At 37.5% G+C, this 72,089-nt stretch overlaps 2 pseudogenes; both read left to right on the forward strand.

Annotated features, from left to right (window-relative positions):
- The first annotated feature begins 2,710 nt into the window (after positions 1–2,710).
- LOC147475362 (pentatricopeptide repeat-containing protein At3g49240, mitochondrial-like) lies at positions 2,711–41,590 on the forward strand (annotated as a pseudogene).
- Positions 41,591–41,839: 249 nt separating this feature from the next.
- Positions 41,840–43,446, forward strand: LOC147475363 (putative 1-deoxy-D-xylulose-5-phosphate synthase, chloroplastic; annotated as a pseudogene).
- The last annotated feature ends 28,643 nt before the right edge of the window (positions 43,447–72,089 follow it).

Consider the following 72,089-nt stretch of genomic DNA (forward strand, 5'->3'; position numbering starts at 1 on the left):
ACATTTTAGTGCAAATAAAATTGCTGCTAAAGTGTTACAATGTGGATTCTGTTGGTCAACACTCTTTCGTGATGCCTTTCTTCACTACAAGGCATGCGTTCGTTGCCAACATCTTGGTTGTATTTCTACCCGAAACATGATGCCTTTAAATCCCATTCTCATAGTAGAGATTTTTTACGTCTATGGCATTGATTTCATGGGACCTTTCCCAACTTCTAATGGTTTCATTTACATCCTAGTAGCAGTAGACTATGTATACAAATGGATTGAGGCCATACCATGTCATAACAATGATAACAAAATTGTTGTCTGTTTTATAAAACAAAACATTTTTTCAAGATTCGGTGTTCCGAAAGCCATCATTAGTGATGTTAGATTACACTTTTGCAATCGAGTTTTTGAACATATAATGAAAAAATATGGAGTAACCCACAAGGTTGCAACTCCGTATTATCCTAAAAAAAGTGGCCAAGTAGAAGTCTCCAATCGAGAGATGAAGCGTATCTTGGAGAAAACAATTAATCTAAATAGGAAAGATTAGTCGCTCCATCTAAACAATGCGTTATGGGCATACAGAACCACTTTTAAAACACCTATAGGGATGTCACCCTATAGGTTTGTCTTTGGAAAACCTTGTCATATGCCAGTTGAACTAGAGCATCGTGCCCTATGGGCAATAAAACCCCTTAATTATAACCTCGATGCAGCAGGTGAAAAGTGTAAACTACAAATAAACGAGCTTGAAGAGATTCGTAATGATGCTTACGACCTTTCAAAAGATTATAAAACCAACATGAAAAGGACTCATGACAAGCATATTTTGCAAAACATTTCGAAATTGGTCAAAATGTTTTGCTTTATAACTTAAGATTGCATCTTTTCCCAGGAAAACTTAATACTCAATGGACTAGTCCTTTAAAAATAACTACAGACACACCTTATGGGGTTATTACTTTAAAGAACCACAAAGATAACATCACTTTTCAAGTAAATGGTCATCGCCTCAAGCATTTTCATGAGTTATGGTCTACGGATGTCGAAGAAACACTTCTCCAAGATCCTATATACGAGGATTAAATCCTCTTTTCCACTATGTATTCGTTCCCCATTCCATTCCACCTTTTGCTTTAAAGGGAATACATCACTAAGGTAACTGGACCCTCCACTTAGAGTGTGTGGTTGTAAATGCCGGAGTCTTAGTCCACGTATATCTCGCATATTCTTTGTAAAACACTTTTTACTCGTCGTTTGAGTAAGTGTGAACCTGTGGAGCGAGTATACAATTTTTCTTTTCTTTATTTTACATTTCTTTTTCAAAACAATTGTTTTCTCCATTCTATTAATATTATATTCTCGATACATCAATAGTCATGTAATTTTTCAAAAACAAAATGGGCAATGGATTCTACACAGACCAACCCCTACAACAATGCAATCTAGGGGCGGTTTGAGATCAGCACGCCCTACCGAGCAAGTGAACTACTTCGCTGAAGGTGCCACTCAACAATTCACTCAGCCCATGGATGAAATTCACTTCCTCCATGGAGGCCAAAGGATTTTGCACCAGCACATCCACCAGCTCAGACAAACATAGGGAGTCACACTACAACAAATATGACATATGACATCACTAATTTTAGATCACTTTCAGTGAAGTGATGTCATATGAAAACTATGACATCACTTTTCTCAGCATGTGATGTAATAATTATCACAATCTTTTTTTAACATCACTTATTTGAAAGGCTGATGTAGTAGAGTTGTACAACATCATTTTAATAAGTGATGTCGTGATAGTGATATAGTAACACCTTTTTACGTCACTCATCGTGTCACTTATAAAGTGATGTAATATCTATGTATTCAACATCATTTTAAAAGTGTTGTCACTCACCGTGTCACTTATAAAGTGATGTAATATCTATGTATTCAACACCACTTTAAGAGTGACTTTGCCAAGTTTTCGAAATCACTTGTGATGTGACTTCCAGAAGTGTTATTATTGATATACTTATTAATTATTAAGTTAATTAGTTAGAAAAAATCATCTAAAAAAATTAGGTTAAATAGAAATGAAACAGGCACGTGATTGGTTTGCTAGACTAGTCCCCCTTAAATGAGAAATAAAAAATAAAAGACCGCAATTTTTTCTACTGAATATATTTTGGTTTCCCTAGTTAGAATCGAAAGACCATCGAAAAATTAGTTTAAATAGAAATTAACCAGCCATTTGCTCGACTAGCCTTAAACGAAAATTAGAAATAAAAACCGCGAATTTGATGTTTTAATGGTGAGGCTCATGATCTAGCTAAATGGGCTTATAACTTGTCTGACATGAGTACTTTACCAAAATGTTGCACAGACTTTCAGTGTATCCATTTAATTCTATAATAATATATATATATATATATATATATATATATATATATATATATATATATGTGTGTGTGTGTGTGTGTGTGTGTGTGTGTGTGTGTGTGTGTGTGTGTGTTGTTGCGGAAAAAAAAAAACATTTAGGAATTTTTCTTGGAATTTTTGAAATTTCAAGAAATGTTAACGAAAAAAATCCTAAATTCCAAAGATTTATTTGTTAAATTGTTGTTATACTAGTTCAAGTTCAACAAAGGAGGAAAAACCCTTCTAAAGCCCTAAACCACTACTCTTCGCTCTCGCTTCCAAACCGAACCCTGTTTTTTTTTTGCAAATCACCATGACTGTTTACCGTCTCCAATCCCTACTTCGAAGATCATCACCTCTCTCCAAACCCACACAAAATACCACCCTAGCCTCCATCACTGCCACTTTTACCTGTTCATTTGCATACTCTTCCGCCGAAGAAGCCCCAATAGAGCGTCGTAGATGCAAGCATCGTAACCGTATCGAACCCCCACTCCATGCTCTTCGTCGTGACCCATCTGCCCCACGCCCATGCCCAGATCCAAATGCCCCTCGTTTACCCGACTCCACTTCTGCACTCACTGGTCCTCGTCTTAGTATTCACAATAGAGTCCAGTCTTTAATATGTGCTGGTGACATGCTGTGAATTCTCTTTTGCCTACTATTTGTTACCACTAGAGAACTTGAGAAGGTGAGAGAAGATCAAATGAAGAGAAGATATTACTACAAGGCAAGTATGAAACTATTTCGATGTATTCTTTATTCTTAGTAGTATGGTATTTTGGGTAAAATGTTTTTCTAGTAGTATATGTGATTGGTACTTTTACAAGGTGATACATAAGAGGCAGATACATAGAGAGTAAGAAACAACACCAACTCTATAAGATACAAAACTATAATGGTGCTTCTCATTTCACAAGAACTTGCTATTTATGCGGATCTATACAATTTGTCAGAGGTCGGATATACAAGCTATGGTTATCCGGGTGTCGTAGGGAACAAAGATAACACCGCTGCTCTCTTTTAATTCTTCGTTCTTTGGATGATTCCGTTTGCATTATCCCTTGTCCGGATGTTACAATGAAAATGGAGGGTCCTGAAATTGCAGGAAATACTTGTTGTTGTTGACGTTGAGGTAGAACACAATGATCTACCTCAAACTTCGTCAAAAGGTGGTGAGTATCTTTTTGTGTATGGATCCAATGGAATTCCTTGCAGAATCTCTGGAAACCCCTGCAAAATACGTGCTAGACATGCTATTTTTTCCAACACTCGCCCTACTGTATTCACTTGTAATGCTATCATGGCTTCAATGTATTGCGCTGCTCGGTATGAAGAGGCAATTAGTCTATTACAATTTTTCTTTAATCAGTCCAATATAGTTCCTAATATTGTTTCTTATAATGTTCTAATTAATACCCATTGTGATGCTGGTCGAGTCGATGTTGCTCTTGATGTCTGATAAACACCCAAAAGTGTATTATGAAACCCCATTGAGACATATAAATTTGGTTAATTATGTGTTTAATAATCATGAAATAAATATGTTTTCATACTTTTGCAGGTATTTGTTGTAAACATGGAAATATTGGTTAAACCTGAAATAAAGCACGAGGAACGGCGTATATATGAATTCTCCGAAATCCACACAGAAGCATTAAACTTCCAAAGCTCCTACCTCTCGAACCAGGACTCCGAATGTGACACGAGAGATGCTCAGACAATCAGGGCGATGAATTCTACGCATAGGCGGGAAGTTGTAAAACTGCCCAAAATACCGGACCGCCACTGGACTGCATATGGACCCACTATGCGGGGCCCCAAGATTGGATGAGTCATCAATCATTGAGCATGTCAAGACAAGAATAACAAATTATTGGTGCAAAGTTGACACCTTGCATGTAATAAATTAGATTAGGTGTTAATAGTGAAAAAAAAAGGCAAGGTGTCACATTGTTTTAATGTGGTGGATAAAAATTCATTAATGTGGTTTGATAATTCACGTGGGAGGAAATGAGATTTCTCTCAAATGGAGAAGAAATTAGACAAGGGTGGGGGACACTCCATTTACTCCCTTGACTTATTTTCCTCACATGGCATTATTTTAGTTCCTTAGTGAAAGAAATGTTAGGTTAGTTTTTAGTTTTTATTAGAAAGCTTGTAATAGTTTTAATGGAGGAACACTTGTTTCTTCTAGAAAATTAAATAGAAGTGAGTTTGATTGTTTAGCTTTCTCTTCTCTCTCTCTCTCTCTCTCTTTCTTTTGTGTTTTTTTTAGTTTATAAATCCTTGTCCCAAAGATCATGAGCTAACTTCCCCTTTGGGGAGTTAATCCAACTCATGTGAGGGTAAATCAATTTTTGTTGGTTTGATAGGTTGTTAGGAAGAACAACTAGCTCTACACCCTATCCTAAAATGATAGTTGGTGTAGTGTCGTTAGGAATCAAAACAATGAGCTTAGAGATAAGTCATTGTTTAGTTCCACTTGCTAGCATGTGTGAGCTCTTAAGTGAGCCATACATGCTAGGGATCAAATCTTTTCTTCCATTAGGGGCTTGTCTATGGGTCTAGGAAGGATCAAATAACCTTTTTCAAATCAACAACTAATGATAGTTCACATGAGGAGGATTAACTCTCCACCTTTTCTTTCAAATCTCTATTTTGGTATAAAGTGCATGTTTTCAACTTTAATGTCTTTCTTAATGTTTGTGTAGGAAGGAAATCCTAGCTTAAATATTATAACCTTACTCCTTAGTTCCCTTAATTGTAACATCCAATTTGTAGTTGTTCTAAACTTTAGGTTAGTTCGAATCCTTATTCAAACTCTATGAAATGAAGATCGTGAGTAAGGAACCTTGAGTGCTTTTGCATCAATTTAGAGAGTTCAAAACTCTAAGTAGTAGTAACAAGCATATATCAAATGGCGCCGCTGCTATTCTAAAGCCATAGAACTTGTGCTAAAGATCGGAAGTTGCATCAAGGGGGAACCCCCATTCTCTTCCTTCCTTTCCTTTTCGTTCGTTTACGTTTTTTTGTTGTTTTTTCGTATTTTTGCCTCGCGATAGACCTGTAATCTAAAAAAAAAATCGTTCCACTTTCAGGTACCAAAAGTTAGGAATGGGAAAGATAAATACAGGCGATTATAAAACTTCTGAGAAAATTTGAAAATATTTTGAATTACTGGACACGCGTGCGCGGTTGTGGAGTCGCGTGAGCGAGTGGGACCCGCGTCCGCGGGTGAATTTCTTCAGTTGTTGCTCCTGTTCAACCACCAGCATCTACCTTGATCCATTTCCAGGCCTAAATATCTGGCCCTGTACCTAAAAAATTCGATAATCCTTTGGGATTAATCGCGTTGACGAATTGAAACGTTTGTTTCAGTTCAAGGGTGAAAACGCGGGAAGCTACAAGTTCCAATTTTCAGTATTATTGTAATTTTTTTTTATTATGTTTTTCTGCATGTATGCCATGTATATAGTATTAGGAAATATTTATGGATTATTATTTAAGTTTTAGCCTTGAATTATGTATGAATCAAGTTCGTATACCGGTAAATATTTATTACGATTACTTGGACATGATATGCATATTAATGTATATTTACATATTAATGGTACTGTTTTGCATGGGTATATGTCTTTCTACGTATAAATGTTTATTGTTACATGTTTGATATTTCTCTACGTATACGTACACGGTATTGTCTAATAAGTCGATTTTGTCAAGAAAGATGAGAACATTCCAACGAGGGTTAAAATATGAGTTGGGTAAGTTGTTTCTAAACCCTACGGGGTAAAGCTGCTCTCTATAGGACATTCGCAATCTCAATGAGTATTGTCGAAATCGATTTATTATGCAATACAAGAGTCGTATTTTAGTTTAGGTATAATACTTTGCATGTTTAGTTTTGTCGTCTATTCTGTGTATGTATACTGTATTCGTATGATAATGTATTTAGATACGTATGAGTGATTCAAATTACCACATATCATTGTTGATATACGCTTTCGTAATATCGATTTACAAATTAGCGCATATACATAATTATTACTGATGTATATTTGCATGTACGTATGGAAATATTTATCGATGACACAAGCTTGCCTATTCGTATAGCTATACGTATGAGTAGAGTATCTTCACATGCTACTGCACTTAGTATTGTATGAGTAGATCGTATTTGCATGTTTGTATTTTAACCCTTGCATAAATCTTAAAAAAAAAAAAAAAAAAAAAAAAAAAAAAAAAATAAATAAATTAAATTAAATTAAAATTAATACCACCTTTGCATAAATTTTAATTCCATAAATCTTAAATCATATTCCAATGGTGTCTAGGAAACTTGAAAGATTGAGGTTACTTAATTAGAACCGTGTTTGCACGGAAAGCCTCCCCATATCTCTCTTGTGACCGGCTTTGTTGGTTTATGCACACGATATTCTAGCTTCACCGCTAACGTTAGCAGCAGCTTAGGCATATGTTGTTAAACTATAATGCTTAAGATAATAATAAAATTCGAGTCCTACTAAATTCCTTCTGCTTGCATGAGATTAAGGTCTGGTTCCACTAAAGAAATTGAACATACTTATCGTCGAAAAAAATACGATAAGCAATTGCTTAAGTTCTCACCTAAAAATTGTTCTTCTTCTGCTAATTACCTTCATCACAATCCTTCGTCGCCATCAACTTCTGTCATTATGGCTGACGATCCTCCACCAGCAGAGAAGCCCCTCTCGGACTTCTATAATCGTGACATGGGAAGGACCTTCTTCCCGCGATCAAACTTGAGGACATTGTCGGTGATTTTTGTATCCCACCAAACGTTTTCAGTTTGTTACAAATATATCATGGTTTGGAGCACGAAAAACCGTATAATCATCTTCGTAGGCTTCAACAAGTGGCAACAACATTTCATCATCCAGCAGATCTCTAAGGAACAACTCTTTGCTTCGATTTGTTTCCATTAACTTTAGCGGAAAAAGCGTCAATCTGGCTAGCAGGACAACAATCACAATCCATAGACACATGGAATAAACAAGTTCAGGCTTTCATGCTTCAGTTTTACACTCAGAAAAAAACAACTCAAATGCTTCAGAAAATTCAATTCTTTTCGTCAAAATCCTCATGAATCCTTTTACGGAAGCATGGAGTCGCTTTTATCGATCTTTCGTTAGAATGTCCTCATCACCAACTGGACAAAGCTGTCCTTGTTCGTTCATTCTTTAATGGTCTTTCTGATCATCAAAGAGAAACTCTTGATATAATGAACGGTGGTTGCTTCATGGACAAAGGAGCTACCGAAGCTTATACTTTTCTTGAAAAACAAAAAAAAAAGGTACCTTTGGGGTAACACCGAGTCGCCTCTCGGTCATCAAAGGACAATGTTACAAAGGCCACATCTATTTTTGAGGTAAAACCCGATCCCGAAATAAAAAATTTGATAGCATCCCTAACTAAAAAAGTAGATGCCCTTGCAGTTCAAGTAAACGATCAACTACCAAAACCAGTCATGAACGTTGACACTGCCCCTTGTGTCCTTTGTCTTAGTCCTGACCATCCTGATGCATATTGTCCCTTGTTATATGCTTCCCCTACTCAACAATCAGAGGAGGCATGTGCATTCAACATTCCCAATGCACCGTGGAGACAACATCCGAATTTCGCTTGGCGCTAAAATAACCAACAAATGGGGGCTCCTCCAGGTTTCCCTAATCCACCTGTTCGCCCTACCAACAATTTTATTCCATACCGCCAAGGAAATAATCAACAATACCAACAAGGTCAATTTCCAAATAATTTCAATGCTAATTATCAAACCAACCGCAGCCTTGTTCCAGCTAATCCAGATCCCAACTATAATCAACAACTTCTAAGTAATAATCGAGAACTACTACCTGTTGCACAACCTGCTGATAAGAGCCCAAAACTGTAGTTTTAACCCCTTAATAATCATACTGTTAGACTAATTATGTGAATAATAAGTAAGAGTTAATACTGATTAAGTGTTTTTTATGCAATTCAGGCTTCAAAGTCCATTATGTGCAGAAATGTGCCATTTTAGCGAGATAAAGGAGCAAAAGTCGTGAGAACTTCGAATGCCATATCTTTGGACTCAGACCTCGGAATGAGGCCTACCTTATGTCAAAACGACCGGCTCGGAAAGAGCTTTGCAATGGTCCAAGCCTTGACCCAATCATAGGAGTAGAAGTGGACGAAAAGTCTGTGGAAGCCAACTGCAGCTGAAGAGGCCTTTTTGGACTGAAAGAATTGGGTTTTGGGCCTGATTCTCTGGCCCAAAACATGGCTCCAAGCCCATGCACGATTTTTGGATCTGGATGTATAAAAACAAAAGCTTGACTCAGTGTTAATGGCAGTCAGTAGCCAGTAGTTAGAAAATAGTAGATAGCTTAGAATAGAAAGTAGCCATTAAAATAGCTTCTAGATCTAGTTTTATTTAATTGTTTTTGATTAAGTATAGTTTCAAATCTAATTCCTTTAATTAGATTAAACCTTGAATCTTGTTCTTCATTTGATTAGATCAATAAAGTAGTATTCTTTACCCATTTCGATTTTGTCAATTCCAATTCTAGATCTAATTTCAATTCCTGTCCTTATTTCAATTTAGTCATTAAATTAGATTTCATTATTGTTAAATTAAGTAAATTTCAATGCTTTATATTATGTTTAGTCTTAATCTAAATGGAAATGATTGCGGAATGATTCAAGGCTAAACCTCCATTAGAGGGGTTGTGAAGCCTTGATGAAAGCTTGATTCGATTATCGTAGTCGTCGTATTTTCTATTCCACTCTAGAGACGATTAGTTCACCATGAGAATGGGTTTAATTGTTCACATGCTAGTTATGAATTGGTAGAAATGCCATGTATAATTAGGGATTAGGAATAACCAATTGTTCTGCGAAGCAGTTCAATTCGGATTACGACGATTCGTCGTTAGTGGATTAAGTTGAGTTAAGGTGGAATCAATCCCCCTCTAACTCCTTATCATAGAATCAACGTAGCATTCCCTTAGTATTCTGATAACCGACTAGTTGCATCTTGTGGGTAGTTGCATCGTAGTATAATTCCCTTCGTAAAACTCTCATAGACTTAAAAACGACTAGTTAGATTAGAAAACATCCATGCTAGAGCACTAGGAGTGGAACGAACTTATCTACTCCACTATATCTCATAGGATTGAGAGTAGAAATCTTTGATAAAGTAACCACGTAAAAAGTCAAGTTTAGTTTACTTACGTTGTGAATTCATCGTTCATTTCGTAGGTAGACTGTTCATTTTATCGTTTATCAAATGGCGCCGCTGCCATCTTAGTTGCACTTTAGCATTGTTTTCATAATAGAATTAGTAATTTTTAAGTCCCATTTCACCCACCCACCTTTGTTTGATTCATACTGTGGTTGCCGTTTTAGTTTTGGAAAAATTCGAGGAAATACCTTGGCAGCGCCAGCAAAAAAGAAAGCTGACCAGCTAAGTTCTTGGACTTCGAATTTACAAAGAGCGCGCCCGCGCCCTTAGCTGAAATTTCCGGATTTCCACAGTTTGATTCGAACTTCGAGTTGTCAAGTTTTTCAGTGTTCTAATCTCTTATATACACTGAACACGCGTACACAAGACGCTATTCATAAGCGAAGCAAGGACGCAATCAGGTATTCCTTTCTTCCACACCTCGCATCTCCTGTTAGAGGTTTATACTAGTATATCAGAATTGTTTGGAGTGTTGCATGTTTAGTTAAGCTCGACTTAGTCTTGCATGAGACTAAGGTCTAGTCGAACAAAAACACCTAACGTAAATACACAACAACAACAACAAACAAGTCTATCTAGTATACCACACACTACACCTCTAGCTACTATATCACACACACCACCTGATACAATGGGGGAAGAAAGAGAGACTCCTCTCTCGGACTTCTACAAAGCCTTGAGCGATAGCCCCAAATCTTGCATCGTTTCTAGCAGACCGGTGGGGATTTCAGAATCCCTCCAAATATATTTAATTTGTTACCCGTTTTTCATGGTTTAGACCATGAAAAACCTTATCAGCACATGCGTAGGATTGAACAAGTCCTAACAACATTCCACCATCCTACGGTCGGTACGGAACAAATTAAATTAAGGGTATTCCCTTTCACCTTAGCCGATAAGGCGTCTTGGTTAAGCCCGCCTGGCGCCCTAATTACGTGGACTCGTGGGCTAAACTTGTTCATTTGTTTATGGAACATTTTACCCCCCCTAAAGACGGATGAGATGCTTTCCAAGATTCATTTCTTTTCGACAAAATCCTCATGAATCATTTTGAGGCTTGGAATCGTTTCACCGATCTGCTTATAGAGTGTCCACACCATAACCTAGCAAAAGACACGTTAGTTCGTGCCTTTTTCAAAGGACTTCAACATCACCATAAAGAAGTCCTTGACATTATGAATGGGGGTAGTTTCTTAAGTAATGGAGCCTCTGAGGCTTATAAATTTTTAGAAGACCAAACTAAAGTTTAAATAATAATTGGGGGTAGTGATGATATCCCCCTCGCCTAGTTCTTTTTCAACAGTTAAGGCCGCCGGTATGTTTGAAATTAAACACGATTCGAGCTTAAAACTCTAATCGAATCACTCACTAAAAGGTAGAGGCCATTTACGTACAACAAAAGCATATCCCCGTCATGAATGTAAATTCAAACCCATGTAGTTTCTGTTGGAGTCCTGAGCATCCCGACTCCCACTGTCCTATAGCCTATGAACAGGCTTGTTCCATTAATAGTGAACCTAACGCCCCTTGGAGACAAAATCCCAACCGGTTGGAGGAATAACCAACAAGTCACACCTCAAGGGTACAATAATCAATATGTTAGGCCAACGCACAGCTTTAACCAAGCTCCACTACGACAAGGACAGAGTCAGGGTAATTTTAATAATTATAACAACCAAGTGCAACCTCGACAAGGTCAAGCACAAGGTCAAGGTAATTATAATAATTATAATGCTAATAGAGGTATCGTTCAGGTAAATAATAACTATCAAAATCCACCAATAAATAATTCACGGGAAATAGTTCCAGTAACACCACCCGTGAACACTACACCCACCCAACCGGATCGTCTTGACACCTTCATACAAGTGAGCCAAAAACTTTTCCAAACCATGGCTCAATCTAACCAGCAGCTTCTACAATCCGTTAATAATTTAACCCAACAGTTGGCTCAAGATAAAGCCCAACCCAAAGGTGTGTTTCGTGTAACGCAATACCTAATCCTAAAACAACAAACACAGCCTTTGAGGTAACCGATAATACTAGTAATGAATATGAAAATGTAGGTGAGATAAATGCCATCACCACCTCTCCGGATTTCGGCAGAGTGGTTGATAACAAGGTAACTATGCCTATAGTTACCCCCACGATAACCCTACACCTACTATTTTACTAGATCGCAATAGAAAACTGAAGAGCCTACCCTTAGTAGAGGTACCGGTTACAACACAACCTAAGAAACATAAAGCCACGGTTAAACATCCGGTGATACCATTGCTAAATATAGACGAAACCACCGTTTCCACAAAAATTAGCCATGTTAACTAGGGATACAAATTACGAGGAGATTAGGGGCGTTTTCAAGAATCTAACTATAAACCTTCCCTTCCTCGAAGCTATTAAAAGCTACCATATCATGCTAAGTTTCTTAAGGAATTGTGTACTACTAGGCGTAAGACAAATACCAAAAAAGCCTTTTTTAACGAATAATTCCCAACCCTCATCTGAACATAATGGAATTGTTAAGTACAAGGACCACGGTCGCCCTATCAGATAATGCACCTTAGGAGATTCCTATCTGACGACGACGGCGTTATTAGACACGGGGGCTAGTGTTAACTTACTCCCATTTTATTTGTATAGACAAATAGGTCTAGACAAGCTGCAACCCACTAAAATGACGTTGCAATTAGCTGATCGGTCTATTAAGTATCCTAAGGGTGTAGTCGAAAATGTGTTGGTAAAAGTGTAGGATTTCTACTATCCGGCTGATTTTGTAGTCCTCGATACAGAAGTCGCTAACGACTCTGTCTCGATTATTTTAGGGCGTCCTTTCCTGGCAACTGCCAATGCGCTCATTAATTGCCATGATGGTTCAATGTCCATGTCTTTTGGCCATCTTGTCATTTGAAGTCAATGTTTTAAAACAAGGACACCGCGATTACCCGATTAGATCTATGGATGGAGAGGTTAGCATGATCGAGAGCTTTGCTCGAGATTATTTCAACAACACGTTCCCGATAGTCATATGCCCAAAATTCTTTCCTTTGGAAAGTCGGACTCAACATTTGCATTCCTACACTAGTCAATACACATATTAGTGATGAGGGCCGGGATAGATGACTTTCTCAAAGATGTAGAGGACTACCATAGTAATGTGGATATGACCAATCTTGATGAGGAATTTGATGAGTTTCTTCGAGTAGGTGACAATTCACCCTATCAAGAACTAACTTGCACAACATCCACCTCGATTGCCCTCCTTCCACCCTTTCAAAGGAATCTCGAGTTTGCACTTTCGATCCTTTTTGTTTCTCTGTGTTTCATAATTTTTTTAAATCCTCCTAGCAAGCGGATACTTCGGAAGGACAAACTACTTGACACCTTCATTTTTCAAAATTGAGGCAGTCCCTACACACACAATGAATGAGTTCGAGTGCTAAAACCACATCCTCGGTGTATACGGGCTGTCTTTCTACAACTTATCCATATCCACCATATTCTCCACACCCATTCACTTTTCCACACTTATTTACTAGAACACCCACTCATTCAAAAATTAAAAAGAAGGTGCATGATAGGTTACCAATAGGGTAATCCGACTTCCCTTTCATATCACTAGGTTGAGTCATAGGGAAAATTGGTGTTTGATTGTGTTTGGATATATTTTTCTGGGATATTTATTTATGGAATGATCCACAACTATTTAGGTTGTTGATATATGATGATCTTGCATGTTCATACATATGTTTTAGATAAAGTCTTGAGTATCGACTATAAGCGACTCAAATTTCTGTGTTGGTGCATTTCCTTTCATTCCAATATATTGGTGAGTGCACCATTAAGGTAACCGGGCCCTCCCTATGGAGTGTGTGGCTGTAAGTACCGGATCCTAAGTCCACGGTTCACATAGTTCACGTTTTCCACTCTTGCATGTTTTTCTCAGATTTTTGAGTCATGTTTCTCTATGGTGTGAATTATGTCTTTATTGCTTATTGTTTTTCCTTCTAAAAATAAAATAAAAAATAAAAAAATAAAAATAAACATAGTAATCTAGGAAGTCTCGAGAATCGACTTTAAAAGACCCCATTTTGCTAAAACAAATTTTCTAAGCCGTTGTAAAAATTTGTTTGGGGGTGGGGTGTTAAATGTTCGCATACTAAAATGTTTTATGTCCCATTAGAGTTGCTTAGGCCGTTTTATTGTATTATTACGATTCGGATTGACATAATCTATTAATTTAGATTTCATTCGTTTCAAGATAACTACGTCATGCGCGCATTTCGAGGTGTTTTCCACTATCACGTATGTCATCTGAAGTCGGAATAGAGTGTTTTATGGATCATTGCATAGGAAATTCTCTCCTGATCATTTCCATATCTCATTCATAAAAAATCGGACCCGGTAGCGGCGGGAATTTTGATTTGAAATTAGCGAAAAAATCGAAAAAATAAAAATTTCGATTTTGGGCTGGGCCCAACCAGCGCCCACCAGCCCATGGAGAAGCGGCCGCTCTTACCTTCTCCGCGAACAGTTCATCGCGTTCTTCATCTTCCACCGCCATTAGCGCCAAGCTTAAAGCTTAAACCTAAAACAAAAATCAAATAAAAGAAAACTAAAAAACAACCCGCAAAAATCAAATCCCAACCCCAATCGACTTCAAACACCAATCAAAACCACCTCCACCAATTTAACCCAACAAAAACCACCAAAAATTCAAAAATTTCGTGCTGCGCCGCCACCACACCGCCACCACCACTGTTCCTTCAGTCGGTCAAGTTAAACCACCACTACCACACCCTCTACAAACCCCAAACCGTATTCAAATTTCAAATGGCTCAACAGCGAATCATCATGAGAACAAGTTTTTCTTTGCCGACCATTTCGGCGCCGTTTTTACGGTGTGAAATGGCTAGTAGAGACTGGAATAGTCTCTGGTACTCGACCGAAGACTTCTACCATGAAGACTTGGTCCGACGGTTCTACAACACCAGGGAGTTGGAAGGGAGTAGGATTTTTGTGTTGGTGAAGAAGAAGAGGAGGGAGTTGACTACGGGACTGTTGGCTGAGATTCTAGGCATTCCGCCTAGAATCAATCTGGATGCCACTTTACAGGATCCTCAGTTTGACGGGGTAGAGCCGTTGATGGGCGTTACTGTCATCAATGGGAGTTACAATCCAAACTCCCATTGTGTTCGCCAGGCATCCCTCAGGACCAACCAACCTGGCTACACTTCGGTGGATTGGTCGGAATGTCCTAGGCAAGGACAAGGTAAGTGACATCGGTCTAACCTCCTCCACGTCCTATGGGTACTCCCGGGAGCGAAGTATGATTTCTGCATCTTGGAGTTTTTGCTGAACATTATTAGGGGGTTCGGAAGGTCTTTGGCACCTCTCCCTGTGCTTATTACTAAGATCATCTTTGAAGATGAAAGCAACTCCGCATCACGAGAGGATTTACATTACCCCGCACCGTAACCAGCGTATCTATAGGAGTGTGTCCAACAAGTTTGGAGGAGGGCTGAGGATAGAGAGGAAGAAGAAGAGGATGGTGGAGGGGGACGGCAGGATGATTCGGAGGAGGATGAGGAGGATGGGACTTGCTTTGATACTGGATGCCTTCGAGGAGGTGTTGGGTTGCGATCTTTGGCGCATGGCTATGCTTCATAGGGGCATGCGTTCACTCAACACTCTTGTGCAGACCTCCGGACTCGACGGCGACCATTCATCACAACCGAGATCCGCACCGGAGGGAGGATGAGAGATGGGGCGGCGGGCTGAGATGGAAGCCCAGCGCCCGGTTTAGAGTGGATATGCTAGCACGCTTCCCACCTCATCTGACTCGCCTCGAGGACACAGCCTACGAGGCATGGCGTCGTCGGCGAAGGGCGACTGCTGCTTTGACTTATACGGAGCCCAGGAGCCACCACTAGAGATACGTGCCCTCGGCCACCAGCGGGCGAGGTGTTTAGAAGGATGAGGAGTGATAGTCGTAGTTATTTTTGTTTTATAAGTTGTTGTTTTATTTACTTTTGTTGTTTTATTGTAATGTAACTTTTATTTCCGTAATTTGAATTTTGTAAGTGAAAGGACCTCGAATCAAAATTTTAATATAAGGGGTTATTTTCAGTTAGTGTGCTTGTTTCATTTTGACCCCACCTTCCCAACTTGTTTGGGGGTGGTTTTATCATTCAAAATTTGTATTTTTATAAAACCCTAGTGTTAGAATTTTTTGCGGAGTAAGGTGAAAATATGGAGTTTAGGCCTATCTATGATTGAGAATCATTGTAGGATGACATCTAGATTAAATAGGTACATTCAATCATAAAATCCAAATAAGAATCTTTGGGTTTGAATTAGAAATCGAGGATATGAGTTGTTTCCGTTTTCAAGTTTGGAAATTTTAGGATTTAGGAAGCTGCCGTAATTAGTTTTGGCAACTTTCGATCCATTCTAACAACTTTAAACCTATATAAACTTGATACAATCTATCCTCACAACTCACACTACACCTAAACTCCATCACTCACCCTTCACACCCGCGATTCCCCGTTTCGTCTCCATTTTCACAAAACTGCAACTTCGGGGCGCCCGCTAGTTAGGCTAGCGCCGCTTCTAGTTGGGGCTAGCGCCCTACACTTCTGTCGAGAAAAATTTGCTTTCGAGCGCCGCCGTGCCAAGTCAAAGCGAGCGACCAGCTAAGTTCTTGGAATTCTAAAATACAAAAAGCGCCGCCGCGTTCTATTTGGAGCCAGCGCCGACTTCGGACGGACCAGAAAAATTTCAGTTTTTCGCTAGCGTTGTGCCGGTCGTTTTGCAACTATTCGAAGCGTAGTTTTGAGATGACATCTCCCATAATAATACGGAACAGTCCTCGAAGATTTGTTCCAAAGCACTACTTACGGTGCTTGGTTTGTGAGGTGATCACATACGTTGGTGGGAACCTCTTATGGTAAGACCGGCTGAACTTTATTCTCCAAAGACTTGCATCTTATTTTTATAATAACTGCATTTTCTTTGAGAGACCGAATGGAGAACAAGTGTTCTCCATCACCATTGACGATGAACCAATGGAAATTACCGAGGTTCTTGCTAGCATTTGTTCTTGGACTTGCTATGCCCGCTGAGATACAAGACCCATGGTGCTATTAGATTCGATAATATGCATGTCTATACTTATGAGTCTTTGCACGAGGCTTATGGGGCAGGCATTTTTCGTATTGAGGACCAAGGGGACTATAACGTTGCCCTTGGTAGCTTTGTCCATGAACATAGGAACTGTTATGTTTTGGATTATGCTAAACATTTTAGGGAATGGCGTTTTCTTACGTGAATGGCGCCACTTGCGGCGTTTTTCCTTGCTTTAGCCAATGGGCCGCCGGTTCTATGACCTTCCGGGACTTTGATGTCTAGTTTAGCACGAGCCCATACCATGAGGCATAAGTACCTTCTTATGCCTGTTCTAATTTCACGTATTATGCTATGTTTCTTTCCTATTTTTTTGTACACGTTTCGCGGATTGGATTAAGGTAGATGCGGTCGCGACCCACCAATAGTATTATTCGATCTTTCCGTTGCAATGACTTGGCATGGGTGGCGGATACAACCTCACCGAGGTTGCACCCTACACCCCATCGGACCAAGTGGCACTTAATAGGTTAGCAACCATAGATGATAAATGGCGTGAAGCCCGGCAAATTATCATAGCATGGCAGGGCTTGAAGGAACCTCACTTCTTTATAGAAGTAGAGGATGGCGAAGATGACGAATAACAACGGGAGTGGAGGTAAGTTTTAGTTACGTTAGTGTCCGCTTATGTCCCAAGCAATTTAATTATGTTAACCCCATAATGGGTAGAACTCTTATAGAGTTGTGTCAGTTTTATTTCCTATATTAGTGCGTTCTAACTTTGTTTTGCGGATGTTCACGAATTTCACGGCGTTTCAATGGTATTTTTCCTACCCTCTTTATTTAAATGCTTTGAGGACAAAGCATGCTTTTTGTTTGGGGGCATAGAAACACGTGTAATTAAGACATCCATTACGATATAGATAGACATAATATGCATTTGTTTTCTAGTTAAAATTTCAAAAAAATTTAAAAATATAAATAAATAAGTCATGCTATACACTTAGGAATATTGGTATTGTTTCTTTCTCCATGCTTTTAACAATCTAGAAGTCTCACATAGGCATTTGCATCGGAATAATTGTTAGAAACTTAGGTTAATCGTAGGTAATAATCTTTGCATCTATCTATAAATATATTACATGAGTATCTATGATTGTTAGCGATAAGTTTCTGAAATCTAGGCTAGAGTACTTATTCTACAAATCCTGTGAGAATATAGCCTAAAAAAGCCTTATATGAAGCGAAACATTTGAGAAATGACACAAGGGAGAAGTAAAATCGGATAGAGAAATCACACGTCCACTTGCTTGATCACTAAACCATATCCTAAGTGAGAATTTAGGCGCTCTTTGGATCGATATAGCGAAATTCAAACCTATGAATTATTTTCGCTAGTAAGCCACTCTCGAGCCTTTCATTAGCCCTTCCATAAACCACAATTCCTTTACCCTGTTACAAAAACAAAAAAAAAAAAAAAAAAAAAAAAAAAAAAGAAATAAATCAACCTACCCAATTTAGAATAAGTATGAGAATAGAATGAGTGAAGAAGAAGAAGAGAAAAAAATTGTAAAAAAAAATTGTTAGTTGCTTGGAAAATAAAAGAAAAGAAGTTTCCATCCAAAGAAAAGAAAAATAGAAATAAAATAAAAACTCCAAAAAAAAATAGAATAAAAGGGAGTCAAAAGCCAAAGAAAAGAAAAAAGAAAAAATATGGCTAAGGATGGAAACAAAGTATAGAAGCAAAAAGAAAATAACAAGGTTTTCTCTAAGTTACATAATCTGAAGACTCTATTATCTCAGACTTGTCCTTTTGAATATCCATTTCCTTCCTTCTTAAACCACCTCCTAATCCCCCGTAACACCTAATAAAGACCTCTAGCTCAATTAGGAATAGGTTAGTGTGATAGTAAGTGGCAGATGTGTTTGATCGACCCGGCTTCCTTGTTGTCATTGAGATTGTAAGGTAAAAAGTGTGCCCACTGTATTAATCGGAGTAGTGAAACTTGAGTGGAAAAATCAGAGTGTTGTTTCTTGACTATTATTGTGAGAACCTACTTGGGGACGCTTATTCAAGTTCTCGAGAAACAAACACGCTAAACATTTGATAGTACTACTCATTGTATATATGTTTATTGTAGATGATTGATTATTATGCATATATTAACTTAGGGTTTTGACTGGTTATTCTTATGTAATTGCTAGAGATGTATAGATAGTTGAGCATGAATAAGGAAACAATATTTTTATTTTCTTAGTCGTTGTAGTATAGATGAAGTTTGTGAGTACCTTCATCGAAAACTCTCACGAGGCTATAACTTCGTCCACTAGGGAATTCCTAGTGGTTTAAGGCCTTGTTGCATATGGTCAATGCAATCGCACTCAAATAAAGCGAGATTAGGTAGAACTCCATTTTTGGTCACTTATTCTAATTTCTCATCTTTGCTTGAGGACAAGCAAAATCTTTGTTTGGGGTGGTTTGATAAGAGCCCAAAACTGTAGTTTTAACCCCTTAATAATCATCTTGTTAGACCAATTATGTGAATAATAAGTAAGAGTTAATCTTGATTAAGTGTTTTTATGCATTTCAGGGCTTCAAAGTCCATTATGTCGAGAAATGTGCCATTTTAGCGAGATAAAGGAGCAAAAGTCGTGAGAACTTCGAATGCCATATCTTTGGACTCAGACCTCGGAATGAGGCCTACCTTATGTCAAAACGACCGGATCGGAAAGAGCTTTGCAATGGTCCAAGCCTTGACCCAATCAGAGGAGCAGAAGTGGACGAAAGGTCTGTGGAAGCCAACTGCAGCTGAAGAGGCCTTTTTGAATTTGAAAGAATTGGGTTTTGGGCACGATTCTCGGCCCAAAACATGGCTCCAAGCCCATGCACGATTTTTGGATCTGGATGTATAAAACAAAAGCTTGACTCAGTGTTAATGGCAGTCAAGAGCGATGGTTAGAAAATAGTAGATAGCTTAAAATAGAAAGTAGCCATTAAAATAGCTTCTAGATCTAGTTTTATTTAATTGTTTTTGATTAAGTATAGTTTCAAATCTAATTCATTTCATTAGATTAAACCTTGAATCTTGTTCTTCATTTGATTAGATCAATAAAGTAGTATTCTTTACCCATTTCGATTTTGTCAATTCCAATTCTAGATCTAATTTCAATTCTGTCCTTATTTCAATTTAGTCATTAAATTAGATTTCATTATTGTTAAATTAAGTAAATTTCAATGCTTTATATTATGTTTAGTCTTAATCTAAATGGAAATGATTTGGAATGATTCAAGGCTAAACCTCCATTAGAGGGGTTGTGAAGCCTTGATGAAAGCTTGATTCGATTATCGTAGAATTAAATTCGTATTTTCTATTCCACTCTAGAGGCGATTAGTTCACCATGAGAATGGGTTTAATTGTTCACATGCTAGTTATGAATTGGTAGAAATGCCATGTATAATTAGGGATTAGGAATAACCAATTGTTCTGCGAAGCAGTTCAATTCAATTCGGATTACTTGATTTAATTGGATTAAGTTGAGTTAAGGTGGAATCAATCCCCCTAACTCCTTATCATAGAATCAACGTAGCATTCCCTTTAGTATTACGATAACCGACTAGTTGCATCTTGTGGGTAGTTGCATCGTAGTATAATTCCCTTCGTTAAAACTCTCATAGACTTAAAAGCGACTAGTTAGATTAGAAAACATCCATGCTAGAGCACTAGGAGTGGAACGAACTTATCTACTCCACTATATCTCATAGGATTGAGAGTAGAAATCTTTGATAAAGTAACCACGTAAAAAGTCAAGTTTAGTTTACTTACGTTGTGAATTCATCGTTCATTTCGTAGGTGGACTATTCATTTTACTTTTATCACCTGCACCAACCATTACGGATAGGACAAATGAGACTTTCTTGGCTTACATGAACCAACAGTCTCAAATTTTAACGTCTATCCAACAATCACTTCAGCAATTGGCGCAAGAAAAGAGTAAAAAAGGCGTGTTTCCTGCACAAGCAGTTCCAAACCCTAAACCAGCAAACACAGCCTTTGAACTAACCAATGCCCCTGGTACAAGCACCCCCAACCAAGCTGAGGTGCATGCAATCACTACTCTACGATCTGGAAAAATTGTAGACAATCAGATACGTATGCCAGATGATCAACCAAAAGAAAAAGAGGGTTCCAAGGAATCTATTTCTAATAATGAACCTACGGAAGATTCCCTAGATTCAACAGAGTCAACACCTCCGAATGTAGGAAACAAGCAAGTAGACCCTTTCGCCAAATTCTGCCCTAAGGCACCATTTCCTGCACGCTTGGCAAAAAATAAACCTGATGAGAATTTTGCTGAAATTCGAGAGACTTTTCAAAATTTAACAATCAACTTACCTTTTCTCAATGCCTTAAAATTATTACCAAAACATGCAAAATTTTTGAAAGATATGTGCACCACAAAAAGGAGAACTAATGTTCCTCAACAAGCGTTCCTCATTTGAGCGGTTTCCTCCATCACCCAACACAATGGTATAGTAAAATACAAGGACCCTAGTAGACCAACGGTTCCATGCACCTTAGGTGACAAATACCGCCACTCTTGCACTACTAGACCTAGGAGCTAGTGTGAAATTACTTCCATATTATTTATTTAAACAACTAGGTCTTCATGAGCTCAAACCTACCACCATGACTCTACAGTTAGCCGATCGTTCCATAAAGTATCCAAAAGGAATTGTGGAAAACGTCCTTGTAAAAGTCCAAGATTTCTTCTATCCTATAGACTTTGTTATTTTGGATACAGAAGTTGCATGTGATTCCATTCCGATCATCTTAAGACGTCCGTTCCTCTCCACTCCTAATGCTCTTATTAACTGTCGAGATGGTTCCATGACCATGTCCTTTGGAAATCTTTCGGTCGAGGTGAATGTGTTCAAGTTGATGAAACAACTTCCAGAGCCTGACATTGATGGTGAGGTCAACAGGATTGACAGCATTCCGCAAGAGTATTTCACAAACTCTTTTCCTGAAGATGAAGTGTACCAATTTTTTTTCCTTTAGCGAATCTGAATTTGAGGACGATGATTACACACAAGAAGTAAATGAGTTATTAGAGTCAGTACCATTATTTGACCCTACAACAGTGATGTCAAGTAACTTGGATGATCATCAATCTGTTTACTACATGGATGATGACCTTCCTCAAGAATCTTTAATACCCACTCCGCCTACCCCTAAATTAAAACCACTTCCTTCGGAATTAAAATACGTCTGACTTGATCTTTGATGGTCGTCACCCAGTTATTATTTCTTCACAATTAACCGACGATCAGGAAGCTCGTTTAATTAATGTCATTCAACAACATCGTTCTGCTATTGGATGGTCCCTCGATGACATTAAAGGCATTGAACCTAATGTGTGCACCCATCGTATACACCTGGAAGAAAATGCTAAGACGTCGCGTGAACCAAGATCGCCTAAACCCTACCATGAAAGATGTGGTCGTAGGGGAGGAAGTGTTAAAATTACTAGATGCAGGTATTATTTACCCTATCTCGATAGTGTTTGGTGAGTCTGTACCGTGGTTTCAAAGAAATCGGCATTACGGTTATGTGCGAAATGATAAAGATGAATGAATTTCATTTCGTATCCCGATAAAATGGCGAATATGCATTGACTATCGCAAACTTAATGTCGTCACTCGTAAGGATCACTTTCCACTTCCATTCATCGATCGGATGCTTTCGAGCGTTTAGCCCGGTCATGCCTATTATTGCTTTCTTGATGGTTATTCGGGTTATTTTCAGATAGTCATCGACCCTGGCGATTAAGAAAAGACAACGTTCACTGTCCATTTGGTACATTTGCATATAGGCGAATGCCTTTTCGCGCTTTGCAATGCACCCGGTACTTTTCATATTTGCATGCTTCATATTTTCAGTGATATGGTTGAGCGGTTTATGGAAGTATTCATGGGCGACTTCTCAATTTATGGAGATTCTTTCGATAGTTGTCTATCAAATCTTGAAAAGGTCTTTACACGTTGTGAAGAGAAAAACCTTGTTCTTAATTGGGAAAAATGTCATTTCATGGTTACTAAAGGAATAGTTTTAGGACATATCGTTTCAAAGGGCCGGAATCGAAGTCGACAAAGCTAAGATAGAAAAAATTGCTTCACTTCCTATACCAAAACAGTTCGAGACATTAGGTGCATTCTTAGGACACGGGTTTCTATAGGAGATTTATTCAAGATTTCTCAAAGGTTGCTAGACCTTTAACCAATCTCCCTGCTTAAAGATGCCGCTTTTGATTTTAGTTTCAGTTGCAAACAAGCCTTTGAGGTATTAAAAACCGCATTAACTACCGCTCCCATAATTCAACCACCTGATTGGTCTAAACCTTTTGAATTAATGTGTGACGCGAGCAACTATGCTATTGGGCGTACTAGGCAACGCCGAGAAGATAAGCCGGTTGTCATTTACTATCGCGAGTAAAACCCTTAATGAAGCTCAACGTAACTGTACCACCACCGAGAAAGAGTTTCGCCGTTGTATATCGTTAGATAAGTTTCGTCCTTACCTAGTGGGTTTTCCAACTATTGTCTATCGATCATCATGCGACGCCGTTATCTATTAGCGAAAAAGATGCAAAACAAAGGTTGATCCGATGGATTCTCCTTTTGCAAGAGTTTACTCTCGAAATTAGAGATAAAAAGGTAGCGAAAATGTGGTTGCAGACCATTTGTCAAGACTTGTCGGTGATGTTGATATCGATCATGAACCTATCGTAATTCCTTTCGGATGAGCGTCACTTGTACTCTATTTTTTCGGCCCCTTGGTACGCAGACATAGTAAATTACTTAGTTACCGAGGAAGTTCCTTTATCTTGGGTCTCAGAATGACGGAAAAAGTTTTTATCCTTTGTGAAATTCTATTTACGGGATGATCCCTACCTCTTCAAGTATTGTTCGGACCAACTAATCTGCCGTTGCATTCCCGACGGGAACACAACGATGTGTTATCCTACGCCATGAACAATCTTGTGGTGGTCATTTTAGTGGTAAGAAAAAACTGCGGCCAAGGTTCTACAATGTGGTTTTATTGGCCAACACTTTGTTTAGAGATGCACATGAGCATTGCAAAGCATGCAATCGCTGCCAGCAGTTAGGTCGCATTACTCAACGCAATATGATGCCCTTAAATCCCATTCTAATTGTGGAAATCTTTGATGTATGGGGCATCGACTTCATGGGTCCATTTCCAAATTCTCATGGCTTCCTATACATACTTTTAGCAGTTGACTATGTGTCAAAAAGGATTGAGGCATTGGCATGTCGTGCTAACAATCATAAAACGGTCGTTTTGTTTGTAAAAGAAAATATTTTCTCTCGATTTGGTGTTCCAAAAGCTATAATTAGTGACGGGGGAAAACATTTCTGCAATAAAATTTTTGAATCATTAGTAAAGAAATATGGAGTCACGCACAAAGTGGCAAGTCCATATCATCCTCAAACCAGTGGTCAAGTAGAAGTCTCTAATCGAGAAATAAAATCCATTTTGGAAAAAATTGTCAATCCATCTAGGAAAGACTGGTCTCTACGATTATCTGATGCCTTGTGGGCATACAGAACAGCTTTTAAGACACCTATAGGGATGTCTCCGTATCGCCTCGTTTTTGAAAAACCTTGTCATCTGCCGGTTGAACTTGAGCACCGTGCTCTATGGGCCATCAAAAGCCTCAATTATAACACTAACGTGGCAGGCGAAAAGAGAAAATTACAGTTAAATGAGCTTGAGGAAATTTGAAGTGATGCCTATGATCTCTCGAAATCCTATAAAGCCAACATGAAAAGAGTGCATGACAAGCACATATTGCGAAAAGAGTTCAAAGTCGGTCAAAAAGTTTTGATGTACAACTCAAGATTACACATATTTCCAAGAAAATTAAAAACTCGATGGTCTGGTCCTTTCACTGTCTCTGCTGTCACCCCTTATGGGGCTATCTCTGTGAAAAACGTAAATGATGGTAGCGAATTTCAAGTAAATGGCCAGCGCCTTAAACATTATCATGAGTTGCGCTCTCCAGATGTCAAAGAGACTCTTCTAAATGATCCAGTCTACACAGACTAATAGATTCACTGGTGTACTTCTTTCCATGTATTTAAATAGGAAAAGTATGTCATTAAGGTAGCCGGGCCCTCTTCTATTTTCTTTTCTAAAAAAATCCCTAGAGTGTGTGGTTGCAAGCTAGGAACCTTAGTCCACAAAACTCTATTTCGAGGCGAAAGTATAAATGTCTTTCGATAATCGAAAGCAAAGCGTGCCTCGGAAAACAATGGGTACCAAAAATTTCAACTCCTTCTTTCTCCTCCCTTTTCTATTCTCTTCCTCGCGAACTCCAACTCATCATTTGGTCCAAATCTCACCCATCTCGAATTGGTAATGGTCGTAGTACTTTTGCTCGAAAGCGACGAGCGAAAAGGATGGGGTGGTGTATGAACTGTCAAACTCCTTTCTGTCCAGGTCTTGATCTTTTATCCGAGATGAGCCGGTATAAGGTATATTATTGTCTGACACCAGCTCAACAGGATAAACCGCCGTAAATCCGTTGCTCCCGTTGGTTGGGATTAAATCTTGAGGTTGCGGATTACGTCTTGAGGATCGGCGTTAAAAGACTCACATTCTTCTTGAGGATCTGATGTTAAAATTCACAGGATCGAGGATCTAAAAGACTCACATTCATCTTGAGGATCGGCGTTAAAAGACTCACACTTGAGGATCGGCGTAAAAAGACTCACATTGAGGATGAGGATCGGCGTAAAAGACTCAACATGTATATACTCATTTTGTTTTATTAGAACCCGGCATGGTGCCGAAAGAGAGTCGTGATATGCACCATCGGACATTTCCTAGTTAAATGCGGGCAATGGATTCCACCGGGCCAACCCGATCAGTTTTCTATGTGATTTGTTTTCGGGTGGTTTGAGGCTATACCATATGTACTAAGGGTAATATTATTATTAGACTATTGCACATTGGTCGGGGATGGTACCAGATCCCTGAACCCTAGGCCCCCAAACATAAAGGTTAAGCCACAGTCTGGCTGGATTGGGTTCGCCCAGAGCCGACATGAAAGTTGCCTAAGTTAAGCTGTTATGATGTGTTGTTTTATTTGGATTTCCGGTGTTGTTGACACGTTCTTCTCGACTTGTACATTTGTATATAAAAGTGTAAATAAATAAAAACCAAAGATTGTTAAAAAAAAAAATGTTTGAATGTGATTTTTTTCATATTCTAGTGGATGGCATTTTTAATGCTGATTGTTTTGATATCTCATCCGTTCAATTTGGAGTTGAAACGAATCGAATTTCCACGTTTGAAATTTCTGAACATTTCGGGACATAAGGGGAATTTCTGTAATTCAGTTGTACTTGGGCCAAAATTTTGACCCGACCCAAAAATCAATAATCCGGGTACAAAGCCCACGCGTCCACCCCCCTCATTTCTTCTTCCACAAAAATCGGATCTTGGTCCCTACACAATCCACTCGCGCGCGCGGCCTACCACCAGTGAATTCGACCCGCGCACGCGGGCTAAACTCCACCAACCTCAACCCCCTTCCTCCAGCACCACCTCCTCCACCTCCTCTTGCTATTTGCACCATCAAAAGTTAATCTACAACGCGCTATGGCAGCACGAAGGAGAATCACAGTTGAGAGAAATTTCACAAATCTCTACAATTCCAGGATGTTTCACCCATTTTTCGATGAGGAAATTGCTAGTAGAGAGTGGGAATATCTATTGCATCAAATTCCAGCTCAATATTCGAAGAATTGGTGTTGAAATTTTACAACAATGGAGTTTTCGGGGTGGCGAATTTTGGATTACGGCGGATGGGTTGGAGCGTGAACTCAATGGTTGGAGTTGATTTGAACCGCAGATTCGATTAACTCGATAGCCCGACTTCGTTATTGTCGAAGTATCCGACCACGAGGGATTTGATGTTTGACATGCTTCTCGAGGGGAGTACAACATCGCTCGAGCTGCGTGTACCCGGCATTCGCTCGGACATAACCAATTAGCCGTCCACTCAATGGGCGCGCAACATCATTGGAACTTCAAAGGCGTCGGCGTGAACAAGACTTTCTTGCACCTGCTGTGGATCCTACGGGGAGAGGAAGCACACTTTCTGTATGGTCCATTTCACGGGCCATATTCTTACGACCGCGTCAAAACAGGTCAGCTCTCCTCTTTGTTGTACTTGTTACTCGGCTTATGCTTAACTTAGGGTTCGAAGTGCGCTACTCCTTTCATTGAAACAAGGTCTTTCGAGAATTTTGGAATTTTTGAGACTTGTGTTTTAGACCATTGGGACCCGGTAGCTAGAGATGACATTGAGCATGATAGCATTACCTCCTCCTCCTCCTTCACCACCGACTGTTTTAATGAAGATACCATCGCGCGAATCAATACTCCTATGGATGCCTTGAGGAACATGAATTCTAGTATGCGAGGATGTTTCTTCGCCGGGGAAGAGATGATTACTTCGAATGACTTCCAAAGAAGAAATGAGAAATCGCCAAGGCCAATTCAGAGAATGATGATGGCAAATCAGAAGCAATTCAAGATCGGTTACTTTCTGATCTATAGGCCACATTCGGACCCGGTCATTTCGGCTGAAGTTCGTGGTGGCGAAGGCGTAAAACCGGGTTCATCTTCGCTAACGGGAGGATTCACGAAGAGTTGTTTATTTCCTTTGGTTTAGAAATGACTATGTCATTTATTTCCCTTATGCATTGCATTTTTATTTTTTTAGTGCTAAATTATTATATATCGGTTGATTTCTCATAATTTTGTATCTCCAGACGGTTTGAATGAGAAATTATTTATGTTATGCAAATATAGTACTTTCAAAAATATGAGTTTGCTCCTTGATTCATTGGGCCTACTCTCAAAGCCCAACGGTCAGAACCCAACGGACAGATCCAAACGGTCAGATGCCCAACGGTCAGAAATCAAGTTATAAATACAACTCTCCTTTCCACTTTCACTCATTCCCTTCTCTCACTCTTCACACATTCTTCTTCACAAATTTTCAATTTCTTGAACATAATGAATAAAATAGAGCGATGGAAAAGGAATAACGCGAATGGGCTATCACATTAATTGTGATAACAGTGTTTATCATTATTCTCTTGTCACTCATGCACAACATGATCGATCGAACATCTAGATCTATGTTTTTTTTTTTTTTTTTTTATGATTTTCATTTTGTATATTAGTAAGGTGTGTTAAATAATTCTCACACATTTGTACGGGTTACGTATTAAATGGAGAAGTTCCGTATTAAATATTTGTGTATATTAGTTGTCTTTTCCTCTCTAAAATATATATATATATATATCGGTTTGTCTAGGGTGCCACTCTAAATCTGCCACCCTTATCTCACTCTCCTCTTGAGCCGTCGGATCCGACCTCTAGATCTGAAGATCTAATTTACTCATAAAACCGATATTTCAAAATTTCGGTGTATTTCAAAATAAAAAAAACGAAAATAACAAAATTTCGGTGTTTTTTCTTCTTCTTCTCGAGAACTTCTCTTCTCTCGAGAAATCAAGTTCTCTCTCTCGGCAATCCTTCTCAACTTCTCAAAAAAAAAAAAAAAAAAACATATCTACCAAAAAAAAAGAGGGATCGACTATTATTAAAACCCAATTCCTTCGCCATTAACGACCACTTGAGCTCTCTGAACTTCACTCTGTCTCGAGTTCCAATTAAGGTATGCTTCCATTAACACACTTTATTCTCACTCACTTCACTCACTACTGCAAACTCGTTATGTTGTGTTGTGCATTCTGGTTCCTATTTTTAGTTGTCTTTGTTTTTAATTTTTTTTCGCTTTGTTAAGCTGTATAGTCTCTACTTCTAAGTAGCGAGACATTCCTTCTAGCGTTATGAATTGACCCAATACTGGCGGGTTTGTTATGTAGGTGGTAATGTATCGTGTGTGTGATGGTAATGTGGTATAATCTGTATGGCTAGCTCATATATATTCATGTATGAAGAATATACAACATTGAGTGCCTTGGAATATTTTCTAGGCTCGTCGGTTTAAATCTCAAATTTAGTTTTCATACGTTTTTGTAAAAGCGAGAAAAAAGAAAAATGGTGGCTGCCATTAGCATATTAGTATCTTGTTTTGAACTCTGCCGGGAGTTCGGTGAACTCTGTCGAAGTTTTGAACTCTTTCGAGTTCGGTGAACTCGTCGTATTCTTCATGCGTGGAGTTTTGAACTCGATAGAGTTCGGATGAACTCTATCGAGTTTTGAACTCTGTCGTATTCTTCATGCCGTGATTCTGTGAGAGTTTTGAACTCGTCGAGTTTTAAATTTGTCGAGTTCTAAATTGCCGAGTTCGGAGTGAATTGAATCGGTCGAGTTTTGAATTCTATCGAGTTTTGAACTCTGTCGAGGAGTTCGGTGAATTTGTCGGTGTTTTGAACTCTGTCAGAGTTTTGAACTCTGTCAGAGTTTTAAATTCTGTCAGAGTTCTAAATTCTATCAGAGTTCGGTGAATTCTGTCAGAGTTTTGAATTCTGTCAGAGTTTTGAACTCTGTCAGAGTTCTAAATTCTGTCAGAGTTCGGTGAACTCTGTCAGAGTTTTAAATTCTGTCAGAGTTTTGAATTCTGTCAGAGTTTTGAACTCTGTCAGAGTTCGGTGAATTCTGTCAGAGTTTTGAACTCTGTCAGAGTTTTAAATTCTGTCAGAGTTCGGTGAATTCTGTCAGAGTTTTGAACTCTGTTAGAGTTCTAAATCTGTCGTCGAGTTCGTGAACTCTGTCGAGTTTTAAATTGTCGAGTTTTTGAAGTTCGTGAATTGTCGAGTTTTGAACTCTTTCGAGTTTTGAATTCGTCGAGTTTTGAACTCTTTCAGAGTTTTGAATTCTGTCAGAGTTCGGCGAACTCTGTCAGAGTTCGTTGAACTAGCATATTCGGTGAACTCTGTCAGAGTTTTGAACTCTGTTAAAGTTTTGAACTAGCATATTCTGTTTAACTTTTGTTTGTTCATTTGTTTTTTAATGTTATTGGTTTAGGGTTCCATAGTTATTACATATTCAAGTGATTTTACATTTGCATATTTTGATATTTTTTAAATTTTTAATTTTTTCCTTCTACAGTGAAATTCGATCTATAAATGAGGTGCCCTTATTGTGGAAGCTCAGTTCTTAATAGAGTCTCGAATACCCAAATGAATCCTGGACGATCTTTCTGTGTTTGCGAAAAAAATGACAAACGTTTGCCTAAGGATAAGAAATGTAGGTATTTTAAGTGGGTGGATGAAGAAAATAATTGTGGAAGCTCGTCGTCGTTGAATATAAATGAGAGTCGAGCTCCCACATTTTCCCCAACTGAGAGTCGAGCTTCTATTTGCACAAGGAGGATAACGACTGATTCGGAAATTCACTCAATCGGAATGTTAATATTTAAGTTGTTGTTGGTCTGTCTTCTCTTAGCGGTTTTGTGTATTATCAAGTGGCTGGTTAAGGTGTTATTGGCTTAAGTTGCTTTGGATGTCGTGTGGCGTTGTCGATGATGAGTTATCCTAAGTTGCTTTGGATGTAGCTTCACAATAATTGCTTTGGATTACAGTTATGTGCAAAAATTTACAGTTATGTTTCGTAGGAAGGTCTTCTTGCATTGGTACAATGGCGAAGGAATGAATGAGATGGAATTTACTGAGGCTGAAGTATCAACAATATCAAGATGCGATTGTTGAAGAAGAAGTAGATTATGAAGACGATCGCTAAAGTTTTTCATGAAAAAATTGTGCTCAAATTCCAATTGTGCTTGATTATAAATAAGGTTGATGAGCTGAAGTTTTTCATGTATTTGTCTTGTGGCTGTACTTATATATACTCAGGAGTGAGAAATAGAAATTTCATATATTATGAATTTCATGTATCAACTGTGCCTTCGATTATAAAACTATAAAGCGGTACCGAACTATAAGTGGCTTATTTAGTTATTTTCACTCTTTTTTGGCTTGTCTACTGCTAAGTCAAAAATATTTTGCAAAATGGAAGAAACCGAAAAACTAATGGACCTTGGGGATAACTTATTTTCCCCTTGGAATGGATTCAATAATTTGATTGCTCAATGTATGTTACAAACCTATCAAACACCTTCAACAATCAAATGTGTCTGTTTGGACTTTGTCCCAAACGGTGTGGCCATGCCGTTTGGCCTTAGTACCAAAGCGGTGTGGCCATGCAGTTTGGGACTAAAGTCAAGCGGTGTGGCCATGCCGTTTGGGACAAAGTCCAAACGGACCGCCCATTTTTTTGCAAGTTCAAATCCAAGCGATATGGCCACACCGTTTGGACTTAGTCCCAAACGGCATGGCCACACCGTTTGGGACTAAGTCCAAACGGTGTGGCCATATCGTTTGGATTTAAACTGGATAAAAAATGGCGTGTCTGTATGGACTTTGTCCCAAACGGCATGGCCACACCGTTTCTTCGTACAAAAATCTCAAATCCAAAATGATTAGGCATTGAGAATGATTAGTTTCAAAGTTCGAAAGTGATGATAACACATTATCAACCAAGAACGGTCCTGTCTAGGATTTTGCACACATTTGCGTTCTCTAATTTATAGTGTAGGAGGCATTTTATACATATGTGAGAAATGGTCATGTTTTTGTCTCACTGTGCCTCAAATCTTTGTATTTTCTTATGCTTCTCTTTCTTATTTTTTCGTAATCATTAATTGTGTATAAGCTACTACGAAAGTAAAAAGATAGAGGAACACACACATATTTCGGATGTATAAAGTAAAATATAATGCAACTCGGACGAAAGGGTATTTTCGAGGCGAGCTACAAGAAGTTTAAAGTTCGGCACTAAAGTCTTGATAATAATATATAGGGGAATCATTTGGAGATTGGATGAAGCGAGTGTGTTGAAGACTTTAAACCAAGATTGTTGCTCATCAATGACCAACTCGGCGGGCAAAATAAAACTACGTGTTCTTTGTTTCACGGTTTCAAAACTCGGACAGGCAAAATAAAAACTGATTACCCCTAGCAACTTCCTCACGGCAAACCAAAATAACTTCGAAGCGTGATCCGATAGAAATTTATGTACATGAATTCTCTGGAAGAAAATTACACATCGATCATATAACTAAGGGCCTCACTGATGTTCCATGCTCATAGAGGAACGCCCATTCTAACCGGATGTTCAACAAAAGTAGGATTGTGGACTGCTCTTGCCAAATATTTCATCATGCCCAACTGCCTCTACTCCCTTTCTTGTACCTTATGCTCCAACTCCTCTAACTGAACCTTTGTTTTGGACTTACGTTGTTTCACTCTCCAAAGATTGGTGCGAATAGAGGTATTTTCCCTAGAAAGTTTATCTATTTCATCATCTAGTCTTTGCTCTTCTGAATCCTCGACCCTTGAGGATGAGAATGACTGTGAATAGGCTTCCTTCTATGAATGTTCTTAAGCAAATGCTTTCGATCCTTTATGAAATCCTCATTAGCAAACTCCCATTTTCTGGATCAACTTTTTGAAACCCCCGATACATACAAATGCAAATACGAGTTACAAACCACCGATTTCATTATTAGTTTCAACTTACAAACATTAAGTCAACAAGTTGACACTCTTAATTAGAAAAATGGTTGTACGGACTTAATTTTAGAAAACAGCCATTGACAAAGGTCCATAGTGATCATGCGAGAAAGAAATGTGAAACCAAAGCAGAGAGTACCAAACTAAAAGACTTGAGCAAGAAGCTCCAACACAATTCTGAGAGACTACAAACAACTTGATATCAACTTGATATCCTTCTATTCCTTTTGCTTAGATAAATAGATTCGGAAGAATTTTTGCAAAAACATTGTTGCGGTACAATTGTTTGGCGAGAGGATGAGACATCTTGGTCGCATACGAGAACTAAATATTGGCCCTGCGAAAAAGGAACAACCACTTATTAGATTGTAAACACTAATATAGTGTAGTGAGGTTCCTTTATGATTCTCTAGCCCAACTTGGCATCCAAAACACATATCACAGAAGCAAGAAAAAGATCAAATATTTATTTGATTGTGAGCATCAGACACAACACACACACACATAATCAAACCATTAACGTCAATTTCTTTAAATTCAATGAGAATAGAAACGGGCAAGAGTACACTCGCATCCACGAACTGCGGTTAGTACAAAATATACCCCCAAAATCTAATTTTCACATAGTATAATCATCATTTCCTTCACAAATTAAATTTCACATAGTACCAAAAAAATTAACAGAAGGCAGATTGATGCGGTTAGTACAAAATATGTTAACAAAGTCCCAACTCCCAAGTAGGACAATTCAAGTTGGCTATGTTCCAATGATCGATATTACAACATAACAGCAAATCATATTAACAAGCGGCTTTATTACCTCTTGTCCACAAAAAGATGATCAGTTTCATAGCTGAGCGAAGGGTCCTTCTCCAGTTTCTTTGCGATCAACCCATTTTTGTACTTCACGAAGGACTCGTCATCAAGCACATCCTGCATTTGCCGTATGTCGTTAAGACATACAGAAGTTAGAGTTCACAAGTAATATGGAATGCTAACATGGATTAAGTAGTTATGTTTAACTCCTAAACACTTTTGGTTAAAGGTACATTTATCCCGCATCAAGTGACTGCTTAAATGGTTACCCCTGTCTAACATGCAGGTCCTATGATAGACACACGATTCCTCTAAGTCTCCAACAGAAGAAAAAAAAACACCTTGTCCAAAATAGAGTGTATGCTCTCCATATAAAAGCACAAACAAAAGTTAAACAGAATATGCTAGTTCAAAACTTTAACAGAGTTCAAAACTCTGACAGAGTTCAAAACTCTGACAGAGTTCACCGAATATGCTAGTTCAGCGAACTCGGCGAGTTAAGCGAAACTCGGCAATTCAAAACTTCGACGGAATTCAAAACTCGACGAAATTCAAAACTCGGCAGAGTTCACCGAACTCGACAGAATTTAGAACTCGGCGACGAGTTCAAAACTCGACGAAATTCAAAACTTCGACATAATTCACCGAACTCGACAGAATTTAAAACTCGGCGAGTTCAAAACTCGACGAGTTCAAAACTCGGCGAGAATTCACCGAACTTCGACGAGTTCAAAACTCGACAGATTCAAAAAAACTCGACAGAGTTCACCGAACTCGACAGAATTTAGAACTCGACAAAGTTCAAAAAACTCGGCGTAATTCAAAACTCGATAGAATTCACGAACTCGGCGAATTTAGAACTCGACAGAATTTAAAACTCGACAGAGTTCAAAACAGCGACGAATTCGAACTCGACAGAGTTCAAACTCGACGAGTTCAAAAACTCTAACGTAATTCACCGAACTCGGCGAGAATTTAGAACTCTGACGAGTTCAAAACTCGACGAAACGGCATGAAGAATACGACGAGTTCAAAACTCGATAGAGTTCACGAACTCTATCGAGTTAAAAACTCGACGAATCACGGCATGAAGAATACGACAGAGTTCACCGAACTCTGAAAGAGTTCAAAACTCAGACAGAGTTCACCGAACTCTGACCGAGTTCAAAACAGTATACTAATATGCTAATGGCAGCCACCATTTTTCTTTTTTTCTCGTTTTACAAACAGGTATGAAAACTAAATTTGAGATTTAAACTGACGAGCCTAGAAAATATTCCAAGGCACTCAAAGTTGTATATTCTTCATACATGAATATATATGAGCTAGCCATACAGATTATACCACATTACCATCACACACACGATACATTACCACCTACATAACAAACCCGCGTATTGGGTCAATTCATAACGCAGAAGGAATGTCTCGCTACTTAGAAGTAGAGACTATACAGTTAACAAGCGAAAAAAATTAAAAACAAAGACAACGAAAATAGGAACCAGAATGCACAACACAACATAACGAGTTTGCAGTAGTGAGTGAAGTGAGTGAGAATAAAGTGTGTTAATGGAAGCATACCTTAATTGGAACTTCGAGGCAGTGAAGTTGAGAGCTCGGTGGGGATTAATGGCGAAGGAATTGGGTTTTAATAATAGTCGATCCCTCTTTTTTTTTGGTAGATCTTTTTTTTTTTTCTTTTTTTGAGAAGTTGAGAAGGATTGCCGAGAGAGAGAGAACTTGATTTCTCAGAGAAGAAGAAGAAAAAACACCGAAATTTTTGTTATTTTCGTTTTTTTTTATTTTGAAATACACCGAAATTTTGAAATATCGGTTTTATGAGTAAATTAGATCTTCAGATCTAGAGGTCGGATCCGACGCCTCAAGAGGAGAGTGAGATAAGGGTGGCAGATTTAGAGTGGCACCCTAGACAAACCGTATATATATATATATATATATATATATATATATATATATAGTAAATAAATAAATAAATAAATAATAATAATAATAATAATAATAAGTAAATAAACAAACCATAACAAAGAAAGGCCATCCAAAACTCACCAAAATAATTAATGGATACACATAGTGTTCAGAGAAAATCGTGCACACTACAAGGTACACATAACACTTGTCACACATGCAGCTCGATTATTCTATCCATATTCTATTACTGAGTTATGATCATCATTTCTGAAATTACGTGTAAGTTTAACTACCCTGTGAAACTTTCCTCCGTATTTTCTAAACATTAAACCATCTCATTAATTGTATTTGGATATCCGACATGACAAAGACTTCTTGTGGATCCCCTATGATCTTTGTTCATAATCACATGGGTCATTAAATACACTTGGACTCCAGATTGGTATAGCCTCATAAATTGCCTATAAATCTCTTCTTTTTAAGCCATTCTTATTCATACAATTTTCACTATCCTTCCCCCAGTAATGGCTAAACCAAGAAAAATAACGACAGAGAAAGACTACCTAAAAACTTTCGAAGAAGGCCGGTTTTCTCCTTATTTTGACACCGAAATCATACGTCGCGGATGGATGCCTCTTGTATATCATTCAGCAGCTAGTTATTCCCGACAATTGGTTTTGATGTTCTACCAATTTAGCGGATATGAAGATGGAAAATTCTACTTCAATGCCTATGGACAACGATTGGAATTGAATAAGGAAATGATCTCCGACATACTTCAAATCCCAATAAAAACCCAGGAGTCCCTTGTTCAAGAGTCATCATTCGATTCCGCAAAAACTTTACTGCGAGCTACCGTATCTCATGGCGACGTCGAAAATACACATCACATGGTTCTTCAACGCTCTTTGAAGCGATCAATCAGCGTGTTGTGCTCCACCGGGTTGGGACATAATGTGGTAGGTACATCACACCAATCTGAAGTCACAAAGCCTCAACTTCACCTACTTTGGATTTTGCAAACTCAAAGAGATGACTTTTGTCTGATCCAACACCTCTGGAACGTAATCACCAAGAAAACAAGAAGGTCAGCAGCTCTACCCACTTTGGTTACGCAGATTATGATGCGTTGGAGTTATCCAATAATTTCTCCAGAGACACCCCTTCAAAGAGCATATATAAAGGTACTTCAAACAGACTACTCCGTTGGTTTTGGACCCCGATACTCGATAGATGAAGCGAGAACACCCCAAGCTCAAATTGACCATTTATTTGATGAAAATGCCATCTTTGAATATTATTAATCCCATGGAAGGCATTAAACTTCTTCATCGGGGTTTGAGGGAACTACATTTCGTCGAATATCATCATCACAACTCTTGAGATTTCCAAGATCGTCAAGCAGCATGATGTGGAGCAGGAGGAGATCTTGGAAAATCATTCTCAATTCTTGCAAAATCACGCTCTCTAATGGAAAATCAAACTGTACTCTCTGCCGCCAAGGGGACATTCGGATGCATTTCGGCGAACAAATAGTAGACCTAAGCGGTTTGGTGCAAAATATGCATCTCCAAGATCAATATAAGAATCCATGATATTACTAAGTCAATAAGTATATAATCATCTATGTTATTATGTTTTTCCGTCTTACTATGTATTTTGTCTTATCTTTTGTCTTCTTTTTTGTATGCAATGCTTAATAGGATTGTCATCATTTCCATTGTGACTAATATAATTTTAACATGTGCTTCTGGGAGGGTCTATTTTCTTACATATTCATTTTTCCATCCGGTTGCGGTATCGTTACCCATTTCTTTACTTCATCCACCATGGCATCTTCATCAAACATTGCATCTTCATCATCCATGGTACCTCCCAAACTCATTCCTGAGCAATCCTTTCAGTCTATGATGGATTCCAATGCCTATGGCCATCTCTTCCATGATTACATCACAAACATTGGGTGGTCTTCCCTAATTCTTCCACCTGACCAAACTTATTCTCCGAGTTTGGCTGCATACTTTTATGCTAATATGGAAGACACACCAGCATTCAACCATGCATGGTTTCTACTTAGACGGGTTCACAATCCGAGTTGGTGACACACCTCATATATCTTTTCTGAGCGACAACTTGCCTATCTTTGGACCTTCCATACCACGAACCTGCTTTGCATCTTGGCGGTACATCTATCATAATTCTTACCGTTCCTTTCGGTGGCAAAGCGTTTGCGACTCTTATGGTGATGGTCTTGAGATCAAACGCGAAGGAGATGGCCATGTGCCATGGCTATAACGTCACCATTCCATTAGCAAGCATGACCATGAACATGGGGACTGCAATGTTATTTGTACTCCTAAACATTATGGGAGATTGCCATTTTTTCTCGCCAATGAGGCCGCCATGCGTTGTATTGATCACTGCACTAGCTTCGGGGTCATGCATTATTTAACATTTTAGGTTGTGTTATCTCAAACTGAAACGAGCTCGCGCACTTTTCGGGATCGGTATATACTTTTACCGATCACCGCTTGCGGATCATGAAGACACATTTCCCGGTTTTGCAGCCACTTTTCATGACTGGGTCAAGGTAGATTCCATGTGCCCAGCAAACAGAATCATTCGCTCATTGAGGTTTCGTCAATGGAAGCGTCCCGCTCGATACCTGAGGCATGTTCGATGTTACCCAAAGGACGAAAAGATGAAGACCAATTTGAGGGAATCCGGAGACAAAGAATGGGCAGAAATTTGGCAGACTATTATCTATTGGCGCGATGCTAAGGAAATGCATTTCCTTAAAGAGGACGCCCGACCTTCACGTCCTGCTGGATGGTAAACTTGAGTTTGCCATTGTACATATATCTAGCTAAACCTTCGTTTGGTATGCTATTGTTTTTCATGTTTAGGTATGCTATGGTTCATTATTTAGGTGTGCTATGTATCGTGGTGCTATGTTTAGTGTGCTATTGAACATTTACTTGTTCTTTCTGAATAATATATTATGATCTCCAACCTCTGTTCCAAACAATCTAGCCCTAATTTTGCTCCACGGTTCTCAAGTACTTTCTCTCTTTAATTATTGATCCTTCGAGGACTAAGCATCATACGTTTGGGGGTGCTTTTAAACTCAGAGCAAAAATTAGGCATCTTGTAGCCTATATATAGTTTTTATTTTCATATTAATAATTGTACTTAGTGACAAAGTCTTGTTTCCTTTTCAATGATGAAAATTGTCTAGAAATCTCACATTAGTATCCAATTAGGATTTGTTTTAAGAAACTTTAGATATCATGTATGCAATAGTTTATACATCTTTTCATGAATATTCATGTATCGAGTATCATTGATTGTACATAGCAAGTAAGTTTTTCGGAACCAACGGTTAGTTACTTAAACTATAAATCCTGTGAGAATCTAACCAAAAGCCTTGATATGAGTGATTTGTGTGTGATGACACGAGGAGGAGTAGTTTTTCGATTAGAGGAAATTACACATCTACTTACTTGATCACCACCGAACCCTAGGTGAGAATTTAGGCCTTCTTTGGATCGACATAGCTAAAAATTCTTTTGTTACAAATTTTACCGCTAGTCACTCCACTGAACCGTTCATCAAACCTTTCACTTTCACCAAAAATTCCTTACCCATTTATTAAACCAAATAAAAGAACCTACCTAAGTGATGCGTATGAGAAATAGGATGAAATGTGGAAAGAATAAAGATAAAGACTTGTCCCAAATAAAAGTCAGTTACTTGCTTCAGGAAAGGAAAATAGAATCATGTTCTTAAGCCATATATATATATATATATATATATATAAAATCCTTAGTATCCAGAGGCTTAAGAACAAGGTTGGAAAAACTCAGTTAGAAGAAGGAAAGGAAACAAGGATTTCTCTAGTGTAAATATATGAACCTACTCTCTCATACTCGTAAATTTTGATTATCCATTTTCATTTTCTTGTACACTATCACCTAAGCCCCACAATACCTAATAAAGACCTCTAGCTCAATTAGGAGTAGGGTGGTGTGATAATAAGTAGTAGACGTGATTGATCGACATCGGCTCCTCTGACTGTCATTGAGATGTAAGGAAACGTGTGCCCACTACACACTGGAGTTAACAAAACCTGAGTGGTAAAATTTTGAGTGGAATTGTGTTTCGACACATACACCGTGAGAACCCATTTAGGTATGCGCTCCAAGGGATCGAAACAACCCGCTAGTATATTTCAATGAAAAGTTCCTTTGCATGAATAATCATATCTAGATGTTTTAATTATTGAATACATATTAACTTGAGTTTCAAAGAAATCAATCCTCGTTCCTGCTAAGGAGATGTATGGATATCTTAGATTAATTTAGGAAGCGAGTTTTACGTCATTTCGAGTCGTTGTAGTATAAATGAAGTTTGTGAGTATCTTTTTCGGAAAACTCTCACGAGGTTATAACTCGTCCACTAGGGAATTCCTAGTGGTTTAAGGCCTTGTTGCATATGGTCAATGCAACCGCACTCTGCGAAACGAGAATTAGTTTAGGACTACACATTTTCTGGCCACTTATCTATTTTAGTGTCTCTTCTTTGCTTGAGGACAAGCAAAGTGCTGTTTGGGGGTAATGTGATAAGCACCCAAAAGTGTATTATGAAACCCAATTGAGACATATAAATTTGGTTAATTATGTGTTTAATAATCATGAAATAAATATGTTTTCATACTTTTGCAGGTATTTGCAGTAAACATGGAAATATTGGTTAAACCTGAAATAAAGCACGAGGAACAGCGTATATACGAATTCTCCCAAATACACATAGAAGGATCAAACTTCCAAAGCTCCTACCTCTCGAACCAGGACTCCGAATGTGACATGAGAGATGCTCAGACAATCAGGGCGATGAATTCTATGCATAGGCGGGAAGTTGTAAAACTGCCCAAAATATCGGACCGCCACTGGACTGCATATGGACCCACTATGCGGGGCCCCAAGATTGGATGAGTCATCAATCATGGAGCATGTCAAGACAAAAATAACAAATTATTGGTGCAAAGTTGACACCTTGCATGTAATAAATTAGATTAGGTGTTAATAGTGAAAAAAAAGGCAAGGTGTCACTTTGTTTTAATGTGGTGGATAAAAATTCATTAATGTGGTTTGATAATTCACGTGGGAGGAAATGAGATTTATCTCAAATGGAGAAGAAATTAGACAAGGGTGGGGGACACTCCATTTACTCCCTTGACTTATTTTCCTCACATGGCATTATTTTAGTTCCTTAGTGAAAGAAATGTTAGGTTAGTTTTTAGTTTTTATTAGAAAGCTTGTAATAGTTTTAATGGAGGAACACTTGTTTCTTCTAGAAAATTAAATAGAAGTGAGTTTGATTGTTTAGCTTTCTCTTCTCTCTCTCTCTTTCTTTTGTGTTTTTTTTAGTTTATAAATCTTTGTCCCAAGGATCATGAGCTAACTTCCCCTTTGGGGAGTTAATCCAACTCATGTGAGGGTAAATCAATTTTTGTTGGTTTGATAGGTTGTTAGGAAGAACAACTAGCTCTACACCCTATCCCAAAATGATAGTTGGTGTAGTGTCTAGTTAGGAATCAAAACAATGAGCTTAGAGATAAGTCATTGTTTAGTTCCACTTGCTAGCATGTGTGAGCTCTTAAGTGAGCCATACATGCTAGGGATTAAATCTTTTCTTCCATTAGGGGCTTGTCTATGAGTCTAGGAAGGATCAAATAACCTTTTTCAAATCAACAACTAATGATAGTTCACATCAGGAGGATTAACTCTCCACCTTTTCTTTCAAATCTCTATTTTGGTATTAAGTGCATGTTTTCAACTTTAATGTCTTTCTTAATATTTGTGTAGGAAGGAAATCCTAGCTTAAATATTATAACCTTACTCCTTAGTTCCCTTAATTGTAACATCCAATTTGTAGTTGTTCTAAACTTTAGGTTAGTTCGAATCCTTATTCAAACTCTATGAAACGAAGATCGTGAGTAAGGAACCTTGAGTGCTTTTGCATCAATTTAGAGAGTTCAAAACTCTAAGTAGTAGTAACAAGCATATATCAATGTCTATGCTCATATTCTTGCTAATGCCCCCTTTGGTCCCCCGTCTATTACTTGTTGACCCATTGTTTCTTATAATGTTCTAATTAATACCCATTTGACAAAAAGGCTTGTTGAGGCGGATAGGATTTCTGATGCTATGAACCTTTTTAGAGAAATGCTCAATAAGGGTCATGGAACTGACTCCCTTGTTTATAATAATCTCATTTCTGGGTTCCTTGAGTTGGGTAATTTGGAGAGAGCGAACGAGCTCTTTGACAAGCTTCGTGAACGTTGTCTTGTCTATGATGGAACTGTTAATGCGACTTATATGGAGTGGTTCTTTAAGAAAGGAATGAGGAAATGAGCAATGCTGAATACTTGGATTCCAATATGGTAGTGATCTTAAATGACAGACGACACACTTTACACCCAAAGCTAGAAGAGGGCTCCAAGACAACAATCAGTGCTTATCTACTACTCTTAGCAAGCTCCAATCCAGTAAATCCTTTCGAAAGTTTAGAGAGGCTACTAAGGTACTCTTCTCGGTTTTCCTTAGAGCATATTGGAGTGGTTTTTCATCACGAATTTACTGGATTGGAGCTGGTTCAATCTCATGCCATTTCTGTTGTGCAAGAGGGACAAAGAACTTGTGGTTGTTCATGCGGGCATGGAAATGGATCCATCATTTCAATTATTTCTTGCAAGCTTCCCAGATAGGTTTTTGATGTGGGGATGGCTGAGCAACATGCAGTGACTTTTGCTGCTAGTTTGTCTTGTGGGGGAATGAAGCCGTTCTGTGTTGTTCCATCCACATTTCTCGAAAGCTTATGATCAGGTTATCCTTCTTATTATTCTAAACTTGAGCATGTGTTTGATTAATTAGAGACTTCCGATGACATCTGCAATGTTATATCTATGCTAAACTACTGGTTCTACTTAATCTACTTGGAACAGCAGGAATATTTTCGAGCTTGTAGGCAAGAAAATATAACTTTGCCTTCTCTATGAATTTTTTTTCTCATTAAATACTTATGGTGAGGGATAAAGAAATCATGATTAGGGATAAAGTAACTTCTGTCGTGAAATAAATCAAATATCCTAAAAGTAATAATGTGATCTTTCTATGCCAACAAAAAACAGCCAAATTCCACTTTCCTTTTCATATGCAAGTAGAATCTGTACCATACTGATCGAACAATTCCATGCACAAATATTGGATAGTTTCACATATTGGATCCACTACATCAATATCATGATGCCTCATATTCTAGTGCTTTAACATATTTGCTTTAATATCCCAAATGGATACACAAGTATTTCTTGCATAGAATATATATAAAATGCATGGTTACTTCTTGATTTCCTCCGTTCTATATTTTTAAAATCTTCTAGTTGGAAGTAACACTCTCTCTCCCTCCCTCAACTTTTTGTTGTGGTCTTAGGTTGTCCATGACGTGGATCAGCAAAAGGTACCAAAGGCGGGTTTGCAATTTCAAGTCTTTGGGATTTGGTTGGATCTGATGGTCCCATGGTTGGTGGGGCATTTGATATCACATTCATGTCATGCTTGCCAAACATGATTGTCATGGCTCCAGCGGATGAGGTTGAGCTTGTAAACTTGGTGGTGACTGCTACCCATGTAGATGATAGACCCATTTGCTTCCGCTATCCAAGAGGTGTCGTTGGTGGGATGAACAACTTTTAATGCAATGGAATACCCCTGGAGGTAATTACTGTACAATGTCTTTCATGTATGGACTTCCGAACACGCGCCTTTTTTTGTGTGGGCGATGTCGCATGTGAACTTACAGTTGAAATATCTTTGGCATAGCTCATGACACTGGTTCTACTGGTTGCCAGATTGGAAAAGGCAGGGTTCTTGTAGAGGGTAAAGATGTTGCTCTGCTTGGGTACGGGGTGATGGTTAAAAACTGCCTTAGGGCTCGATCTCTTCTTGCCAGCCTTGACATTCATGTAATTGTTGCAGATGCAAGATTTTGCAAGCCCCTTGATATCAAGCTTGTGAGGGAGCTTTGCAAAGAACACACCTTCTTGATTACAGTAGAGGAAGGATCCGTGGGAGGATTTGCGTCCCACATTGTGCAGTTTATTGCACTTGATGGACAGCTTGATGGCAAAATCAAGGTAATGGTTATCCTGTTTGTATTCAAGGACTTGTATAGGATTTTAGATGCTGTCTTTGAGCATGTTGATAGGTAATGAAGAGGTGCTCTCTTACACTTCCTGAAGCATTGGTGCAGCTTACATGCTATTGGTGTTACTGCCCAAATCATTAACAGCTATTTAAATATTTTTTTCTGGGCAGACACAAGTTTTAGATTACTCCGCTAGTGATAGAGAAAAATAGACGACAACGTTTTTATTGTAAGTCAACCTCAACCAGCTTTTGGCGAATGTTGGACTCGATCTTTAGTAGAACTTCCTTTGTCATCCAGGTACTATATTATGCGGATGTTCCGTCTGTTTATTTTAGGGTTTAGGGTTTAGGGGTTAAGGTTTATTTTCCTTTTATAAAATTTGCATTGATTTTCTAGTACAATGTTTCATACTGCAGAAAAAAGAAAACAGAGTGATTTGTTAGGCTGTGATAGGTTCTTGGATTAAATTGATTGCATCAAGCCGGGCTGATGTGTTCTTGGTTAAGGACTGTGGTTCTCTTTTGCTTATTTCGATCATCGCAAATTAGATTTTGTTGGTATATGTTGGCTCGTTACAATTTTTTGTATATAGTGTAATATTTGTAATTGGAGATGATATTTGTGTGATGAATGTGATTTTAAGATACGTTTTATCTTTATTTGATGATAAATGACCAGGAAAATGGAATTATATTGGGATGATATTGACAATTTTTTTTTTTTATTATTTTGATAAATGGGACATCACTTTTAAAGTGATTTATAGAGTTATTTCACATCACTTTACAAGTAATTTGGAATTTGAATGAAACGTCACTTCCTAAGTGATGTTAATCGGCCTTATTGATTTCATTTAAAAAGTGATGTTAAACGTTATAACATCACTTGTGGACATCGATTAAAAAGTGATGCAAACTTATAACTTCACTTGTGGACATCAATTAAAAAGTGATGTAAAGTAACATCACTTGTGGACATCGTTTAAAAAGTGATGTGGAAAACCCTGACTTTTCACGTCGCCACTAGTTACATCACTTGCAAAAGTGATGTCGTATATTTTTGACATCACTTATGGAGTGATTTTTAAATGTCTTTTATGTTGTAGTGTCATTATAGTGGCACAACAGAACCTTAAGAAGGAACAACAGTCATTCCAGCAGGATCAGTGATGATTTCAGCACAGTATCACTAGAACACTGCAAAGAATTTGAGATGCACTCCTGCTTAGCGATAGATATGCTAGGACCCGACGTCAAGGATTTCTATATTGGGTTTTTGTATTTTTGAAAATGTATGCAAATAAAACATAAAATATAAACTATCTATACAGACACTAGGGAGCTGCCTAGTCAGAATCTGTGTGTGACTCTTCATGTCATCAAGAAGATCCTTCTCCTTGACGTCAGGTCCTAGCATATCTATCCTAGCATATATATTTCATAGTAGAACAATTATCCCTAGTACAATAAACTATGTATTTCTCATTCTATATCAAAGAACCCACGCCCTACACTTATTTGATGGTGGCGTATTTTCATCATGAAGAACCGAATGCAAGTGTATCGCCGTTTTTGCTCATGTTTCTATGGTAATCTCTTTTCTTATCTCTTCATAATTTGAGGACAAAATATATTTCTGTTTGGGGGTGGTATAGTAACATTTTGCAAAAACTAGACATTTTCTATATTAGATATAATAGTATATTTATTTCTTTCAAATTTGTTTTCGAAAAAGACCAAAAATATTTTTCTGTTTAGTATTAAAAGTCTTGTTTCCTTTTTCTATGATAAATAAAAAGTTTAGAAGTCTTGTTTCCTTCGAACTTAGACTAATATACGTATAATAGTTTTTTGCATCTTTTCATGAATTGCATGCATAAGTATTTGATTGTATATAGTAGTGAGTTTCCGAAACCAAAGTTAGAATAATTAAGTTTCATATCCTGTGAGAATCTAGCCAAAAGGCTCATCTGAATAATTATTGAGTGATGACACAAAGGATGTCCAAATAGGGATACCACACGTCCACTTGCTTGATCACCACGCCATATCCTAAGAGAGAATTTAGGCACTTGTTGGATCGATATAGCCAAATAAACATTAAAAATCCAAAAAGATAGTTTTCCTCTAGTTACAAAGGAAAGTTAGAACTCCCAAAATTCAAAATCATATGGAGTCACAAAGCCAAAGGGCTAAAAAATCACAATTCAGAAGCAAAGAACAAAACGAGGTTCTTCTCTTGTTACAAGCTAGTATCTTGAAAACCCAATTTATCAACTTATCATATTTTTGTTTTTCCCTTCCTTTTTCTTTCTAAACCATCACCCTAGCCCCGTAACTCCTAATAAAAGACCTCTAACTCAATTAGGAATAAGATTGTGTGATAGTAAGTGGCAAGCATGATCAATTGACCTCGGTTTCTTTTGACGTCATTCATGTATGTGAGGAATATTAGTGCTCGCTGTACTTGAGAGAACAAAATTTGAGTGAAACTATCAGAGAGTTGTTATTGCAACACACCCTTGTAAGAACCCACCTTAAGGACGCTCTCCAAAAGTTTCAGAAATGACTCTGCTTTTGCATTTCATTGCTCATGTTACGCATTTATCTTTAGATAATTAAATTACTGTACATATGTTATTCTAAGTTCAAAGGAGCTTGTCCTTATTCCCCACTAATGAGATGAATAGACTTCTGATAATAAATAAGGAGACAAGACCCTTTGTACTAGATAGAAGAAGTTTGTGAGTACCTTCTCTGGGAAAACTCTCATGAGGTTTAAAGCTCATCCACTAGAGAATTCCTAGTAGTTTAAGGCCTTGTTGTATATGGTCAATGCAATCGCACTCTGCGAAACGAGATTAGTATAATTTAAAATAGATTACTCATTTGCGATCTTAGTTTTTTCTCTCATCTTTGTTTGAGGACAAGCAAAATACTATTTGGGGGTGGTGATCAGCTCCTAAATGTGTATTTTATTACCCTTACATTACAGCATTACAACCCTTCTTATCCATAATGAAAAGACAACTCATAGCTTTTATTGTCTTTTTCAAGTTACTGAGCAATTCAGACCACTTATCATAAAAGATGCGTCTTAGCACCAAAAGGAGCCGTATTTACGCTTATTAAGAAGACTTGAAGCTGCTATGAAAAAGTGCTAAAAAATCAAAGTCAAAGTCAAAGGTCAAAGGTCAAGGACTCCAAACCAGATAGCTGAAAGTCAAGTCCTTAACTCAAAAGACCAGAGATAGATGTCCTTGACACAAAAGAAGGCTTTCTCTAAAACTTAGCTCGATCAAGAAGGAATCAAAAAGCAAAAGGAAAAGGCAAAAAGGAAAAGCATAAAGCAAACTTGGTGAGGTGTCTCAAATATAGATGGACAAAGCAAATCAATCTTCTGTAAAAGTAGGGGTACAAGAACTTAAAAGTATGATGAGAGAATCCACTTACACTTATTCTTGTATGATAAAGTTAAAAACGATAGTTTTACCTACGAATAAGTAATTAAACTCAAGAATAAGTAAAACTAAATGTTTATACGATGCTATATCAAAGTTTTCTACTCTCGTTATCAATGCAATATGTTAGGAGTAGAAAATTCGTTCCACTCCTAGTTCATTTAGATGTGAAGTTTCCTAGTTCGTGTAAGCTAACAAAATCGTGAGAGTAATGGAATTGAATTTAACTATGATGGTGAACTAACTAATCAAGATGATATAAATCAAACTACGGAAATTCAATACTAAATTGACGATATGAGAAGGAATTAGGGGAATTTGATTCCACCTTGATTCGACTTAATAAACTAGCATAGAATACGTTGTAATCCTAATCTTTACGTTTTCATGTAAAGGTTGGGTATTTCTAATCCCTAATTATTCATGGTAATCTCTACCAACAAATAACTAGCATGTGGAGCAATCAAACCCATTCTTATGGTGAACTAATTACTTTCTAACATGGAATGGAACCTTACAACTATATCTATGCCAACAAAAATCAAGTCATCATCAAGGCTTCCTCAAAGCCCTCTAATGGAGGTTTTAACCTTGAATCATTAAACTGTCATTAATGGAATAAGAACAATAAAAACAGGACATTATGGATAAAATGATAATTACTTTATTAATCTAATTGAACAATAGTCTAATGATTCAAAATGAATTAAAACTGAATTAAAACTAATTTAGAACTTGAGCTTATGACTAACTAATTATGAAATTAAGACAAAATTAAAAACTAACTAAGAATTGAATTAGAAACTAAGTATTTGATAATTAACTAAGTAACTAAGTCTAAAAAACTAATTTCTTGTTCTAAAACTAATTTCTTAAGAGTTAAGTCTTAGTCCTCTTTATAGAGAAGATGCTAGATCCACAATTTCGTGCATGGGCTTAGGAGCCATGTTTTGGGCCGAAAAATCGAGCCCAAAACCTCATTACTTCAGTCCACAAAGGGGTTTTCAGTTGGAAATGATTTCAACAGTCTTTTCATCTACTTTTACTCCTCCGATTGGGTGAAGGTTTAAACCATTAGAAAGCAGGTTCCGAGCCGGTCGTTTTGACTTATGGTAGGCCCAATTCTGAGGTCTGAGTCCAAAGATACGGCCTGTGGAAGTTCTATTGACTTTTGTGCGCTATTTCAACCTGCATTGACTTTGACTTTTCAACTTTGAACAGGATTTAAAAAGGTTTTTTCTCCTTGAATCTTGGCCTTTAATCATAGAACTTCTTAGCAACCAAACTTTGCTCCTTTATCTTGCAAAAGGGACGCATTTCTGCACATAATTGACTCCAATGCCTGAAATATATAAAAGCACGTAAACAACGCTAACTCTTATTTATTATTAATCACATAATTGATCTAAAAGCTATATTGTTAAAGGGTTAAAACTACAGGTTCGGGCTCTTATCAGACCACCCCCAAACAATATTTTGCTTGTCCTCAAGCAAATATGAGAAATTAAAATAAGTGACCAATAATGGAGTTCTAACTAATCTCGTTTCGCCGAGTGCGATTGCATTGACCATATGCAACAAGGCCTTAAACCACTAGGAATTCCCTAGTGGACGAGCTATAGCCTCATGAGAGTTTTCCAGTGAAGGTACTCACAAACTTCATCTATACTACAACGACTAAGAAATAAAACTATTGTTTCCTTACTTATTCTCAGATATCTATCCATCTCACTAGTAATGAATACAGAGTAATCAAGTCGAAACCTAAGCTAATATATGCATAATAATCAATCATCTATGAATAAACATATATAAAATGAGCAATGCTATAAAATGTAGTAACAGGTCCGTTTTTGAAACTTTGGAATAGCGTCCTTAAGTAGGTCCTCACATAAATGTCAAGATTAAAACACTCTGATTTTTCTGCTCAAGTTTTGCTACTCCATTGTACAGTGGGCACACTTTACCTTACAATCTCATTGACACACGAGAAAGTCGAAGTCGATAAAACACATCTGCCACTTACTATCACACTAACCTATTCCTAATTGAGCTAGAGGTCTTTATTAGGTGTTGCGGGGATTAGGTGATGGCTTAAGAATGAAGAAAATGGATATTAAAAAAGGACAAGTCTGAGATAATAGTCTTCAAATTATGTAACTGGAGAAAACCTTGTTCTTACTTTGCTTTTACACTTTGTTTCCATCCTTAGCCATTTTATTTTATTTTATTTTGGATTTGACTCATTTGATTTTGTTTTTGGAGTTCTAATTTTTATTTTATTTTATTTTATTTTCCTTTCTTTGGATGTAAACTTTCTTTTCTTATTTGAAGCAACTAACAAATTTTTGATTTCAAAGTTCTTTCTCTTTTCTATTCTTCATATCTATTCTCAGAGTCATTCAAAGATGGGTAGGCTGATTTTTATTTTTATTTGTCTTGTATAAAAGGGTAAAGGATTTGCGGTTTATGAAAGGTTAAAGAAAGGCTCAGAGGGGCAACTAGCGGAAAATAATTTCATAAGGTTTTAATTTCTGGCTATATTGATCCAAAGAGGGCCTAAATTCTCGCTTAGGATATGGCATAGTGATCAAGCAAGTGGACGTGTGATTTTTCTATCCGGAATTTACTTCTCCATTATGTCATTTCTTAGATATTTCACTCATATAAGGCTTTAGGCTATATTCTCACAGGATTTGTAGAATAAGTATACTAGCCTTGATTTCAGAAACTTACTGCCAATACAAACATAGATACTCATGCAATATATTTATAGAAAGATGCAATAATTATTACCAACATATTAACCTAAGTTTCAAAAAACTATTATAATGCAAAAGCTAACGTGAAACTTCTAGATTATTAAGAGCATAGATAAAGAAAACAATACCAATATGCCTAAGTGTATGGCATAAATTTTTATTTATATTCTTGAATTTTAGATTTTTTTACTAGAAACAAGTGCATATTGTACATATCTATATCCTAACAGATACCTTAAATTATGTGTGCTTCTATGCCACCCCTAAACAAAAAGCATGCTTTGTCCTCAAAGTATAGACATAAGAAGGGTAGAAAAATACCATGGAAACGCGTGAAATTTTGGAACATCTACAAAACAAAGTTAAAACATACTAATATAGATAAATAAAAAGACGCAACTTTATATGAGTTCCACCCGTTATGGGATTACAAGAAGTAAATTGCTTGAGACATAAGCAGACACGAACAGAAATAAAAACTTACCTCATATCCAACATTTAGGCGTCATCATCCTCGTCTACATAAAAGCGAGGTTCTTTTGCGTCCTGCCATGCCATGATAACTTGCCAAGCTTCTTTCCATGTATCATCAACTTGTGCTAACCTGTTAAGTGTTACTCGGTCCGATTTTGTGTAAGGAGCAACCCATTGAGGTTGTACCCTCCATCCCGGCCAAGTCATAACACGAAACGAACGAACAACACAATTGGTGGGTCTGATAATTTCAACCCCAACCCAATCCGTGTAGCGGGTACAGAAATTAGAGAAAAAATAGCACATGATACGACAAACCAAAACAGGCATAAGAAGGTACTTATGCCTCATTTTATGGCCTCTAGCTAGACTAACTACTAAAACCTTGGGAATGTTATATAGGAGACGTCCCTTACCTAAAGCAAGAAAAACGTCACCAACGGTACTATGCGCAGGAGTAAACTGCCAATTCCCTAAAATATTCATCATAATGAAGAACATGGTAAGGCCTACGTTTAGGGACATGCTACCAAGGGCTATGTTATACTGCCCTCGGTCCATTACATGAAAAACCCCTCCCCCATAAGTCTCGTGAAACTACTCATAGTTATAAAGGTTTGCATTATTAGTCAGTTATCCCCATGAGTTTGTAGGAGCAGGCATAGGTATTCCCACAACAAAAGCAACTAAGAACTTGTTTAAATCCATAGTCGTATCATTAACTATGACAGAGAACATTTGTTCTCCATCTGGTCGACAAAAGAACTTTGAATTATTATAGAAATATTCATTAAGTTGAAGTGAATATGAGTCATCAGGACTTACCAGTAGATGTGTCCATTTTGACTGCACGATTCTATCACGGAACCATCCTCCATAGGTGTCGCTACGAAACAAATCTTCAAAAGACTGCTCCGGGATGATATGAGGGGATGTCATCACAACAAATACACTCTAGAAGCGCTGCAAACAACCTAGGAAAAACTCACAAAAAATTAGAAATTTAAGTGGTTGCGAAGGGCAAGGCGCGGGGTGCACTCAGAATTGGCCTGTGAAGGGCGTAGGGTGCGCTCCTGTCTTGCTCGAGGTCCAGGCGCTACAGCATAGGGTGCGCTCACAATTGGGCTGTGAAGGGCGTAGGGTGCGCTCCGTATACCTTGAGTGCTCTGCAGTGAAAAACTAAGAGAAAAGTGAGGAGTGAAAGGTGTGGTTTGTAAGTGTAGAGTGAATCAAGTATTTATAGAGATTTATTTTCTAAAACCAACATCCACAAGTTGCCAAAATTATTAAGGCAATTGCTGGAAACAGAGTATTCTAAAACCAAAGCGGAAACAAGTTAGGTGCATATTCCAAATATAAACCAATAGCTTTTTGGTTGAATTTAAAATAGCAACTTCCTAATTCTATTCATTGAAATTCCATCACAACAACAATATATAATCTTAGCCACACCAATATTGGCAACATTCTCAACAACTCATATTTTCACAGTTTGCAAAATTTAACTTCTAAAATGGTGGACAAGATAAAAAGCAATGCAAAAAATAATAATACCACCCCCAAACAATTCGGGAAGGTGGGATTCGTAAAAGAAATCATCGCATGCTTGAACAAAAACCAAATTAAATTAAAAATTCAACTAACAATCAAATAGTCGAAAACGATTACATAATCCAAATCTAACTAATAAACTAAACAACTCAAAATAAAATTCTACGAAAACAGGGAAATTTCCTAAACTCCAAACAACTAAACTACTCGCCATGAGATGAAGATGAAGATGGTCCAGCGTCGTCAGTTCTGCGTCGACGATGCTCATGCTTCTCAGAGTCGTCAGAAGTAGGACTCTGATAAGGTGGCAAGCGTCTTAGAACTTCGCCTTGGAACTGCCGTTGTCCCTCCACAAATTCCCTCATCTCTACCCAACGCTCATCCCCGCGCTGGACATTTGTCTCCACAGTCTTCTGCAGGTTGACATTTTCATCATGAATGACAATCTGCCTATTCCGCAAGTCTTCACAAATATGGTTCAGAGAACGCAAGCCACGATGCAGCACTGACATAAGCTCTATATCAGAATTACATTTCTCTAAGGCATTGGCATCAAAACATGCTGTGTCCTCCTCCTCATCATCCGAATTAACATCTTTCATAACCCTATCTCCAAGCAATCTCCACGTCTTCTGGATACATTCCGTATAAGCAATTGCATTTGCATGCAATTTCAACATAATCCGCTCAATTTTCGATTTCTCACTAAAAGGCAACATCATCTTAGTAATTAAAATAGGAAAGGGTGCGGTACTTACTCCAACTCCTCTAATCATAGTTAACAAGAAGTCGATGATGCAAAAATCATACCTCTTTTGTTGTAATATCCAGAGTATGTGTAGATAGTTCAGACTGATGTCACTGAACTTCTCTTTTCCAATAACATTCTTACCATCCCACTGAGCTACAACCAGCTGGTTGGTTCTCAGAGACAACTGTCGGATGCAATGCAATTTCGCATTGTACTATCCTTCCAACACAGTCTCGTTCATCAATGCCTCGACCTCCAAACTGGGACTCCTGTCGCTGTGGCTACAAGGTGGCACTTTGGCTGAATGCCCAGAACACGAGTCAACATCAAAGCACTCACTTCCCTCTTTGCACCATTCAACTTCAAAAAAATCTTCCTACCCTCGATTTCCCGCTTCTTGTAAAAATTCAAAACCAAATCCTCATGGTAAAAATCGTTCTCCGTATACCACAACCTTTCCCAACTCCTTCTTTGCATCTCATCATTGTAAAACGGTGCAAACTATTCCATTCTGAAAGCTTGTTCCGGGAGGATTTTGTGTTTTTGGGCCATTGATGTATGAAATCGAAATTAGGTTTAGGGTAAGGTGGGGGAACGAGTTTGAATTGAAACTCACTCAAAAATTTAGAGTTTGGCGCTGTGGATTTTCGATTGAACTAACTCAAAAAGTAAAAAATTTGGTGGTTTAATGGAGGCTGATGAAGAAAAAGTGGTGTAAGGTTGTATTGGAGTGGAGAGAAAAATAAAAAGAAAAAAATCGGTGGTGTTTTTTTTTTTTTTTTTTTTGGTTCGATGGTTTGTTAATGGAGACCTGGAGGTGGAGTGGAGAAGAACACGATGCGTTTTTGGGTTTACTGGGGACTCACGTGCGAGGCACGTGACTACGATATTTTGGGCCCAAGCCCAAATAATTTCGGAAATACCATTTTGTCCTTATGCGTGCAAACTTAAAACTAAAATTCTCGACTCGTTAACGGTCCGATTTTTGCAAATGAGCTATGAAAACGATTAGCATAGAATTTCCAATCCAATGATCCATAAAACACTCTATTCTAACTGTGGTTGACATATAAAAAGGTGGAAAACACCTCGAAGTGCGAGAATGACGTAAGTTATGCGAACAAATGAAACCTATATTCATAGATAGTGTCAACCTGAATCAAAATACTATTAAGCGGCATAAACAACAAGAATAGGAGCAATCAAGAATGGAAAGACCAACACCCCACCACCAAACAAATTTTTGACAACGAAGTTTGAAAATTTGTTTTAAAACATGGGTATTTTAAAGTTCGATTCCCGAGACTTGCTAGATTGCTATTTTTATGGTTTTAATATTTTTGTACGTTTTATGAATACAGATTAATATAAGGTGAAACAATAAGGCAATAAGGACATAATTAAAACCATAAAGAAACATGACTTAAAAACCGAGAAAACATGCAAGAGTGGAAAACGTGAATTATGTTAAACGTGGACTTAGGATCCGATACTTACAGCCACACACTCCATAGGGATGGCCTGGTTACCTGAATGGTGCACTTACCAATATATGGAAGTGAAAGGAAGTACACCAAACATCATAGGTCAGTCCTCATAGACAGGGTCCAGTAAAAGGACATCCTCCACATCAAGGGACATTAACTCGTGAAAATGTTTTAACCGTTGGCCATTGACTTGAAAGGTACTATTGTCCTTAAGATTTACCAAGGTGATTGCCCTGTAAGGGGTGACTTCAGTAACCAGAAAAGGACCAGACCAACGAGTTTTTAATTTCCCGGGAAAAATATGCAAACGGGAATTGTAAAGCAAGACCTTTTGACCAACCACAAATTCTTTGTGGAAGATTTGTTTATCATGAACACATTTCATGTTAGCTTTATAATCCTTCGCGAGATCATAAGAATCGCTACGGATTTCTTCAAACTCATTTAATTGTAATTTGCGCTTGACACCCACCTTATCAAAATTGAAGTTAAGATTTTTTATAGCCCACATAGCACGGTGCTCCAATTCAACGGGCAAATGACAAGGTTTCCCAAATACAAGTCTGAAGGGTGACATACCTATAAGAGTTTTAAAAGCAGTCCTATACGCCCATAAGGCATCAGTTAGACGCTTAGACCAATCTTTCCTATTAGGATTTATAGTTGTTTCTAAGATTTTTTTGATTTCCCTATTAGAAACTTCTACTTGGCCACTAGTTTATAGATGGTAAGGAGTTGCCACCTTATGTGTAATTCCATACTTTTTAACTAAAGACGCAACAACTCTGTTGCAAAAATGTGTTCGGCCATCACTAATGATGGCTTTAGGAATGCCAAACCGACAGAAAATATATTCCTTAACAAAAAACACAACTGTCTTATGGTCATTGCTATGGCAGGCCATGGCCTCTATCCATTTAGACACGTAGTCCACGACAATAAGAATATAAATAAATCCGTGGGAAACAGGAAAAGGAACCATGAAATCAATGCCCCATACATCAACAATTTCTACTACCATAATAGGATTTAAAGGCATCATAATACGTTTTGTGATTCGCCCAGTTGTTGGTAACGAACACACGTCTTGCAATGTACTTGGGCATCTTTAAAAAGGGTAGGCCAATAAAACCCACATTGAAGAACTTTTGCAGCTATTTCATACCACTAAAATGGCCACCACACTCTTTATCATGGCAGAACGATAGAACCTCATTATATTCCTATTAGGGAATACAACCAGGAATAATCTATTCCGCACAATACTTAAAAAGGTATGGCTCATCCCAGTAGTATAGCTTAACTCTTGCCAAGAATTTCTTACGTTCATTTCTTGACCAAACATCAGGAATAATATTAGAAGCTAAATAATTCACAATGTCAGCATACCATGGTGCAGAAAAAATAACATAAAAATGCTCATCAGGAAAAGAGTCAGGTATGGACTCAGAATCATTATCATCGTCATTTGTTAGTCTAGATATAAGTGGTCGGCAACTATATTTTTGACCCCTCTTTTGTCCTTAATTTCTAAGGTGAACTTTTGCAGGAGAAGAATCTATCAGATCAATCTCTGTTTAGCATCCTTCTTTGCGAGAAGGTACCTAAGTGTTGCGTGGTCCGTGTAAACTAAAGTCTTAGTACCAACCAAATAAGGACGAAACTTATCTAAAGCATAAACGACAGCTAAAAATTCTTTTTCCATAGTTGTATAATTTCTTTGAGCATCATTTAAAGTTTTACTAGCATAATAAATAACGGTGGACTTATTATCTAGTTTATGTCCTAACACAGCACCAACAGCATAATCACTAGCATCACAAATGAGTTCGAAAGGTTTTGACCAATCGGGAGGCTGTATAATGGGTGCAGATGTTAAAGCGGCTTTTAAAGTTTCAAAATCCTATTTACAGTTATAAATAAAATCAAAGATGGCATCCTTTAAAAGTAGATTAGTTAAAGTCTTAGCTATTTTTGAAAAATCTTTGATAAAATACCTATAAAAACCGGCATGGCCTAGAAAGGCTCTAATGTCACATACAGTCCGTGGTATAGGTAGACACGCTATCTTATCTAGTTTGGCCTTATCTACTTCAATGCCATCATTAGATACAATATGACCTAGCACTGTTCTTTTTTTTACCATGAAATGACATTTTTCCCAATTTAAAACCAGACCCTTCTCTTCACACCGTGTCAAAACCTTAGACAGGTTAGACAGGCAGTCAGTGAAAAAGTCTCCATAGATAGAAAAATAATCCATGAAAACTTTCATGAAGCACTCTACCATGTCACTAAATATATGAAGCATACACCACTGGAAGGTACTAGGAGCATTACAAAGGCCAAAAGGCATTCGTTTATAGGCATACGTTCCAAAAGGACATGTGAAGGTAGTCTTTTCTTGGTCATCAATATCTATAATAATCTGAAAATAGCCAGAGTAGCCATGTAAAAAACAATAATAAATATGACCAACTAGATGATCGAGCATCTGATCTATAAATGGTAAAGGAAAATGATCCTTTCGTGTCATGGCATTTAAGCGTTTGTAATCAATACATATCCTCCATTTTATAGGGACTCATGTGGAAACTTATTAACCATTAGCATTATGTACCATGGTAACCCCCAATTTCTTAGGAACTACATTAATGGGACTTACCCATTCGCTATCGGAGATTGGGTATATGATACCGGCATCGAGTAACTGTAAGACTTCTTCCCTAACCACCTCTTTCATGGCAGGGTTCAAGCAACGCTGAGGTTCGCAAGAAGTCTTTGCATTATCCTCCAAATGAATACGATGTGTGCATACATTAGGGTCAATCCCCTTAATGTCGTCTAGGGACCAACCAATCGCGGAATGATGTTCCCTAATCACCCTAATCAAACGTGCCTCTTCATCCACATACAATAGAGAAGATATAATTATCGGATGACTACTATTCGGATCAAGTTGAATATTCTTCAACTCAGAAGGAAGTGGTTTAAGCACAGGGGTGGGAGGAATGTCGATAAAGGCTTCTGGAGGTTCCTTATCGTGAATAGTGAAGACTTTTTTAGGTATCAAATCTTCATACTCGGTAGATGGAGCTACATAAGGATCTAAAGTAGGTGTAGACTCGAAGAGGGCGTTGACTTCCTCTACGTAGGAGTCGTCCTCAAAATCTAAACTTTCGAAAGAAACAAATTTATGCATCTTGTTTTATGGAAACGTGTTATTAAAATAGTCTTGAGCTAAGCTCTCGATCGTGCTAACCTCCCTATATATAGACGAATCTGGTAACTGTTTCATCATTTTAAAAATATTTACCTCAACAGAAAGATAGCCAAAAGACATGGACATTGAACCATCGCGGCAGTTTATAAGCGTGTTGGTAGTTGCTAAGAAAGGATGCCCTAAAATGATCGGAACAGAGTCGTTAGCGACTTCTTTATTGAGGATAACAAAATCAACAGGATAGTAGAAATCCTGAACCTTAACAAGCACGTTTTCAACCACACCCTTAGGATACTTAATACACCGATCAGCTAATTGCAACGTCATTTTAATAGGTTGCATCTCCTGTAGACCAATTTGTTTATATAAATAATAAGGGAGTAAGTTAACACTCTCCCCAAGGTCTAATAGTGCGATCGTCATGTGGGAATCTCCTAAGGTGCATTGTACAGTAGAACGACCAGGGTCCTTGTACTTAGGAATATTTGTCTTACTTAGGAATATTTGTTCCATTATGTTCAAATAAAGTTGGAAACTATTCAGTTAAAAAGGCGTCTTTAGGAATATTTGTCTTATGCTTAGTAGTGCACAACTCTTTGAGAAACTTAGCATGGTGAGGTAACATTTTAATCGTTTCAAGAAAGGAAAAGTTTATCATTAGATTTTTGAAAATTTCCCTAATCTCATCGAAATTTGTATCCTTGGTTAACATGGCTAATCTCTGGGGAAACGGTGGTTTCTCTCAATATTTAGCATATGGATCAATAGGATGTTTAACCTTGGCCTTTTGTTTCTTAGGTTGTGGTTTAACTGGTACCGGCCTCTACAGGGGTAGGATCTTCAATTACTACTTCGGTATCTAGTAAAATATCCAGTGTATGGACTATTGGTGGGGTAACTACAGGCATGGTTACGTCGTTATCAACCACTCTACCAGAATAGAGAGTGGTGATGACATTTAGCTCACCTACGTTTCTATTTTCATTACTAGTATTACCGTTTACCTCAAAGGCTGTGTTTGTTGTTTTAGGATTAGGTATCGCTTGACCTGGAAACACAACTTTTGGTTGTAATTTCTCTTCGGTGAACTGCTGTAAGGAAAATTGGATGGACTGTAAAATCTGTTGTTGGGTTTGCATAAAGGCGTCGAAACGATCCAGTTGTGGAGGAGTGTTTGTTACATGTTGTGTGACTGGAACTATGTCACATTGATTATTAATGGGTGGGTTGTAATAGTTATTATTTACCAGAACGATACCTCTATTATCATTATAATTATTATTGTTATAATTATTATAATTGCCTTGTCCTTGTCCTTGTCATGGTGGAGCTTGGTTGTAATTGTTTGATGGCCTAACATTTTGATTATTATACCCTAGAGGTGTAACTTGTTGATTATTTCTCCAACTGAAGTTGGGATTTTGTCTCCAAGGGGCACTAGGAATTGGATAGCTATTAATGGAGCAAACATTATCTGGTTGTGATGGTTGTTGTTCATAGGCGAGGGGACAATAGGAGTCGGGATGCTCAGGACTCAAACATAAATTACATGGAATAGAGTTGACATTCATGACAGGGGTAGGCTTTTGTTGAAAAGAAATAGCTTCTACCTTTTTAGTGAGAGATTCGATTAAAGTTTTAAGCTCAGGATCAGGTTTCATCTCAAACATACCGGCAACCTTAACTGTTAAAGAAGAACTAGCAGAGCGGGGGATATCGTCACTACCCCCCCCCCCCCCACCAGTTATTATTACGCTTTGTTTGATCTTCTAAAAACCTATAAGCCTCTAAGTCTCCTTTACTGAGGAAACTACCCCCATTCATTATATCAAGGACCTTTTTATGGTGGTGTAAAAGTCCCTTGAAAAAGGCACGAACTAACGTGTCTTCCACAAGGTTATGATGTGGACACTTTATAAGAAGATCAGTGAAACGATTCCAGGCCTCTGGAAAGGATTCCTGAGGATTCTGGCGGAAAAAATGAATCTTAGAAAGCATTTCATCTATCTTCAGTGGTGGGTAAAAATATTCCATAAACAATTGAACAAGTTTGGCCCCATGAGTCTACAGAATTAGGCGCTTGGGCAGTTAACCAAGACACCGCCTTATCGGCTAGGGTGAAAGAAACACCTTCAGTTTAATTTGTTCCACACCTACCTTAGGATGATGGAAAGTGATAAGAACTTGTTCAATCATACGCATATGCTGATAAGGTTTTTCATGGTCTAACCCATGAAAAATTGGTAACAAATTAAATATATTCGAGGGGATTTGGAAATCCCCCAATGGGTCTGCAAGAACAATGCAAGATTTTGGGCTATCGTTCAGGGCTTTGTAAAAGTCAGAGAGAGGAGTCTGTCTTTCTTTAGCCATTATTTCAGGTGTAGTGTGTGGTATATTAGATAGGTGTGTGTGTTGACATTGACAATAGATTATGTTACTCATTTTTTTTCTACCTGGCCTTAATCTCATGCAAGGCTAAGTCCAATATTAAAGAAACACAAAAAAAGTCAAAACAAACCTGATATGCTAGTATAAATCCTCTAACACGGGAGGCGAGGAGTGGAAGAAGGAGTACCTGAATGTCTCCTTGCTACGCGTTTGAATAGTGTTTTCTATACGCGATTTCAGTGTATTCAAGCAAATAGCAACACTGAATAACTTTGAAAAAATGAACGTTTGAACTAACCTATGAAATCGGGCTTTTTCATAAGAGGGAGTGTGGCGCACTAAGAATTTACCTTCCAAGGGCGCGGGTCGCGCTCTTGCCTTACTCGAAGCACAGGCACTTTAGCGCGGGGTGCGCTTCAAATTTGCCTAACAAGGGTGCATGATGCACTCTTGCCTTGGACAATGTCCATGCACTTCGGCTAGTGGTGCGCTCAGAATTTGGCTTACAAGAGCGTGGGGTGCACTCAGTATATTCCTGCGAAAAAAATTAGTTTTTGAACCAGACAAACACAGTTAGAACCAAACAAGGGTGGGTGGGTTTAATGGGATTTTGGTAGGATTAACACTACTAAAGGAAATGAAACTAAAAATAACTAAGATGGCAGTGGCCCCATTTGATATAAGAAAACACGATAGTTTTACCTATGAATAAGTAATCAAACTCAAGAATAAGTAAAACTAAATGTTTATACGATGCTATATCAAAGTTTTCTACTCTCGTTATTAATGCAATATGTTTGGAGTAGAAAATTCGTTCCACTCCTAGTTCATTTAGATGTGAAGTTTCCTAGTTCGTGTAAGCTAACAAAATCGTGAGAGTAATGGAATTGAATTTACCTACGATGGTGAATTAACTAATCAAGATGATATAAATCAAACTATGGAAATTCAATACTGAATTGACGATATGAGAAGGAATTAGGGGAATTTGATTCCACCTTGATTCGACTTAATAAACTAGCATAGAATACGTTGTAATCCTAATCTTTATGTTTTCACGTAAAGGTTGGGTATTTCTAATCCCTAATTATTCATGGTAATCTCTACCAACTAATAACTAGCATGTTAAGCAATCAAACTCATTCTCATGCTGAACTAATTACTTTCTAGAATGGAATAAAACCTTTCAACTATATCTATGCTAACAAAAATCAAGTCATCATCAAGGCTTCCTCAAATCCCTCTAATAGAGGTTTTAGCCTTGAATCATTAAACTATCATTAATGGAATAAGAACAATAAAAACAAGACATTATGGAAGAAATGATAATTACTTTATTAATCTAATTGAACAGTCTAATGATTCAAAATGAATTAAAACTGAATTAAAACTAATTTAGAACTTGAGTTTATGACTAACTAATTATGAAATTAAGACAAAACTAAAAACTAACTAAGAATTGAATTAGAAACTAAGTATTTGATAATTAACTAAGTAACTAAGTCTAAAAAACTAATTTCTTGTTCTAAAACTAATTTCTTAAGAGTTAAGTCTTAGTCCTCTTTATAGAGAAGAGGCTAGATCTACAATTTTGTGCATGCGCTTAGGAGCCATGTTTTGGGCCGGAAAATCGAGCCCAAAATCTCATTACTTCAGTCCACAAAGGGGTTTTCAGCTGGAAATGACTTCAATAGCCTTTTTGTCCACTTCTGCTCCTCTGATTTGGTCAAGGCTTAGACCATTATAAAGTTCGTTTCAAGCCAGTAGTTCTGACATTTGGTAGGCCTAATTCCGAGGTCTGAGTCCAAAGATGCGGTCTGCGGAAGTTATGTTGACTTTTGTGCTCTATTTCTGCCCGCGTTGACTTTAACTTTTCAGCTTTGACCGGGATTTAAAAAGGCTTTTTCTCCTTGAATTTTAGCCTTTAATCATAGAACATCTTAGCAACCAATCTTTTCTCTTTTATCTCGCAAAAGGGATGTATTTCTACACATAATTGACTCCAATGCCTGAAATATATAAAAGCACATAAACAACACTAACTCTTATTTATTAATCACATAATTGGTCTAAAAGAAATATTGTTAAAGGGTTAAAACTATAGTTTTGGGCTCTTATCATAGTATCATGTTGGATTTTATTTCAAAGTCATTTTACATTCAAGTTATTTACTTTTTATTCTTCATTTTCAATCTAGTTATTTTTTCAAGTTTGTTCTTCATTTCAATCAAGTTATTTCTTTCAAGTTTGTTCTTCAATTCAATCAAGTTGTTTCTTTCAATGTTTGTGCTTTCAATCAATCTTTTGATCAACAAAGTCTTTTCTAATGTTCTTCAATACAACTAGAGTTAGCAAAGCAAGACCTAAAGCTAAGAAACCTACCTTTTCTTCTTCAAGACTCCCTTTCATCCATGTTCTAAACAATTTATGGTGAACCTCACATCAATATTTTTGAAATACTCATCATTAGATCAACTTCACCAAATAGTGCATTTTTCTGGATTATGGGGATAAGAAGTTTGGCTACAAACTTTTTGATCCGATCAACAAGAAGGTAATCTGAAGTCGAGATGTTGTGTTCTTGGAATACCAAACAATAGAAGACTTTGAGAATTTTGAAAAGCTAGAAGCTTTCGTTGATAATCTTGTTGATATATAACCAGAAGTTCCTATTATAGAATGAGTTGCAGAGGACATTGAGAATGCAGAGAACCATAGGTTTGAGGCTCATGGTGATGATCCTATTATTTATGATAGGATTGAACCTATTGAGATAGAAGATGCAGATGAAGTGCATGAACCACCACTTGAGCAAGAAGAAGTGCATCCTCCTGAGACATAAGAAGATGAGATGAGGAGATTTAAGAGAGAAAGACAAACTTCAACTAGGTACCCACCACATACGTATGTTTTACTATCCAATAGTGGAGAACCTATGTACTATTAAGAGGCTCTTAAAGGTACAAACAAAGAGAAGTGGTTGAAGGGCATGCAAGATGATCGAGATGGGTTCTTTGTATAAGAATCACAATTATGACTTAGTTGAGAAACCGAAAGGAGAAAAGTTCTCAAGAATAAGTGGATCTTCAAAGTCAAGAATGAAGAACCACATCTAAGGCACAAAGCTCGCCTTGTTATGAAGGGATTCGGTCAAAAGAAAGGTATTGACTTTGATTAAATTTTCTCTCCTTATGTTAAGATGACTTCTATAAGGGTGGTATTGGGTTTGGCCGGAAGTATGAACCAAGAGGTTGAACAACTAGATGTCAAGATAGTTTTTCTTCATGGTGATCTTGAGGAAGATGTCTACATGGACAAGCTAGAGGGTTTTGAGGTCAGAGGCAAGGAGCATTTGGTATGCAAACTAAGAAAGAGTTTGTACAGTTTGAAGCAGGTACCGAGACAGTGGTACATAAAGTTTGAGTCATTTATGGTGAAGCAAAGCTACAAGAAGTCTATGTCCGATCACTATGTGTTTGGTCAGAAGTTTTCAGATGGGGATTTCATAGTTCTCTTGTTGTATGTGGATGATATGTTGATAGTTGGCCAAAACATCAACAAGATATCCAAGTTGAAGAAAAACTTGAGCAAGTCCTTTAAGATGAAGGATTTGGGTCAAGCAAAACAAATACTTGGTAGACGGATCACTCGTGACAGAAAGAGTGGGAAGTTATGGTTTTCTCAAGAAAGCTTTATTGAGAAAGTATTGAAGAGATTTAACATAGATTAAGCGAAGCTAGTGAGTTGTCCGCTTGGTGGCCAATTCCACATGACCAAAGATGTGTCTGAAGTGTGAGCATGAGAAGAAAGAAATACAAAAAATTCCTTATGCATCCACAGTGGGCAGCTTGATATATGCAATGGTGTGTACAAGACTGGATATTGCTTTTGCCATTGGTGTTGTAAGCTAATTTCTATCAAATCCGGGTAAAGAGCATTGGGAAGGTGTTAAGTGTATTGAGATATCTCAAGGACACTTTCAAGGTGTGTTTGTGTTTTGGTGGGAGTAAGACCTTACTTTAATGCTACACAAATGCAGACATGGCAGGTGATGTTGACTCGATGAAGTCCACTTTTGGTTATCTGTTTACATTTGCAGGGGGAGCAGTTTCTTGGCAATCTAAGTTACAAAAATATGTTGCCTTCTCCACTATAGAAGTCGAGTATATTATATCCACTGAGTGTTGCAAAGAGATGCTATGGATGAACATGTTCTTCAATGAACTAGGGCTAAAGCAGAAACAGTTTGTAGTTCTTTGTGACAGTCAGAAAGTCATCCATTTGAGTAAGAATCTGAGTTTTTCATTATAGATCTAAGCACATACATGTGCGTTATCATTGAATTAGAGAAGTTCTCGAAGAGAAGCAATTCTGCATTAAAAAGATCCATGCCAACAAGAATGGGTCGGCTATGATGACCAAAGTTTTGCCAAAAGGCAAGTTTGTTATATGTTGTGCTACTGCCGGAATGGTAGCACACTCTTTTTATTGATTCAGGAATGTGTGGAGTACCCCCGGGAGATTGTTGCAGACCCTCACCATGTGATAGGACGACTTGGTGGCATCATCCACATGTAGGTTAGAGGATCTCATGGTCTCATTCGTAAGGAGCTTAAGCGGTCTGCATCCATCGTTAGGAGTAAATACTACTGATAATTCGACATCGGCATGTTGATTGGAACCAAAATTTTGTAGACTCGTCCAAATTTAGGAACACTATAAAACCAAAGTTAGGTTTTGGTGTAAGATAAGTCTTTGAAAGAAATCCAATTTTGAGAGCGACCAAAATTGAGAAAAAATATTTGCAAAGAGATAAAGCTTGTAAGGAGATATTAGTAAGGAGAGATCTAGTAAGTTTGGAGAGACTTGATAGGAGTGATTGTAATTGATAATATATAAACTTGAATACTTATCAAAATAGTAATGAGAAGAGGTGAAAAACAGTAATTTATCAAGATATGAAACTCTCTAAATCATATGAGAAAGGGAGGAGTAGTCATGTTCACCGAACTCTAGTTGTACACTACTTGGATGCGAGTTTAGATTAGAAGTATACTTCACTAATGAGAGTCAAAATAGTAGATATGAGGTGATAACAGTGAATTTAAATGATGAATAAAGATATTAGAAGTAATCTGCCACGCGATTTGATTGACTATTAGTTAGTATCGAATCGCTTGTATTGATCCCTAGTGAAGACGAAGTCCTTCCAGATCAAGGTTTCATTAGCATGAGAGTGTAGCTCAACCACAAATCTCTTTGGTGGTGGCTATATACTCTAGTTCTCCATTATGAGCTCTATCTCTAGTTACTCATAATGAAGAACTTGACGTTCTTTTATGCAACACAATAAAACTAATAGCTACTCATCCTCACATGGCTTCATAAACCTCCTCTAATGGAGGTTTTGCCTAGTGTCATTGGAATCATTATACTTAATCAATAATAAGGAGACATAATTGAAAATTAACTAAAGCTTTTGATTGATGGGAATTAATAGTGGCTAAAAACTAAATTATGTCAACAAATTAATTAGAGTAAAGAAGGATTCAGCGAGCAAAATCTTAATCACATTTTTAGCGAGAAGAGATAAGAGTGTTTAACCTTAACCCTTTTTATATAAGAGAGGGTTATGGTTACATTTTCGTGCATGGGCCAAAAAGGGGGACTTTGGGCCGCTAAAGTGAGCCCAAACTCCATTAAGTTAAATTGAAAGAGGCCACAACTGTTGGAAATTACTTTCATGCCCTTTTACTCCACTTTTATTGATCTAATTGGGACAAGACTAGGTCCATTGGAAATATTATTTCAAGCCGGTCATTTTGACATAAAGTAGGCCCAATTCCGGGGCTCGGGTCCAAAGATACGGCCTGTCGAAGTTCTATTGACTTTTCTATCCTTTTTCTACACGGATTGATTTTGACTGTGTGATCAGCTCCCAAATATGCATTTTATTTCCTGTATACCAAATCAAGAATAAATGAGATGATAAGAGCCCAAAATTGTAGTTTAAACCCCTTAACAATATTACTTTTAGACTAATTATATGATTAATATGTAAAAGTTAGTACTGTTATCGTGTTCTTATGTATTTCAGGCATTGGAGTCGAATACGTGCAGAAATGCGTTCCTTTTGCGAGATAAAGGAGCAAGGGTTGGCTGCTAAGAAGTTCTATGATAAAAGGCCAAGATTCAAGGAGAAAAAGCATTTTTAAAGCTTGGTCAAAGCTGAAAAGTCAAAGTAAACACAGGCAGAAATAGTGCACAAAAGTCAGCTGAACTTCCGAAGGCCATATCTTTGGACTCAGACCTCGGAATTAGGCCTACCTTATGTCAAAACGACCAACTTGGAAAGAGATTTCCAATGGTTCCAGCCTTGACCCAATCAGAGGAGCATAAGTGGACGAAAAGGCTGTTGAGGTCAAATCTAGCTGAAAAGCCCTTTGTGGACTGAAGTACTGAGGTTTTGGGCTCAATTTTAATGCCCAAAACATGGCTCCTCAGCCCATGCACGAATTTGTAGATCTTGTCTCTTCTATATCAAGAGACAAAAGCTTAGCTCTTAAGCTACTTGGTTTCACTTCATAAAAACCTAGTTCTAGATAAGAAAATTAGTTTTAAACTTAGTTTTTACTTAGTTAATTGGTTTTTAGTTAGTTTTTAATTAGTGAATGATGAAAAATACTTAGTTTTATTGCATTAAATTAGCTTTTATAGATTAATCTAATTAGTTCTTAGAACAAGATTTGAGTTTTAGAATAAAATACTTAGTTTATATTTCAAGTTTTAATTTCTAATTAAATATTGAATTCATAGATTTAGTATGTCTTAAATTTATAATTAGTTATTCATAATCTTAGTTCTACATTAGTTTTAATTTCAGTTTTAATTCATTTTGAATATTATCTTATTGTTCAATTAGATTTATAAGTAAAATCATTTATTCAATCATGACTTGTTCTTATTGCTTTTGTTTTAGAAATGATAGTATAATGATATTAGGCTAATCCCCCCATTAGAAGGAGTGATTATGAAACCTAATGAGGAATAGATTGCTTAGTAGAATTATTTCATGTGTATGTATTTCAATGAGTTTAGTTTATTATACGACTTCCAAAACAAGCATATGATAAATTAAACTAAGAATTGTTGTAATTAAGTCGAGAGACTTGGTTGTAATAATCCTACATGCTAGTAATAATGAGTATAGAGATGTAGGTTGTTGCTAGGGATGATAAAGGTTGAGGCTTTAGGTTGAATCACTGCGTGAAAACCTAAATATGATGTCTTTTCAATGAATAATTCGATTCTTGCATGAAACTAGTTATTAGGTGGATTGATTACTCTTCTCTATAACTTTCTCTTCCATCAAAACCCTATTTTTATTAGTTTAGTTAATTTAGATTTATTTGAATCTATAGTATAATCGTAGAATAGAAATTTCACATCACACATTACTCTCACCATTGTTTCTTTGTGTTTGATTAGTTGAATTCTATTTATGTCTTGATGGTTTATGAGTGGAACGAATCCTGACTCTCTATATTACATAATGAATTGAGAGTAGAAATATTGATTAAGCACTGGTTTATGTGATTGATTATTTGTGTTTACACATAGATAGTTAGTCCACGTAAATTTGCTTATTATCAAATGGCGTCGGTGCCATCTTAAACTCTTTCTGGACAAGAATTTAATTACTTGAATCCAAGGGCAAATCCCCCATTCTCAACCCACCCACCCTTGTTTGGTTATAACTTTGATCGTTTGGTTTAGAAACTTAAAAAAAAAATAAAAAATAAAAAAATAAATCGCAATAATAGCCTGAGCGCGACCCGTGCCCATACAAGGATACTTCTGAGCGCGCCTGGAACTCGAGTTCGAGCTGAGCGACCAGCGACCCGCCTAACAAGGCAAATTTCGAGCGCCCCCGCGCTGAAGTGCCAGGAACTCGAGTTAGACTTGAGCGCAACTCGTGCCCTACCAAGGCCATTTCTGAGCGCGACCCACGCCCTCTTCTTGAGCAACCCGATTTTCACAGGTTAGTCCAAATTTCCATTTCTTCAAGTTATTCAGTGTTTCTAACTTGGTAAATACACTGAGCTAGCATATACAAGATGCTATTCATAAGCGTGGCAAGGAGGCATTCAGGTACTCCTTCTTACACTCCTCGCCTCTTTTGTCAGAGGAGTTTCAATTCTAGTATAATCTGGCTTGTTTTTTTTTGTAGATACAATATCACACGCCTATCTAGAATTTCACACACTACACCTGCATCAATGGCTAAAGAACAAGAGACACCTCTTTCTGATTTTTATAAAGCATTAAACGATGGCCCTAAGCTGTGCATCGTTGTTGCAGACCTAGTGGGGGATTTTCAAATTCCCCCGAATATATTTAACTTGTTACTAGTTTTCCATGGTTTAGACCACGAGAAGCCTTATCAACACATGCATAGGATAGAACAAGTTCTCACTACATTCCATCATCCTAGTGCAAGTCCGGATTAAGTTAAAATTAGGGTGTTTCCATTCACCCTAGCCGACAAGGCAGCGTCTTGGTTAATTGCCCAAACGCCAAACTCTGTGGACTCATGGGCTCAACTTGTTCAATTGTTCATGGAACAATTTTACCCACCACTAAAGACAGATGAAATCCTTCAAAAGATTCATTTTTTCCACCAGAATCCTCATGAATCCTTTCCGAAGCCTGGAATCGTTTCACTAAATGCCCGCATCATAATCTTGCAAAAGACACGCTTGTTCGTGCCTTCTTCAAGGGGCTTTTACATCGTCATAAGGAGGTTCTAGATATCATGACTGGGGGTAGTTTTCTTAGTAAAGGAGCCTTGGAGGCTTATAAATTCTTAGAAGATCAATCTAAAAGGAACAACAATTGGGGAGGTAACGAATCTTCCCGCTCCACTCCTTTTCTTTTGAGGTTAAAAATGATCTTGAGCTTAAAACTTTTATCGATGACCCTCACTAAAAAGGTAGATGCCCTATCTGTTTAATAACAACCCATTCCAGTCATGAAGATTAACTTTACTCGTTGTAATGTCTATTTTAGTCTTGAGCATTCCGACTTCTATTGTCCTTTTGTCTATGTATATCCACCACCACAACCATCACACTTTAACCAACATCAAGGACAAGGAAACTTGGGTGACCAGAATAGAGGTTTAGTTCCCATGACCCAAAACTATCAACATGAAGACATGAATGCTCAACAAGCTTTAATTCCAGTCCAACCATCTATAGACAAAGTAGTAGTGACCTTGTTAGAGAAACAAAATCAAATTATGCAACAAAACTCCAACTTGATGAAAGATCAGCATGATCAAAACTCTAATATGATGAAATAAACGATGCAAATGATGTTGTCTTTGTGCCAAAAGGTTATTGACATGTCTCCTAACCAAAATAATAACCAAACTGGTGTGTTTCCAGGTCAAGCAGTGCCTAATCCTAAGTCAACAAACACCGTCTTTGAAATAAAAAGTATTCAATGTAATGGTAATATAACCCCAGGGGACCTACAAGCAGTCACTACCCTTCTTTCAAAGAGAGTAGTTAATAACAAAGTAATTATGCCTAAAGACCACCCGCAAACATAAGTTGAAAATAAAACCATATCGAATATTGTCATAGAAATTGATGATCCTACACCTGTAGAGGTTCCAATATGGACACCTAGATGGAAAATGGCAAATGATAAAGCAAAGACTAATAAAACTTTGGAACCTTATGCTAAATATAGAGATAAACCACCGTATCCCGAGAGACTAACTGTGTCTAAAATGGACGAAAATTTTGATGAGATTAGGGAAGTGTTTAAAAATCTGACTATAAACCTACCTTTTCTAGATGCTATAAAAAGTCTACTTGGACACGCTAAGTTTCTAAAAGAATTATGCACCAAGAAGAGGAAAACCAACATATCCCACAAAGCATTTTTAATTGAACAATATCCCTCTTTATCTAAACATAACGAAATCGTTAAGTACAAAGACCATGGTCGTCCTACTGTACAATGCACTTTAGGTGATACTTTCATAACAACTGCTTTATTAGACCTGGGGGCGAGTGTTAACTTACTCCCTTTTTATTTATATAAACAACTAGGTCTAACAAAACTTCAACCAACCAAAATGACTTTGCAATTAGCCGATCGTTCTATTAATTATCCCAAAAGCGTAGTTGAAAACATTCTCTTTAAGGTTCAAGATTTTTACTACCCTGTTGACTTTGTTATTCTCGACACAGAAGCTGCTCATGATTCTATTCCCATCATCTTAGGGCGTCCTTTCTTGGCAACCGCCAATGCCCAAATCAATTGCCGGGATGGCTTAATAACTCTTTCTTTTGGAAATCTTTCTGTGGAAGTTAAGATGTTTAGGCAAAAGTAGAGACAACTAGGTTTTCCTGTAGAAGGTGAAGTTAAGTCTATTGAGAGTTTTGTATATCACATTACTTCTTCCGACGATCTTGTCCCCACACTAGTAGATACCCCTCTTATGGAAGAAGACAAAGATCACAATTTTGACTCCTTAAACATAATTGAACTAGCAAAAGAATTTTCCACCCTGCCTTTTGACACTACAAGAGATGGAGTAAACCTCACAATAGACGAGATAGATTAATTCGTCAAAGATGGAGATGAATACCATAATTATATGGATGCAAACAACCTAGATGAGGAATTCGACGAGTTTCTAAGAGCCTGTGATGATCCACCCTCTCAAGAACTACCTAAAGAGCCACCTGATACTTTCGTTTTCAGATGTGTGCTAATACCAACCCATGCCACCAATAAGTTTTATGCTAAAACTATGCACTCATTTTTTCCATTCCTTCAATCTAAAACTTATCCATACCCTACATATCTTCCACAACCATCCATTTTCTCACGATCATTCACTTGGACACCTTTTCGTTCAAAGAAAAAGAAGAAATTTTATGCTCGATTAGGTTTTAGATCCATCAGAATTCACTCCCATTCTACTAAACCATGCCATAGGAAATCTTGGTGCTTAATTCTGTTTGATGGTGCATTCCATGTTAACTATTTATGGAAAGACCCACAATTATTTAGATTATTGATATATGGGAAACTACATGTTAATACATATATATCACATTAAGTCTAGGGAATCTGACTTTAAAATACCCAAGTTTTTGTACAATACCAACTTTTTGGGGTATAGGCCAAACAAAAATTTTCAAACTTAAAAAGAGTTTTCCAATTTTGTTTGGGGGTGGCGTATTTTGGTATTTCATTTTAAATCTTTTTGCCACCCTTTGCCTGTCATGTTTACTTCAGTAGAGTTTGTGTTAGTTAATACGTAATAGTTTAATTGTGCTTCATGTTATCATATCATCTTTACAATATTTCTGTTACAGGTATTGCCAATTTTTGTCACGTTTCTATGGTAAATTCTTTCCTTATCTCTTTACAGTTTGAGGACAAAGCGTTCGATTGTTTGGGGGTGGAATAGAAACACACTACAAGAGATGGGACCTTTTGCGACCATATTATTACCGACGCTTTCAAACTGTTGCTGATATACAGTGTCTGCGACGCTTTTAAGGGTAGCAAATAAATTTTGGTAGTGTACATTGTGGGGCACTAATTGCTACGCTTTTAACAGTTGGTAAAGATATTCCATGTTTTATTTTCTAAAGAAAATACTTTATATTTTGTTAAAGTTCAATAGCTACGTTTTTAAGCGTCGATAATGATAATATTTATCAACAACTCTATAAAGGGTAGCAACAGCTATAACATCGGCTACGCTTTCTATAACATCGGCCACGCTTTTGTATACGTCGTTGGTATTCTTTAGGTAAGTGATGATAGATGTTGTCGTTTTTTTTTGACCCCCATTTTAGTTATTTGGCCACTAACTTTTCACTAAATGCGCCCAATTTTTCAGATATTTCTCGGGCTTTTGTTTTCAGGAAAGTTGCATAATAAAACAACACAAAACCAAAACTTCATCAGTTTGTCTCACACCGCCACTACAAAAACCAAAAGCAAAAAAAAAAAGGTTGCAACTTGCGATTTCCTGTCTGTCTCACACCACTAATAAGTCTCTCTCTCTCTCTCGCTCTATATATATCTCTCCTCTCTCCCTCTCTCCAATTGAGAACTTATGTATTTATGAATATTTATTCTCCTTTTCCTGTTGGCAGGTATATCCAAATTTCCATATTGTTGCTCAGGTATCTCAAAATTTCTTAAGTTTTTATCTCAGAATTCCTGTTGGTAGGTATTTTAATTATTTGATTATGACTTCAATTGTTACTAATTTTGGGTTTTGTTATAGTGCAAATTATGACTACTGGGGTTTTGTTATAGTGCAAATTATGCTTCGGGTGTTTTCAGTTTTGGGGTTTGGGGTTTGGGGTGTTTAAATTTTTGATTTTTTTTGTTCTCTTAGTGTTGGTTATATGATCTATGAAGGGTAGAGAAAATTTAGACCTTTCTAATGTGAATTGTTTGCTTCATTTTGCTATAATGTGGGGTTTGTTTTAATGGAGTTTGTTTAGATGGGGTTTGGTTAATTTTGGGTTTTTTTTTCTTCAATACTCTAAAAATCAAAA

Source organism: Coptis chinensis, chromosome 9 (assembly GCF_015680905.1).
Source record: "Coptis chinensis isolate HL-2020 chromosome 9, ASM1568090v1, whole genome shotgun sequence".
NCBI lineage: Eukaryota > Viridiplantae > Streptophyta > Magnoliopsida > Ranunculales > Ranunculaceae > Coptis > Coptis chinensis.